The sequence below is a fragment of the Mustela nivalis genome (assembly GCF_964662115.1).
Source record: "Mustela nivalis genome assembly, chromosome: 8".
NCBI lineage: Eukaryota > Metazoa > Chordata > Mammalia > Carnivora > Mustelidae > Mustela > Mustela nivalis.
Window position 1 is genome coordinate 18,598,952 of NC_139027.1, and position 72,089 is coordinate 18,671,040.

At 42.0% G+C, this 72,089-nt stretch overlaps 1 protein-coding gene and 2 long non-coding RNA genes across 4 annotated transcripts in view; 1 reads left to right on the forward strand and 2 right to left on the reverse strand.

The window, feature by feature from the left end:
- Positions 1-15,240: 15,240 nt before the first annotated feature.
- DNAJC27 (DnaJ heat shock protein family (Hsp40) member C27) lies at positions 15,241-44,927 on the reverse strand. Of its 2 annotated transcripts, XM_082745196.1 has the most exons (7): positions 44,632-44,927; positions 36,632-36,714; positions 32,974-33,043; positions 28,545-28,709; positions 27,773-27,895; positions 22,278-22,438; positions 15,241-19,142 (listed from the first exon to the last, which is right to left on the reverse strand). In XM_082745196.1, exons 1-7 carry the CDS (start codon positions 44,716-44,718, stop codon positions 19,010-19,012), a joined length of 822 nt encoding a protein of 273 aa, XP_082601322.1. In that variant the 5' UTR covers positions 44,719-44,927; the 3' UTR covers positions 15,241-19,009. The 2 variants fall into 2 exon arrangements, with proteins under 2 accessions (XP_082601322.1, XP_082601323.1); XM_082745197.1 differs by lacking the exon at positions 22,278-22,438 and having other exon boundaries at positions 44,632-44,921.
- Positions 44,928-44,953: 26 nt separating this feature from the next.
- On the forward strand, positions 44,954-46,682 carry LOC309871819. Its single transcript, XR_014315499.1, has 3 exons — positions 44,954-45,107; positions 46,504-46,617; positions 46,658-46,682. It is a non-coding gene; the product is annotated as an uncharacterized lncRNA (long non-coding RNA).
- A 21,803-nt stretch (positions 46,683-68,485) lies between these two features.
- The window catches only part of LOC309871823, a 20,441-nt gene continuing 16,837 nt past the window's right edge, over positions 68,486-72,089 (reverse strand). The window contains exon 3 of the long non-coding RNA XR_014315503.1: positions 68,486-68,964. This is a non-coding gene — a long non-coding RNA (uncharacterized lncRNA). The remainder of the gene's footprint in view (positions 68,965-72,089) is intronic.

The window sequence follows — 72,089 nt, forward strand, 5'->3', positions numbered from 1 at the left end:
TGTTGTGCTCAATGGTATTAGCAGGTTAAATGTAGAGATCATAAATCGTCTTAAAAGTCTGTAAAAGGGTGCTTTTTTTTTTTTTTTTGACAGGGAAGAGGCCCTTGAAATCTTTTAATGCAAGAGCAAGCTGCAGAAGGAACTCATCTGCCCGAGATCTCTGGGGCTTCCATCCGTGTTACCTAATCTGCATTAACAGGACAGATCCGATGTTCCAGGAAGGCTGGTTGGGAACAAGAGGGGATCCCAGGAGCAGAACAGACACCTGAGGTTCATGGGATTCATTCCCAGACTCTCCAAATCCCCGTCATGCTGCCGCTGGAATTGTCTCCCAGAAGCCCAGTTTCCATTGTTGCACTTCCTCAAGAATGTCTGTGGTTTTCTTACTGTTTTCAGATTTGATTCTAAAGTCCTTAGCATCCAGGATATTATTCCTTGGTTGGGTCCCAAGCTCCTTATCTCCTGCCATCTTCACAACAGTTCTGTGGTGTAAAATGATTATTATGTCCATTTCACAGATGAGAAAACTGAGACTAGGTGCAGAACTTACCTAAGGTTCCATAGCCCATAAAGGGCACTGCCAAGTTTATACCCATGTACCTGACCTTAGGGCCTGGCACCTATGTACCAAGCAATCTGATCCGCCCGCCTGTCAGTCATTGCTGCGGGAATGACTGACTTAGTAACCTTCTGCCACTGCTTGGGTAGGGGTCAAGTTAGTGCTGGACCACAGGCGGGGGAAAGCAAAGCAGGAGAGAAGCTGAGCCTTTGCCTTCAGGTGTCTCTGTTCAAATCCAGAGTCATCGCCCAGCCTGGGAGGCAGGAAGGCAGCCCAGGTCAGGGGTGGGGTAGAAAACCAGAGAGCAGGCCCATGACAGGGCAACACCCGAGGGGAGGCCTGCGTTCTAGCCCAGGAAGGACTCAGGTCAACTTAATTTACATACCGCTGACCCATTTTCAATATCTTAAAATAAGAAACACAAAGTACAAGCTTTAGTGATTGTATTTATCAAGTCAGCAGCACACAGTGAGGCCCAGGACTGCAGAGCTGAGGTTGATTGTCTCCCTTGGTCTTTAAGGGCACGGCTCCCCGCCCTCACCTCCATGGTGGGGACGCTCACCTTCTCTTCTTGTCTCTCCCTCCTCAGGACCAGACTCCAGAGGGTGATCCGCCCCAAAGCTGGAGCGATTTACATGCTACTGCAACCATCTTGCTTCCGCCTGTAGGAAGCAGACCCTGGAAGCAGGCAGATGGGACGCACAGATCCCAAAGGATGGAGGCTGAGCCGGAGCTTGGCACTTGGACATGTGGCCGCAGTCTGCAGTCCTGCTTCTCTCTGGACCTGAACCCCTTTACTCAGTCCCAGGCCTCGGGGCTGGCCAAAGGTGCCCCCAGGGGGACAGAACCTGTCTCAGGGATACAGAAGGGCGAGGACAAAGTGCACGCCATCTCTCATCCAACCTGCAAAGGAAAACAGAGTGAGAAGGCCAAGAAGATGGGGATCCGTTCCTGTTCTCCATTTCACCAGAAGAAAGTTAATGAGGCCAGGAGAACCCCCCAGGGATCTCTGTAGAAGCAGAAGAGGGAGAGGTAGCCCACTCCCAGTGACCTCTACACACACACACACACACACACACACACACACACAGATGCACACATACCTGCACACACACCTTCAATTGATGGTCAAAGGAATAAAAGTCAGACCGATGGCCTTTCCGACTGCACGAAGTAGGTGAGGGAGGACAGCAGTCTACAGGCAGAGTGGCCTTCCAAGCACCCCCACCTCCACTCCCACTACCATTGTATCGGAGCGTATATGATCTGAAAACGACAGTGGGGACTGGAGAGAGAAGTCCCTGCCTCCCGTCCAGGACTGACCCCTCCCCTTGCCCATGAGACCATCCCATGCACCCCACTCTGGACCTTCCCTTTTTCCCCTTCTCTCCAGGCACTTCCCTCTCCACAGACAAGGCTCCTCCTATCATTGATCACAAGCAAATGACAACACTTCTCTGTCCTTCATTCCCTCCGGCCGCCGCCTTAACTCCTTTCTTCCAGGTCAGGCGTCTCAAGGAAATCTACTAAGCAGCATTCGTAATGTTTACTCAAAAAAGGCAACCAGGAAAGGCTGTGTGCAGTAGGGCGCATCTGGGAAAGAGAAAGGGAAAGAGCATTTGCCCAGAATGAGGGAAGGACAGCCCGCCCAGAGGGAGCCTCCGTGAGTGCAGACAGGTTGGCGGGGAAGTCCAGCCAGGACCTGGGGATGAGGAATGCAGGTGGAGTGTAGAAAGGGAGGTTGTGGTGAGGCAAGGGACATAGAATGGGGCCAGACCACCAGAGGCCTTGAATGCCGAGCTAAAGCAAGGGCTTCCCACTTGACAGTTGCTGGGGATTCATTTGGACAAACCACAGGTCCTGACCAGCTCCGTTCTCTCAGAGGATTGATTTGGAATGAAAGATGGTTTGGAAAAGGAAGAGACTATCAAGGGAAAACTGGCAAGAAGGCGCAAAAGAAAAACTACCGGAAGACAGCGGTCCAAATTAAGTAATGCTCTCTAGGATTCATTCCACAAAGTGCTCAGGTCTCGCTCGTGAGCTGTCATGCTGACTTATACCCAGACTCACGGGGTTTCGGGTAAGCACATTCACGTGTTTTTACAGATAGTAATTTTTATCGCTGTTAAATAATTCATGCTGGCATTGTTTTCCGTCTTGAGTTCTTAAAAAAGAGGCTGTTTACTGCGCAAGGGCTGGCGGAAATAAATCAGCTACCCACTTTGTCATCCTTTTTTCAATCTTGCTGTGCCACGTGGGGGAGGCCAGGCACCTTCCAAAAGTGTTATCTTCAGAGGACCCCGTGCTGAGCTTTCTCAAAACCAGATCAAGAGCTTAGTCCTTTTTTTCCTTTATTGAGTGTTTTTAATTTACAACTTTTTCATTTGATTCAAACTCCTCTCAGTGAAATGGGTTCAGAGTTCAGAGTGGGTTTTAGCAGGTGTGTCTCTCCCCCTCCTTTCCCTCTAGGATGCCCCTGGCTTTACGTGCCACCCACCCCGACGGCTTTCCTCGCTGCCAAGCGAGGGCCCGGAACTTCCAGCGGGAGGCATTCAGGTCAAGATGACTCCAGCCCTCCTTTGTTAGGAGCCCCACAGAGCCCACGCTACCTGTCAGCTTTAAATCTGTTTGCACAGGAAAGCGTACAGCCCTGCTCTGCTATTTTTAGGAGCTGCCAGCATTGACTCAGTCTCTCTGCTGGCTTGCAGCTCTCTGCTCTCTCCTTCCCGCGCTGTCAGGGACTTGCTCCCATCTTAGTGTGCTGAGCTCATCCCCTGTCTCCCTGGCTTGTTCAGCTTTGGCCTGCATCCCCCTGTTTGTTATTTTCATGGGGTAGGGGCACTTCAGGAGCTGCATTTCCTTGCTTTTCCATTTTTTTTTTTTTTAAAGTAGGCTTCACACCCAGCATGGAGTCTGACACAGGGCTTGAACTCACGACCCTGAGCTCAAGACCTGAGCTGAGATCTCTTAATAAAAACTCCACAAATACCACACTAACCTGGATGGAACTGGAGACTTTTCATCTTTTTTTTTTTAAAGATTTTATTTATTATTTATTTGACAGACAGAGATCACAAGTAGGCAAAGAGGCAGGCAGAGAAAGAGAGGAAAGGAAGCAGGCTCCCTGCTGAGCAGAAAAGCCCGATGTGGGGCTCGATCCCAGGACCCTGAGATCATGACCTGAGCTGAAGGCAGAGGCTTTAACCCACTGAGCCACCCAGGTGCTTCGAGACTTTTCATCTTGTTCATAATTTTGCATTCATGTAGCTCTAAGTGGGAGTTAGGGTTTTGTTTTGGGTTTTATTTTAATGGAGTCTAAGTTCAAATATGCTTTTAAACAAAAATAATTTAGGGGCGCTTGGGTGGCTCAGTGGGTTAAGCCTCTGCCTTCAGCTCAGGTCATGATCTCAGGGTCCTGGGATCGAGCCCCACATCGGGCTCTTCTGCTCAGCAGAGAGCCTGCTTCCCCTTCTCTCTATCTGCCTGCCTCTCCGCCTACTTGTGATCTCTGTCTGTCAAATAAATAAATAAATAAAAATCTTTAAAAAAATTAATTTACAGTTGATCCTTGAATAGCACAGTTTTGAACTGCATGGATCCACTTATATGTGGATTTTTTTAAAAATACAGTATAGAACTATAAATGTATGTTTGTTTCCTAATGATTTTCTTGAAGACATTTTCTTTTCTCTGGTTTACTTTTTCATAAGAATACAGTAGTAATACATATCAACACAAAATATATGTTCAAATCTTTATGTTATCACTAAGGCTTCTGGTCAAAGGTAGACTATCAGTAGCTAATTTGGGGGGGAGTCAGAAGTTATACTCAGATCTTCAAAGGCTTGGAGGTTGGTGTCCTTAACTGCTCCCTGCCATTCAAGTTCAGCTGCACATTAAAATAACTTCAGAGAGGGGTTCCTGGGTGGCTCAGTGGGTTAAAGCCTCTGCCTTTGGCTCAGGTCATGATCCCAGGGTCCTGGGATCGAGCCCCACATCGGGCTCTCTGCTTAGTGGGGAGCCTGCTTCCCTTCCTCTCTCTCTGCCTGCCTCTCTACCCACTTGTGATCTCTGTCAAATAAATAAATAAAATCTTAAAAAAAGAATAACTTCAGAGAGAATGACATAAAGGAAGATTTACATGCTAGCTATAGGTTGAAACTTACTGTTCATTATATCTTCATCCCAGAGTCTAGCAGAATGACTGTCATAGAAAAGACACAGAAAAAATGTGTAGGGGAAAGGCTGTTTAGGAATCAATAAACACATTCTGAAGTGTGAAGAGCTCGGTGACCGATCCCTCTGCAGGGTACACTTGCTGTCTGACATGTGGAACTTTTCTTCAATAATTTGAAAATGGTGGAGTTCTCAGACTTCTCTCCCAGGGTGGGCCTGGAGATATTTTTGGCCATTGGGTTGTATGATAGTTGTTGGGATGATTTCTGTTTTAAGTAATCCCAAACTCAGTACAACATGTCTTAAATGGTAGAGAAAGGTATTACCTCTATGCTGTGTCTTCGGATGGGCCTCTACCCAGTCTTTGGACAGCGCTGGTCTAAGGTTAGTTATTCAGTGGTAAAATACTGTCTTTAAGGTCCATGTGACTTTCCACCTCACACCGTGCTGCCCTTAGCGTATCTGCGTCACCATTGAAAGTTAACACTCCCCATGGCTACAAGATGGCGCCACAATCCAGCATCGTAGGCAGATAGGACATTGTACCACAGAAGAGGAACAGTTTCCTCCAATGCCTCTTTTTCCAGGAGTACAAAATTCTTCCTAAAAGCTCCCCATAAGGGGGTCCCTGGGTGGCTCAGTTGGTTAAGCCTCTGACTTCGGCTCAAGTCATGATCTCGGGGTCCTGGAATGGACAGACACTGTGCTCAGCTGGGAATCTGCTTCTCCCTCTCCTTTTGTCCTCCCCCAGCTTGTGCTCTCTCTGTCTCTCAAATAAATAAATAAAATCTTGAAAAAAATGCCCATTATGTCTTTTTGGCTAGCACAGGATCACATACCCATTTCCAAACCAATCATTGGCCATAGAGTTGGTCCCACTGTGGACAGTTCCAATCGCTCCTGAGTCACCCCTGAGCCAGCCTGTGGAGGGATACGTTCCTGGGTAACATAAGAAATCTGCCAGCGAGGAAGGAGGGAGGAACGACAATTGGACAGGCCATCAACAGCGCTGGTGCCCTTCATAAGCCAGGCCTGATTCCCAGCAAAGGCCCCTCTCTTGTCATTTTTGTTAGGAACTTCCACAAACCAGGAAGACACTGAGACAAATTTCATCAAGAAAATTACACCAAGATTTGATTAGTTAATGAGCAACATATTGGGGGACAGTAAGAGTTTGCCAGGCCAAGAGAAGGGAAAGAGGGTGTGCCTTCGAGGCCGTTAGAACAGGGGGGCTTAGACAGCAAGCATGCATTTCTCACAGTTCTGCAGGCTGGAAGTCCCAGATCAAGGTGCCAGTGGACCCAGACTTCGGTGAGAGCGCTCCTCCCCACTGGCCGATGGCTGCTTTCTTCCTGCGTCTTCATGTGGTGGATAGAGGAAGCTCTGGTGTCTCTTCCTCTACTTAGAAGGACACCAGCCCCATTGTAGGGGCTCCACGCTCATGACCTCCAAATAGTCCCACCTCCGATACCATCACACTGGGAATGAGGGATTCCCCATCATGGGGAGGGGGGAGGACAAACACTCAGTCCATCACACTGCGTTAGGTAGAGGGGGCAGGAGTCACAAAGGCACAGAGCCATCAACAGTACGACGTATTCAGAGAAGGCCAAGTTCAGTGTGCCTAGAGCACACAGGAGGGTAAAGAGATGTAAGTGCAGCGATAGTAGAAGGAGGCCAGATTACCCCAGGCCAAAGCCTTGTTCTGTGGTGGCAAAGGTATGGGCTCAGAAGTCAGGCCCCCGGCTGCATGTGGATTCCGCTCCTAGGATCTGTTTCCTGCAGCGGCCATAGCAAGTTTTACAAGCTGGGTGGCCCCCAACGGCAGACATGTGTTCTCTCCCAGTTCTGAAGGCTGGAAGTCCCAAATCAAGATGTCATTAGGATAGGTTCCCTCTGGAGGCTGAGGGAGAATCCCTTTCTGCCCCTTTCCTAATTCTGGTAGCTGCCAGCAACCACCAGCCTTCCTTAGCTCGTGGCTCTGTAACTCCGTGTCTGCCTCCTCTTCACATGGTCTCCTTTTCTCTGTGTGTCTCTGCCCTCTTCCCCTTCTCTTGCAAGGACTTGGCATTGGCTTTAGGACCCACCCTAATGCATATATTCTCATTTCCTTACCTTAATTACTTTAATACATATAAAAAGACTATGCCAAATAAAGTCATATTCTCGGGCTCTGGAGGGACATATCTTTGGGGGACCATAAGGCAACACGACTATGGTATTAGATGATTTACTTAAGGTGATTTATATCACCTTCAGGTGATGTGTACCTGAAACTAATGTAATACTGTATGAGCACATTTCCTTTTCCATAATATGGGGATAAAATGTTTGTCCTGGGGGCACCTGGGTGGCTTACTCGGCTAATTGATCTTGATCTCAGCTCAGGTCTTGATCTCACAGTCATGAGTTTGAGCCCTATACTGGGCTCCATGCTGGGTGTGGAGCCTACGTAAAAAAAAAAAAAAAAAAAGTTTCTCCGAAGGGTCATCGTAAGTTTGAAATAAAATGCTTTTAAATGACTGAAGAAGTACTTGGTTTACGGTAAGTGCTCAATAAATGGTAGGAGCGCCAATTTTATGGAGCGAGAGTAGGTGTGTAAGGAAGGAGGAAAAGAAGAGTCACTTCCCAAATCTGTTCTCTCCTTTTGACTGCAGACGTGCACCAGGCGAGGCTCTAAGCCATTCCCAGCTCAGTCAGTCTTTCGGGATCAGGGAGGGGGCAGTGTTGCAGCTGCCCGTCAAGGAACCCTGGGGGCCCGGGCTGCTGGTCCCAGACTCCGCTTCAAGAATCATGGTCCTACACATTTCCTCAGTTCTTTTTTTTTTTTTAATAAGATTTTTAAAAATTTATTTATTTGACAGAGAGAGAGATCATAAGTAGGCAGAAAGGCAGGCAGAGAGATGGGGGAAGCAGGCTCCCTGCCAAGCAGAGAGCTCCATGTGGAGCTGATGTGGGGTTCGATCCCAGGACCCTGGGATCCATGACCTGAGCCAAAGGCAGAGGTTTTAACCCACTGAACCACCCAGGCACCCCACATTTCCTCAGTTCTTAAAGCACCTTCTTTGCAAATATTAAGTGTTCAATCAGTCTTTGTTGCAATGACTCATACACTTGGGGCTAAAAAGTTGATCAAAGACTTAACACCGATTTGATAATGTTGACTGGAGGCTGCTAGTGAGTTCAGTCAGGTCTTTCTGCCTAGAAATTTAAATCATGATATCAATTAATTTGATTTCTACCAAATCCATCCCACTAAATATGTTTCACGAAACCGTACACCTTGCTGTATTAAAAAATTCCCTGGGTGAGGCGCCTGGCCGGCTCAGGTGGTGGAAAGACAATTGATCTCAGGCTTGTAACTTTAAGCCCCACGTTGGGTGTAGACATTACTTAAACAATGGAATCTCAAAAAAAAAAAAAGTCCCTAGCAATGTGGCCGGCACGTTCTCCGTGCGTGTTCAGGAGCTATGGGGCACTGGATTAATTTCATTGGATCTGCAGGGAAAAATCACAAGGAATGAGCCACCTTCATGCCTCCAACAGCAAAACAAAGAGATTTTAAGTCCTTAGCAGCAGATGGTAACTAAACCCATCACTGGGATCATTTCATAATGTATAAAATTACTGAATCACTATGATGTACACCTGAAACTAATGTAACACTGTATGTCAATTATACTTTAGTAAAAACAAAATGTAATTAAAGAGTCTTTAGTGGCAATATTGTTAAAGAATGTAATCAGTCAACGTAAGCACTGAGAGCCTCCTGCCAAGCCCCTGGGAGAAATGCTTTGGGAAATGAGGCTTTGAGATGTAATCTTGCCCCAAACGAGCTAAAAGTCTAGCCGAGGAGATGAGACAAAAGGGGAAGATCTCTTGAGGTGTGTGGGGAAAGCTGTGTAAACCCCCCTGCCCACTCCCTTGCTTCCCAGGTACAAAGAGCTGGAGTTTGCTGTATCACGGCTCACAAAAACTTACTGGTGTGCCTCCCAGCTTGAAATCAACCATGAGGACAGTCTGGATATGACAATGGGGCAAAAGCTGCAAATCAGGATTTCCTTGCCCTCTCCCTGTTAGCCAGTTTGCCAACACACCAGTAACTCCGAGGGCCAGAATAGGAAATCTCAAGGTCTCTTCCAGGGTATAGCCTGGAGACTGCAATTTCCAGGGACTCCTGGTGTGAAGTTGCACGGGAGCCGGACTGGCCAAGACCTAGGGGGCTCCCAGGGGCTGGCGCTCAGGGCGGGGCTGGGGAAAAGTGGCCTGGAATTACTGACCCTCCAGGTGAACAGGCTGCAGAGGAGCGAAGAGGTCAAGGGCCAGCCTGGACAATCAGGGCAACCAGGAGGACAAGCCCTTGGACCTGGGGTCTGGAGGCTGTGGCACGCCCGTGATGTCAGCGGCCAATGGCGGAGCAGGTGGGACCAGTGAGAGGCCAGGGAGGCCACTAGGGGTGGGGGACAGCAAGAGGGCCCCAAAATACTCTCTTGACCAACACGAGAGGTAAGGCGCCTTTGCCCCCAGTCTAGGTCTCCCCTGGGCAAAGAAGAGGGTGGAAGCATCAGGAGGAGGGGGTCTTGGATTTACTGGGTTTTAATCTAGAGTTGATCATGTTTCAAACCAGAAGTGACTAACTTGCCTCAAGAGGTGAATTTTAAGTTTTCCCACCTTTGGTGGAAAATGTGAGCTCAGGGCTCAAGATGACTTCTGTTTTATAGGAATAAAGAATGTCTTTGTACATCTGAGTCTTGTGGACTTGTTACTAAAAATTTCCAGCACCATTTGCTTTTGTAAAGCGAGCTGCTGAAATCACGACTGCGTGTAGCAGGAGTTTAAGGTTTATTAAAAGAAAGGAAGGGGTTCAACAATGCCTATTATTCCTAAGTTTAGCACAAGCCTAATTCACTAACGTTTTTTCTAACATCATTTTTCTTTTCCTTTCCCTTTTCTGTTTTTGGAGCCGTGGAGTGGCAGCAAGTTGATAGAGATGTTCGTGATCTTCCTCAGATTTCAACAAGGGCTGGTCTTTAATCAGGAGCCTCATCTAATAACGGAGGGAAGTGCACCTTGAAAGGAGGACCCCTTTGCCCAAGGCTACTCTCTTAATTATGAGGAGAGAGAAGGGCCCACCCCGGGTCCTCCCCTCTCAAGTCCTACTGCTTCTGTGTTAGAGAGAGCTTGCAGATACGTAATGTTGGTAAGTGAATTTGAAATTCCAGTCGGACAGCCCTGATTGTGAGGTTAGCTTTTCTTTATCTTTTTTTTTTTTTTTTAGTATAATTAGTCTTTTTATTTTTAAGATTTTTTAAAAAAATTTATTTGACAGAGAGATCACAAGTAGGCAGAGAGGCAAGCAGAGAGCCTGAGCAGAGAGCCTGATGCAATGCGGGGCTCCATCCCAGGACCCTAAGATCATGACCTGAGCCGAAGGCAGAGGCCTTAACCCACTGGGCCCCCTAGGTGCCTCTGAGGTTAGCTTTTCAAACAAACTTGTGAGAGACTAAAAGCTTTTTCTCTCTTAGGATAAAGTTTCTACTGAAGTAAAGAAGTAGGATTTAATTACAGCCCAGAGCTGCCCTTAGAGGTTCCCACAGTTTGGAGTCTCTTTTTTAAAAAAATGGGTACCATATTTAGGTTTTGTTGTTGTTTCATTTAACTTTTTAGATGACTAAAATAGTATACATCCATTGGGAAAACATAAATAATATGGACAAGTATAGGGTCGAAAGTCAAACAATCTTGACCTCGACCCCTAAAACTCTCTCCCCAGACAGTTTGGCGAAAATAAACCACCCTTCCTCCTGCAGTGCTGGTGACTCGGACACAGAAAGCCAGGGCTAGGCTTTGCAGGCGGGAAACCACCCTTTTAGGGCTGGATGGCTTCTAGCTATGACAAAAGAATAAAACGGCCCAGAAACATAAGCCGTAAAGCATCTATCTCTCGGGTCCGCAGGCTTAGTTGCCCCCAGTTGCTGGCCTGACTGGATATCCCCTAAGACATGATTCCCAAGCTGTAAGGAGTCATCACAGGTTTGGCAAGGGCTTGTTCAAAATCTCACTGAAAAAAAAAAAAAAGAAAAACTTGTTGATAAATAGATCCAAATGTATTATATTTCATATTTTAAATATTTTTTAAAAATTTCTTTGACAGAGGAGTGCCTCTGTGGGTTAGGCCTCTGCCTTCAGCTCAGGTCATCATCTCGGGGTCCTGGGATCGAGCCCGGCATCGGGCTCTCTGCTTGGCGGGGAGCCTGCTTCCTCCTCTCTCTCTGCTAGCTGCTGTGATCTCTCTCTCTCTCTCTGGCAAATAAATAAATAAAATCTTAAAAATTTTTTTTTTCTTTGAGAGAAAGAGAGAAAGCACACACAAGCAGAGGTAGGGGGAAGGGGCAGAATGAGAGGGAGAAGCAGGCTCCCTGCTAAGCAAAGAGACTGATGAGGGGCTTAATCCCAGGACCCTGAGATCATGACCTGAGCCGAAGACAGATGCCCAATCGACTGAGCCATCCAGGTGCCCCTATATGCTGTATTTTAACACACTGTTAACTTATATTGTCATGCTAACTCCCTCTTGGCTTGGACACCTTCAGAAAGAAGTTTCCTTCATTCCTGTGCACACATGCAGGATTTAAACTTGTGTCACTGTAAGGAAAGTTGTACCTTTGTGGTCTTCAAAAAAAAAAAAAAAATACAGCCTATTTATTCCTTTACGCAATATGGGACAAGAGGGTACAATATTACTCAGGAATACAAAGCAGAATATTTTAGGATTTGGATCCTGAGGCTGGTAGCGTAGATTGCGAGCCTGGGTTCTGGAGCTGAGAGAGCTCCGGTCTGAGGAGCTTCCTGTGTGGTCTGGAGCAAGTCACTTAACATCTCTGAGCCTCTGTTTTCTCACCTATAAAATGGTGATGTTATAAAATGTATCCATCTTCTTAAAAGTCCTTTGGTTGTTTCTGGCACTGGGTACTTCTCTATGGCTATCTTTCTGTTTCCTAACATCTAATAATTTTTAATGTCAACTATCCTTCCACTTATCCTTCTCGGGACCCCAGCTTTCTGCCTCACCTTATCTGGTCTTTCTTCCCTTTCTTTTGGCAGCCCCCACCCTCAGAAATCTTGTTCATTTCTTAAGAAGAGCTCAGGTCTTTGCCTCCTGACACAAAGCCATAGTATTTTCGCGTATGTCTAAAATTTCATCAGGGCCCTTCGTTAAACAGAGTCCCCGCCCAGCCTGCCCGCAATACTGAGTGCCTGTCAGCAGCTCATAACAGACAGCGCTTCCCTGAGCCCCCACTCTCTCGGGTGAGGTGCTCCCCTCACCAGTGCCTGTGGGCAGGAGGGAATGGCATAGGGACTTCTATATTTTTTTTTTTTTGGATTTTTATTTATTTATTTGACAGAGATCACAAGTAGGCAGAGAGGCAGGCAGAGAAAGAGAGGAGGAAGCAGGCTCCCCGCTGAGCAGAGAGCCCGATGTGGGGCTCGATCCCAGGACCCTGGGATCATCATGACCTGAGCTGAAGGCAGAGACTTTAACCCTCTGAGCTACCCAGGCGCCCCGGCATGAGGACTTCTGACAGAAACTCTGCCATCTGCCTTGGGAGGCAGAACGGCCCCATAGGTTGGTTTTATAAGGAATGATGTTGAAACTGTTGTCTTACAAATTCATCCTACTAAAATGTTGCTCTTAACCCTTTTACATACAGGGTTCCCATGTTGGGAGTTCACTAGAAATAATGGGGATCTGTCCATAAAGAAACATTTGACAAATGCTGACTTGGAGATTTTCTCCAAGTTACTTGCTCCCTGTTACTCAGAATGGAAACGGTTTCTTTCATTGTATTTTCCTTTTGAACCACTAAGAGTCTTTGCTTTCTTTAGTATTTCTTTTATTAAACTTTTTGTTCTCTCTCATGCTCTGAAACTAGCAGAATGTTCTCATTCTGATATCTGAGGCCTGTAGACACCTCACGTTTTCATTTCCCTCAATCGTAGCAAACTTTTACTGTCTCTCCTGTCCATAAAATGCTATCACGGGCGGCACTTGCTGGCTTTATAATGACCTCTGACAACTGACTGTTCTGGATGCAGAGAGGATAATTTTCTTGAAGTCAGCACCCTTTACAACTGTCTACTGAACAAAATCTTCACTGGATGGTACCAGAGGTACAGATTGTTGTTTTAACTAAAACAACCTAAATTCTAGGTATTTCCTCCAAATAAATTCAAACTTATCAACTGCTTGGGGAAAATACATTAATTATAAATATAAACATATATAAAGAGACTCTTTAAGTCTGGAACTATTTTCTCTAGGCCAATATGAAAAATTGAGCTTTGGATAATAATAATGATTAAGTTTCCTGAGAAAACCCGTAATACAGCATTTGAACAACCCCCATGATCTACAGTATATAGTAGAAATCAGAGTATTCATTCCAAATTGTGTATCTTGAATACTCAAAAAGTATTCTTTCTGAATACTTTGCCTCTTTGGAAATAAACCTATAGGAAATAAGAAATAAGCCTATAGAAAAATAAAAAAAAGAAACTGGCATGCCTGGGCTCAGTTGGTTAAGCTGCCTTCGGCTCAGGTCATGATCCTGGTGTCCTGGGACAGAGTCCCACATCCGGCTCCTTGCTCAGTGGGGAGTCTGCTTCTCCCTCCGCCTGCCACTCCTCCGCTTGTGCTCACTCTGATAAATAAATAACTCTTAAAAAGAAAATAAAAAGAATTTTTCTTCAAAACTACACATGCAGAGGAATGTTAAGAGGCACAGGGCAGGGATTTTTGTTGGTCCTGAGCTCGGTTGTATCCTCCATGCCTAGAACGGGGCTAGCACATAGTAGGTGCTCAATACATGCGTGGCAAATGATCACTTTAACAATAAAATTTAATTAGAAACTTAAGAAGTTGCAAGTATTTGGCATAAATGGACCCTGAAACAAATAGAATAAACCGAATTTTGCTTTTCTGTTTACAGTTTGTGACTATTGGGTTAAGATATAGCCAAAGACTCCAACTGAGAAACAAGTAATTGGATATATTATAATATATAAATGTAATAACATGCCTATCAGATGTCATTTCAGTCTATAGACCGTAGCTTTCTCATCCTTGCTTACAATCTTAAGGTCTACTATTGTCTAATATCCCTTTAGTTTCAAGTAATGGAAAGCAAACTCCAACTAAACCAAGCAGAAAACAGGGGTTGGAGGTTTGTGGGAAGGATTCTGGGGTGGCATTGGGCTTGCAGAACAACCAGCTCAAGGAATCTCAGGAACCAGAAGGCGAGTGCTGGCCATCAGGACTCTGTCTCCTTATGAATGTCTGCTGCGTTCTTTCAGAATGTTTTCCATGGCATTGGAATCAGGTTGCCAACATCCGCAGGACTCCTCCCGTCTTACTTCCTCTCCTGAGACGAAGTTTGCTTTCCCAGCTCCGGTGAGAAAGACCCCAGAGAAGGATGCCAGTTGGTTCAGCTTGGGTGACACTCCCAGCTCACGGGCCATTCTGGGTGGCTAGGAAGCAAAGGAGACTTTGGCAGCTTGTCTTGAAAGCATGTTTGGGGACAGTAGAGCAGTTCCCCAAAAGAGTGTCGTGCCTTCTCAGGTGAGAACATACTTTGTTCATAATGAAAATTACAGCCCTCATGTGAAGGCTTCTGAGAGACACTGCCTTCTGCGGTTTGGCCCTGTAAGGCTTTCCTTTTCAAATTCTGGGTTCCCAACAGTCTGTTACTTAAGGATTCTTGTTTCCAGGGACCAGCTGAATGAGTAAGTTGTTCAGCCAAGAGCTGCATTATTAAAATAGGATGGTAACAGTTTTATCTGAATTAAAAATGCAACACAATATTAGTTATCTTTAAGAAATCAAGACATGGGGCGCCTGGATGGCTCAGTGGGCTAAGCCTCTGCCTTCAGCTCATGTCATGATCCCAGGGCCCTAGGATAGAGCCCCACATCGGGTTTTCTGCTCAGCAGGGAGCCTGCTCTCCCCACCCCCCCCAGCCCCCGACCTACTGTGATCTCTGTCTGTCAAATAAATAAAATCTTTAAAAAAAAAAAAAGAAATCAAAACACTTTCACCATGACTTAAGAAGGTTAGGATTGGGGCGCCTGGGTAGCTCAGTGGGTTAAGCCTCTGCCTTCGACTCAGGTCATGATCTCAGGGTCCTGGGATCGGGCCCCACATCTGGCTCTCTGCTCGGCAGTGAGCCTGCTTCCCCCTCTCTCTGCCTGCCTCTCTGCCTACTTGTGATTTCTCTCTCTCTCTGTCAAATAAATAAATAAAATCTTAAAAAAAAAGAAGAAGAAGAAGAAGATTAGAATTACCTGATGGACTGAGGAATAAAATTTCCTCCATGTCCCAACTGGAAACTCAAGCAAGATATCCTCTGTAAGGCCTCAGTTGGTGAGGGCCTGGGCTGCTTCTAGACTAGTACATTTTACATTAAAGACCAGCATCTCATCAAAGAAGTGCAGCCCACAGGCCAGTGTTCGAGTTTTGGCTTTATTTTATAAAAATACACAACTTAAATACATATGACACTCTCTATACAAGACATAAACAACTGTTAGATTTAACATTTTCAGTTATTTCAACAGAACACAAATATGCAAATTACCTCGTAAGAGCAAAGGGTATCGTTAGAGACTCTGCATTCACAGTCAGAGGGGATGATCGCCCTGCAGGATGCCGGACACTAACCCAGACCGTCCAACCTGCCGACAAGCCACTTCACACCAGGGCCTTTTTGGCACGGCTCAATATTGCACTGCTTGTTAGACACACTCTAATTTCCCCATGTCACAAATCCAAGCTTTTGTCTTCTCTAGAAACGTTTAACGGAAAAACCAATGTACAAACGTTACACTTGTGCTAATACCAAACATGAGAAGTGTGAACCTTTTTTCACTTTGCAAAACTTGCAGTGGAAGGTGGGTAGCTCTCTTGTGCAGCTAAACTCATTTTCCAAAAGTTTTGCAAAAACGTTGGCAGACTGAGTGAGCTAGGTGGAGTGCGGTGGGGAAGGGAGTGACATGCCAGCGCCCACAGAAAGTGCCTCTGAGGAGGGCGCTGTCCCTGTCACTGTCAGCGGCAATCCCTGCGTGCTAACTTGGGCCTCAACTACCTCCCTCCCCCTCGAGATTCTGTCACCGGTCCAGGAGGAAGTGTGGTCCTGATACAGGGCTGACGGGGGCTCCTTACTTACTCTGGCTTTCTTTCAGAAATTTAGCTGCCTTATCTATGGCTCTTGTAACTAGCAGTGAATTAGATACTGGTTTATGGGGAGAAAGAAATTATTTACCAGTTGGGAATTCAATGCACGAGAACACACTAGAGTGAGTTTCCTGAGGTAAATGTGAGCCTCAAGAAAAGTGTGCCAGCGACAGGATTTCCGCAGCTTTTCCTGGGTGGCAGCACAGTGCTTGAGGCCTGGACTTTGAAGTTCACAGGCTAACAGAGCCGAGGACACATGTGTGGGGAGACGCGAGACGACGAGGCTGAAGGAGAACTGTTGACAGGCGAGAACATCAGTTCGGAAGAAGCCTCAAAGGGGAACAGGGGGAGAAAAGGACGGTGTATTTTAAAGTGCTTAGGTAGGATGGGCAATTAGTTAGAAATACCTCAAGGGATTTCTAACAAGCTTTAAAACTGCTCGTTCTTGATGACTCAGACATGGAAGTAATGGCTTTAATACGAACTGTTCAAACTTCTTATTCTTTCTTGAAAAACAAGATTCTCCATCAAATATTTTTAGCCAATGGAATGATTCTGCTAGTTGTTAATCTCACCAATGTATTTTGAGATCCTAACTGGCTGAAGGAATTTCATCAAGTTGAACTACAAAGTACATATTTGCACCGAGAATATAAATTTAATGCACAGAGGTCTACAAAGCTTTGTATTACATTAGTACCAAAAAACTTTGCATTGCAAATCATGCTTTATTATCCCTTAATATTCTACTCAAGGATTATGGCACTCGGACAAATTCCAGGACCCTGAAGCTTAACTTTCCTCTTTTCTTTCTTTTACATAAATGAAGTAGTTCATGGCCATCCTTAACATTAATAATGGTGTTAGGAACTGAGTTCTAAGACCTACAAACCAAAATCAGGCTAAATTTCCACAAGTCACTCGTTATATAGGAACGGAAGCACTAACACATTCTGTTGTAACTGTTCATCTGCACAATGTAGTTGAATGAGATGACCAACCTGGTCTTTAGCAACATGATGAAAACTAGCACAGGCTCCATACAGGGCCACACACTCAGTGGGCTGTCATGTCAATTTGGGCTGACGCTACCATGCACAGTCCCTCGTTTCTTTGACTCTAGTTCCTTTACAAGAATAGACCCACATTTTAATTACTTTAGGCATGATGAAGGCCTTAAGTAAAATTTAAATTCAGAAGCACTTTGGGTTGGAGTTTTATAGTCCCAGAAGCTATTTAAAATTACAAGTCCAGAGGAAAATCCCCAGGAAATCATGTATTAGACTCAATTTGTAAAAAAGAAGCATTTTCAGTATTACCAAGATGAAAAGCCATACTAGAAAACAATGCTCTGGTTTCCTGACAACAAGCTCAATGCAGCCCAAGGGCAGACACACAAAGGGAAGCTGCTTTGGAGAGGAGAATCCAAAAGACTGCAGAGGGCTGGAATGAAACTGAAGTGGCTTTTCTTTTTGGGTAGGTGAATGCTATTTGGTGATCAATATGGGATAGCTGCTTGAAACTCACATTTTATGCACCTTAAAGCCCAATTAGTGCAGGGTGGTTGCAGCTAAAAGATGAGTAACGTACCGAGATTCACAATACAATGGGTCAAACAGCAAGACCAGTTCTGAAAGCTCTGGAGGAAGGGCCAGTCCTAACATACTTCATCCGTTCCATGGGTATGGAGGAGACTATGGCAAGAGAATGGATTTCTGTACATTATATTAGCTTTCATAATCTAGAGTGTAAATATATTATTGTTTAGAAATATGGAGCCCAAGCAAAAATTAGAAATTCTTCCCTCACAGGCCTTAAGATCTCTCACTCCACCAACACCCAAAGGATCCACACTTGACTCCAGTCAACCAGGGCTTGTACGGGAGGGCTGTAAGGTGAAGCCTCATAAAAGAGGATGGAAGAGGCAGTGGCCAAAAGCCAGACAATCAGGAGAAAAATGACAGATGTGGTATATTTATAAAATAAATAAATAAGGAAGAGAAAAGGAAAAGGAAGGAACTCAAGCAGGTAAGTGAAGAGGCCAGGCGGTAGAGGCGTGCCCCCGCGTCTCCTACCTACCTGTGGCAAAGGATGCAGAAACAAGAAAAGGCAGAAGCCTCATCCACAGGCTCTCTGAGGGGCATCAGACAAGTCCAAGCCAGGCTGGCTGTGCCCTTGGGCCTTGCCTCTGGCCTTGCCTTCGGGGATGCGTACACAAGCTCTAATGTGACCTGCAAGCACGTCTGTTGTGGGACCTGACTCCTGCTTCCTGGGTGCCCGATGCTCCCTACTGCTACCGGCATTGCTTCCGTGGCTGGAGAAAGGCCTCAGATCCAGGGGCAAGACGAGCAACAGCCAGTGTTCCAGAACTCGTGGCTGCCACTGCCTTTTCTCTCCTAGGACTAGCCTGTCTCTCCCCCTGGTGGCTGGAGAAGGGGACAGAGTGTAGGTCCACAAAGGACTGCTCAATTTGGAACGGTATTACCTTGATTCACAAACTTCCAAAGGGCCCTCCAGAGTTCATTAATTATAGAAGGATCAATGGTTCAAATCCTACTAAGGAACTCGTAAAAGAAGTGACTTGCGTGTGAGGTCCCACCACACTTTTGGGGGTTTTGTTACCATTTCCTTCTGTATCTGCTGTCTCCTTCTCTGATGAACTTTACAAAAAAAGAAAAAGAAAAGCGAAAGGTCCCCCTGCGCCCCTTCCTCCCTCCAGAAACCTCCTGGACTGTCCTGAGTCAAGTGCGTGAGGGACGCTACCATTACCGAGCTCACAAATGAAGGAGGAACAAAATTTGGATTATTTGGAAATAGGAAAGAAACTGTACGTACAAGTGGCGCTTGGTTGTCTTCACTGCTCTGTAAAATGTCTGAAATGGTCACAGGCACCTGAATTTCTAATTTACAAATGACAACACAAAAGAAAAAAGCAGTAAGATTTTTGTGGAGAAAAAAAAGAAAAAAAACCCATGGTGGTTATTTCACTTCTAGGGACAGTCAGTTTATACTTGAGGGCTGCACTTGTCTTTTTCTCTGACTTCCTACTTGATGTTCTTCAGGAGGGCTGTCCGGGCATTCACCACTGCTTTGAAGGCATCTTCACTACCAGGCGCCATGCACTTGTCGGGGTGAAGCAGCACAGCGAGCTTCCGATAGGCTTTGTTGACTTCATCCCTAGGAGAAAGAAGCCAAGCTCTATGTCAGGGTCAGCCTGACAGGGTCAGCCCCCGCCCACGGCAGTTTGGTGTCTGGACTTACATCATATCTCTTGCATTACTACCTTTTCTCAAAAGTGGGACTAAAGGACTCGGAAACAAACAATAAACAAGTAAATAATATGTTACAGACAAGTAGAGAAAGAAATATCATGTGGAGAATCGAAACACCAAGAAAATGCCTGGGAAAAGGAGGATCCACGGAAAGGTCCTTGGCACAGAGCAGGCATCCAGCAAATCTTTGCTGTCTGAAGCGATGAGGGCACGGGGTGATCAGGAAAGGCCTGTGGGGTGGGGTTCTGAAGGAGATGGGGAGACACTGGGCCACCGGGAGAGAGCCGGCAGAAGTGAGGAACTACGAACAGCATGGCCGTGGCATGAAGTTCTGTGAGGGCACTGCTGGGGGTATCGAAAACAAAGTTGGCCAGGAAGCACTGACCAGTAAGGGAGGGGCCTTGAAATCAAAACAACAATAAAAAAAGTAGACTTGATAAACAATGACATCAGTAAGTGTTTCATGACAAAAAAAGGTGCTGAGAAAGCTGATTTTCGAGGTTAGGAGATTGTTACGAGAAGCCAAGCACAAGTACAAGAGTCTGGATCAAGGGAGGCTAAGGGATGACACACAGGAAGAATCGGCAGAAGCAGGTGACAAGCTGGACATACAGGTCAAGGAGATGGAAGAAAAGGGGTTGAGATAAGTTCCAGGGTCAAGGGGATGCTGAGGCTCAGGGAAGATGGTGACACCATTGACCAAGAAAGGGACGCTGCACATGGGGGTACTGGAGAGCTCCAGCGAGCTCCTGAGACCAAAGAAGAAAGAAAAGAGAAGGGGAACATTACCCATAAAGGAAAGGGGCAGTAAAGTGAATCCCAAAGACCAGGAGAGCTCCGGGAGACCACCTCTCCCTGCTCTTCATCATCCTCTGGTGTTAGGCCTCCAGAAGCTTCTAAGTATCCAGCTCCTCCCCTGGTCAGGTGTAGTTCTGTGTGTACCAGATAGTTTTATTTCCCACCTTCTTTTTGTAATTCAGGTTTCCAGTTATGCTATTAGCCTGGATATGGCGCTTTCCCAAACGCTCGTTTTTCTCCTTTATGTTTTATCAGAAGGATTTCTACTCGGCTCTCCGAATTAGAGAGATGGTCTGTGATTGTCTTGCAGGTGATGGAAAATCTTGGGTGTCTACTTGGAAAGACTGAGGTCACAAGGCCATGTTCATAGTCCTCTAGGCTTGGGCATGTATTCTAAGGCTTTTTCTGCTTTCTGCTCTTAAACAAACCCTGAATTCTCTTATTCTCCTTCATTTTCTTTTTCTTTAAAGATTTATTTATTTATTTAACAGAGAAAGAGAAAGCGACAGAGGGAACACAAGCAAGGGGAACAGGAGAGGGAGAAGCAGGCTTCCCGCTGAGCAGGGAGCCCGACACGGGACTCAATTCCAGGACCCAGGATCATGACCTGAACTGAAGGCAAACACCTAATGACTGAACCACCCAGGTGCCCCTTGAATTCTCTTGTTCTAAAATATGCATGGGGCTTTTTTACATAGACAATTCTGATATTAGCTAACAAGAATCATATTCTCCCTCTCTGAAGAAATCTGAATTGCCAGAATTCTTCACCAAAATAACAATGTATTAACAAATACATTTACAAAGTAACAAATACATTAATTCTGCTGAAGCTGAAGATTTTCTTAAAGTTCAAGAACAGTAAACATGATACTGAACAAACATTAAAACTCTTTATAACTTCAAAACACTGTTTCTAGGTTCTGTTCAAGTGAGCTCACTGACATACAAAATTAGTTCGATCGACCCAGAGAGAGGTAAGAGGAGCACATGTTTATATTGGTCAATGAGAGAGAACTTGTGGAAGTCCCGTATATTTTGGTAGATTCCAATTAATACAGATAGTAAATAAATAAGGAACCTGAAGTTTATTTTTCCTTAATAAACACTGTACTAAGTTAATAAGTTTCTTTCTTTTAGAGCCAATCTCCCTTGGAGGTAAACAGAAGATGTTAGAATGAGACTGTGGAAATCCCAAAGGACATTTAAAAGACACCAATTAACTGTGCTATTTACACAAGATCATCTGAAATGTTCGTGTGTTTAAAACCTTCTCTGTAAGGCCTGGCAAGTCGAGGTGACCAGTAACTGTGTTCTTCTTCCCCTGCCCTCTCGCCTTCTGGGCCTAAAGACAGACTAGGAGACCAAACTAGAAAAGAGAAACTTAACGCCACTGGTATCAACAAGGTGTTTCAACACGTACTTTTGTGTGCGTGTGTGTGTGTGAATCAAGGTGACAAAGTAGAAAGGGACAAGGTTGGGGAGGAAAGTTATGTTGCAAAATAAAAAGACCTGAGAACGCTTACAATTACAATAAAAATCATAATATGTATAGTAACAGAAGCATCCTATTGTTAAAAGTTATATAATCATACCGAACGAGGATTTATTCTTGCACAAGCAACAAAGAATAGTGATTGTATTTGTCTTCCTCCCAAATATTTCTTTTGGCTAAAGATAAAACCATTTAACATAAATTCATACACAGATGAGGACCTAGCAGGATTCTGAGGGCCATAGAAAGAGACAGAGCCAGGCAGACACACAGTGTTCAAGGTCAAGAACCAATTCTACCACTAACTCCTAGGGTCCTTGAACATGTGTTTAGTCTCGCCGAATTCCAGTTTTCTCACCTATAAAATGAAATGTCTGGAGAAGCTGCTAATATCCTTTTCCTCTTCTAAAATTCTATGATTTAAGATTTCTCTTTTGTAAGGTATTTTTTTAAGGTTACATTTGCTTCAAGGCTCCTATTCAACACAGACAAAAGCAGAACACACCATTACCGAAAGTATTCATGCAAATACACTGCAGAGCTCCTTCATCAGGCCACTGCGTCCTCTACTTGTTTCTCTGGCATTCAATTAATTCACTGAAGAAAAGTTATTACATAAGCTAATGCATTTCCACACATCTTCATATTTCCAGTCAATGACAAGAAGATATATCAGACCTACGATGTTGGCAGCTGAGTTTTTCCCCAGGACAGAACTTGGAACAGAGATCCTAGAGCACCGCTTACCTTGAGGCCCCAGGTTTGACTCCCAACATGTCCCAACTGTCTTTACTGTTTCGAATTCTGCGAATGGTGTCTGCTTGTTCTTTGGTGAAACTAGCATTGCTATTCGTGATAGGACGTTTCCCTCCATTTTCACATAAGTCAACTATGGATACATAAAAGGTCTGCAAAAAGAAATCATCCCAGAGGAGAACTGATTTTATGAAAATAGGAATTTCCTTTAAGCATAACTTAAAGAATTTTAATATATTACAATAACTTAAAATTCACCATAAAGCAAATATATAGTTTGGAAGGTTTTTTTCTTTTATCTTATATGTATGTTTATGTGTATATGCACAAAATACACACGCTTGTGTATTTTTTTAACACACAAAAGTATAAGGAATAAACTTTAAATGGCTCATAATCTTCCTCTCAAATAACACTCTTGAGGTGAAAAGGTAGTAGGTGAACACTGTTAGAAAAATTCAAATAGTAAATAAAAGTGTAAAATGAAAACTGTCTTCCTGCCCCTCAAGTTCCTCTCCTAGAAGTAACTATTGTTAATATTTTTGAGTATCTTCCCAGAAAAATTTTCTATCAGAATACCAGTATATCAGGGCACCTGGGTGGCTCAGTGGGTTAAAGCCTCTGCCTTCGGCTCAGGTCGTGATCCCAGGGGCCTGGGATTGAGCCCCGCATGGGGCTCTCTGCTCAGCAGGGAGTCTGCTTCTACCTGCCTCTCTGCCTATTTGTGATCTTGGTCTGTTGAATAAATAAATAAAATCTTTAAAAAAAAAAAAGAAAAGAATACCGGTATATCCATCCCTACACTAAACACTGACATAAGAGAAAGCAGATTAAACATACTGCTTAGCTCCTCAAACTTTTTCACATAAAAATACAGAGGCACCTGGCTGTTTTAGTTGGTAGAGTGTGCAACTCTTGATCTTGGTGCTGTGGGTTCGAGCCACATGTTGGGAATAGAGATTACATTAAAAAAAAAAAAATCTTTTAAAAAGATATACCTTGGACTCTTTCTCTAGAAAGTGCATATAGACACTTTCCTCATCCTTTTTAATGACTGTTCAGTATTTCACTGTGACTGTATCTTAATTTATTTAACCAACTCCCTATTTCCCCAACTGACAAGTCAATTATTTCTAGGTGTTGCTATTACACACAGTGCTTTAATGAATACTGTGTGTGTGTGTGTGTGTGTGTTTGCACACTTGTGGAGATGCTGCTTTCAGATAAATTCCTAAAAGGTGAAGTACTAAGTAACAGTGTAGAGGCATTTTGATTTTTGATTTTGACAACTGTCCTACAAAATGTGCCAGTCTACACCATCACCGGGTCCAACACTCTATTTCTCTGTCCCCTTGTCACTATGGGGCATTCTCACACAGCTTCACTTTTGCCAAACCTATGTGTAGCACACAGTTTGGATTTAAAGTTTCTGTAAGTGAAACTGAGTGTCTTTTCATACGCTTAGTGCCTTTCCTTTTTCTCTAAATTGTTCAGATTCTTTGCCCATTTTTTTGATGTTTTTCAAAGCGAAAACTATTTTTTGATCCTGCTCATAGTTCAGTTACTATTGTTGGAAAACTTTGCTCAAAAGTCTCATTTAATACACTAGACATCTCTTCTTCCCTCCATCTCTTTTTTAATCTCTCTTCTTTTTCAGATATGTCTATACTTCCTGTCATTGTCCAAAATTTTTCCATTTCTCTTAGACTCCTCCTTCTTATCTCCAGTAATAGCTAATAGACTTGACAACCTAAACAAGAAGGCTGATTTGTGAGCAGGGTGCCAAAGGAAAAGCCACAAGATAACAAGACAAAAGAAGAGTTAATGTGATTAGTCTGTCTTACTCTGCTCACAAAGTGAAAAAGACAAAACTAAGTTCCTTTCTGACATAGTGTCTAGAAGTGTATAGGAAACAAAGAAAATATGAATTAAATTGAGTCAGCAGGAAAGCACGGTTTCTAAGCGTTTGCTTACATAAAGTTTTATTTTTTTTTTACATTCCTTGTTAGCCTGTTTTTAAACAGACTGTTTTATCCCTGAGTGCTACCCAAGATTTATCTGAAAGGATAAAAGCAACCTAAAAGTCATCACAGTTCACTGATGTTTGCTTGTGCTCTGTATCCGTAAGGTTTTCTTCTAGTTTATCAGTTAAACTAAAATATAAACCCTCCCAGATCTCTGAGGACACAAGCATTCACTTGTAGCACACATGGTTTAGAAGCGCCAGCTGTGGTGTGGTGTACAAAACAGGAGAATTGAAGTCAAGGGTCTGTTTACATTCCACGTCTGAGTTCCAGCCATGATGGAGTGACAGGGACCGGGCTAGAACTCCTGCCATAAACTACTATGAAAATGGACAGATAGAGCAAGAAACTATTTCCAGGTAGTGGACAACAGCAAGCACAGTACTGCCCCTCAGTTTCTACCTGGAGCCCATTTCCTGGCCATGTCACAGAGAGCTGGTCTGAGCAGTCCCACAGTCCCACTGAATGAAAGAGACAGAGATCAGAGTTTAAGGATACTGAAGGGGCTGGAATCTGCAGAGCAGGGCATTGGAGAGGAAGGAGAAAGGCAGGATTGGGCCCCAGAAGTCCATGTGACGGTTCCCCACTGATCTGTAGTTGCGGCCCAGGCTATAAATGCACCTGAGGCTGACCGTGGTATTGAGAAGAGAACCAATAACTAGAAGTCTAGTGGTGTTTTGGGAAGAGGCATTCCAGGAACAGTACAGTCTGACCTTGCTAGAGTGCAGACATTGCTTACTATTTCATTGGTATCCTCCGTATCTAGCTGAGATACCATAGAAAGACTACGGCTTGGTAGTAAACTAATCCTGACAAAACCGAAAACCAAGAGCTGACAAGGTCTAAAAGGAGACAGAATTTGAAGATTGAGTTCTACCAAATTTGAAGGGCTTAGACAACAATTTGGGCTTCCTTCAGATCCTTGCTATGAAAGCAAAAAACCAAACCCATGCAAATTCAATGTAATCTGTTGGTAACTGCCCGCTGAAATAAGAACCAGTATTCTGCTGAGGAAAATAAAGAATCTTGAGCCTCTACAATGCATTATTCACAGTGTCTTGGTATTCAATCAAAAATCACTATTCATACAAAGACACAAGAAAATATGATCCATAGTCAGGCGAAAAAAAAGAAAAAAAAGCTGTCAACAGAAACTGGGCCCAAGATGATTCAGATATTGGACCTAGCAGACAAAGACTTTAAAGGAGCTATTATAAATATTTCAAAGAGATAAAGGAAAACATAGTTTTAATAAGTGAACAGATAGAGAATCCCAGCAGAGAACCAGGATCTACACAAGAAAATCAAATCCAAATCCTAGGACTGAAAAGTATGGAGTTGAAAAATTCACTCAGATTTAAAAGCAGCTGAAAGTCAGACCAATAGAGACTATGTGATCCAAAATATAGAGAAAAAGGAAAGAAAAATAACATAGTCTCAAGGACTATGGGACAAAAAGAAATGGCCTAATACACATGTAACTGGAGTCCAGGAAGGAAATGAGTGAAAATAAACTAAAAAAATTTTGAACAAATGATGATAAAAAACACCTTAGCTCTCCGAGAAACTCAACAAATACCAAGCAGGATAGATATAAGGAGAATCACATCTAGTCACACAGTCCAAAGCCAAAAGCCAAAGATAAAGAAAAATTCTTGAAAGTGGCTAGAGGGGAAAAAATCCCCAACACATTATGAACAAAAAACCAAGAGTACGAATGGGTACTAACAACTCATGAGTTGCAAGAGAGGCCAGAAGAGAATGGAAATTTAATCTTCAACAGCTGTTATTTATACCCTTGGACAAGTCACTTCAGCACTCTTAGATGTTATAAAATCTGAAATGAGAATAAAACCTGCTACACACTAAATCTCAAATGAGATGAAACACGTAAACTTCTCCAGAATAGTAAAACACTACTCAAATGATCAAGTACCGTTACTGCACATAAATAGGTACAAACTCACACAGGTTCATGTACTCTATAGAACAGGATGTGGCAAGCCAACATCAACCTTATTTGGTCTTGAAACAGAAGCTATGATGCCCGATTCAAACTGTCAGCCAAGGATGAAACCTGTCTTCTAATACGGGCAGTGACACCTTAAGAGAAAGAAATTCAGCATAAAAGATTAAATAAAATCCCACTCAATAATTAAGAACAACTCTTTAAAGTATAGCTACATTATTTGAAATGCTAAAAATTCCCAAAATATCAAGATATATTCAGAAGAGAAAAAATGCATAATTCATGTCACCACTTACTTCCAAATGTATCTGTAATCAAGAGTTGACTTTATAATTTACTATTTTAAAAAAGCCTTGTTCTGGGGGTGCCTGGGGGCACGGTTGTTTAAACATCTGAATCTTGGTTTCAGCTCAGGTCGTGATCTCAGAGTCATGAGATCAAGCTCCACGTCAGGCTCCCTGCTCAGCTCGGGAGTCTGCTGGAGTTTCTCTCTCTCCCTGTCCCTCTGCCCCTCCTGCTCATGCTCTCTCTTTCTCTCTCTCTCTCTCTCACATAAATAAATAAATAAATAAATAAATAAATAAAATCTTCTTTTTAAAAAAAAGGTCTTGTTCTGGGCACCCAGGTGGTTTAGTTGGTTAAGCGTCCAATTCTTGATTTTAGCTCAGGTCATAGTCTCAGGGTTGTGAGGTCAAGCCCGCATTGGACTCTGTGCTAGGCACAGAGTCCGCTTCAGATTCTTTCTCTCCCTCTGGCCCTCCCCTCTCCTTCTCTAAAAAAAAATAATAATAATAATAATAAGTAAATAAATAACCTTGGCCCTTAAAATTATTCAAGATTAGTAATTTTTAAAAAATCACCATCTATTCAGGTTGCAATATGAGTATACCCTTCCATTGTCTACTTGGTGGATAAGACCTTATTTTTACGTGTGATTGGCGGGACTTTGCAATGCCAGGCTCCTATTCTCTAACTGTGCCCTTGCAATATAGGATTATATCAGCTACGGCAAGGCAATTTCGCCAAAGTAATCCTTCCATCTACCTATTCATGCAAATGTAACACCATTAACCAAAGGGAGTTCTCAAGAAAATCTTTGTTCTATTATAAGTAAGTATATAATAACAGTTGTTAAACTTGATGATCATCAGAAATCACCTGGAAAGCTTTTTCAAAATATAGATTCTCGAGCTCCAGCACAAGCACTAAGCTTCCAGTAGTTTTAGAGCCTGGAAATCTGTATTTTTAAGAATTTCCCAAAGTAATTCTGATGATCAGCCAGGTCCAGTCTCAAGTACACAGCAGGCAGATAGATACCACACACACACACACACACTCTCTCTCTCTCTCTCTCTCTCAATCTTTTTCTCACCAGCTTCTGAAAAGAACAAGCTTATTCCAATGCGAAATTCCTATTACATTTTTGCTTCTCATAATTTAAACTAAAATTTGGCATGGTCAGCCTCAGAACAAACAAAACGATGCCAGCTTACCTGGAACATCTCATTGATTCCCTCTCCAGTCTGTGCTGAAGTTTCAAAGTACAGGAAGCCTTTGCTTTCGGCCCACAAACGCCCTTCACTTTCATCTACACAGCGGTGCTTGGTACAGTCAATCTGAAACAGAAAGTTGGGGGACAGAGAGAAGACCCCAACCTTGATCCACTAGCACAGGCCCTGTGAGGTCTTCATCAATCTTTTACTGAGGACAAAACTACTCTTACATGAACTCCAGCACCAGTATATACAATTACGAGGACCAAAGGAGACCAAAAAAATTGCCCATATTGAACATAGACTGATTTTCTGTGGCAAAATAACAAGTGCCTGCTCCCGCGCTTCCCACTTTATCCTCGAAGAAAACTGCTCACCTCAAATTCACCTCTGTGAAAGTTGGCTTCATGAGGTCTCCCACACTCAAGTCTGTTTTCCATTCCTTTCCATAATCCATGCTGCACACCTAACTACTGTCCCTTCTCTAATCAAGGCCAGAGTGTAATTATTAGGATCCCCTTCTCCTGCTCTGTCACTAATACCCTTCCCCATGTACAGCACCAGAAAAAAATGGATAAATACCCCAACATATGGGAATTTGTGTTTTTATTCTTTGTTTTAGGGATGTATGTTTTGAAAATCTGTTGATTCCTATAGCATAGAATAAGGATTTCTTTCTTTTTTTTTTTTTCATTTGTTCCCCAAAACTCAGAGCTGCACTCTTCCCATAACAGATCTGGAAAGTTGAGCATACAATGTCCAAAGCAGTTACCTTGTTGGCACACACTGCAAATACAATATTTTCCATGTTTCCGTGAGGTCCAAGATCCTGCTTCATCTCTGCCAGCCACGCATCAAGGGCGTCAAAGGAATCTTTCTGCCCAACATCATAGACCAGTATTACACCCTGTGTATCCTTGTAAAACTCATTACGAACCTTCACAGAAAAGAACAGATGTGCAAATTGGAGGTTTTGTGATTTTATAATATATCTCACCATCATTAACATAACAAAGGGCATTCTTTTGTGCATACATAGTATTTGCTATTGTATCTCAATATCTACTGGTCTTTAGAGGACTTTTTATAAAATCAAAGTAACATGATAAGAAAAACCCTACGAGGACAAGGTCTTGTAATGAACGTAACATTAACATTCCCGCCTCAGCCCTTCTCACCTCCAGCTCCACTCCCTAGAGGCAATCCATCTTTAATTCTCGTTAGTAGATCTTAAAATAACACAAATTCTATAGAATAAAGCTCTTCTCAGGAAGAATGAAGAACTTCAGGCAAAAATGACACAAGCGTCAGCAAAAGTTATGGCCATTTATGTACCAGAGCCTGGAGCAGGCTCCCTGGGATGCTGGGTAGAGCTTCCCTGACTCTAGGGTCTCCACACTAACTTCAGAACTCCAAAAGCAGAGCCCCAGTGGTGTAATGGCTCTAGAGTCAAACCTGGGGTCACTCTTACTTATTAGTTGTGTGATTTGGGGCAAGTCACTTAACCTCTCTGCGTCCCAGTGTCCTCATCTATCAAATGGGGACAGTACTACTTCCTTCACGGGGTAATTCCGAAGATTATATGAGATGATGAAGGCAGAGCACCTACAATGCCTGCGAAACAATGTCTATTTGCATCTTCTGCCTTCCTTTCTCCTCTGATGGTCCACCTTCAATATTTTGGCTAGAAATGGCAACTCGCTTCTGGGGCATATCTATAATTCCAGGAAGAGGCAGCACGAAGTATAGGGCACAAGAAAGTGGCAGAGAAAGGATCAGTCGAGTGGGTGCGTAGTAACATTGACAAACCGGGGGTTTCAGGCCAAAACTCCAGTAAGAACCTTGACAGAGGCCATGTATTACTCATTCGTCTCAGAGAGTCCAGTCTGCACATGCCCATACCAGTCTGTTGTAAGAAATGAAGTCTTCTTACACACATCAGGCACGAAATTTAGGTTTCTGAGTATAGACAGATGCCTGGGCCAAGACGGCAAATGGCTATTAATTTGTAGAAACAGAAGCAGTTATCTCCTAAATTAAAAGCAATTAAATCAGAAAGAATTGAAGTGACGAGCAGCAGGAGTCTTCTCCCCTCAGTCCTCAAGGTCCTCAGCCCACCTGCAGAAGTGAAAATGGGCCTCTGGCTTCTTCCCCGAAACTCTTGCTGCCTTGGCTCCCATACGCCACGCTCTCTAGGTTCTTTCTCATCTGGTCTCTTACCAAATCCTCCTCTCTCCATTGCTCCCACGCCAGCTGGCTGCTCTAATTCCCCTAATCCCACTCCAAACCCTCAGCCTTTCTTTTTCAATCCTTCCTTCCAACTCAGACAACATAACCACCTGCATAATTTCAACTGGGAGAAGCTCCAAGGTGAGCCTTTTCATCTGTGCTTCCAGAGCTGCTTTTCTAGTTAACTCTAGACTCCCCGCTCAATGTCTTGCTGGAATCTCAAATCCAATATGTACAACAGGAAACCCTCCAACTTATTCCCTCCCAATCTTTTCCTTCCCTTGAACTTCTAGTGATGAAAGGAGCGCACCATTCTCTGAGCCGTGTGGATTGAAAGTCTAGTGTTCACCTTTGCTGCTTTCCTCTCCTTTTTCACTCTGCAGGTACAAACAATCCTCTGCCAGATTTCCTGCACCTGTCACTTCCTTTCCATTTCCATGTGCCAACATTACACTACCTCTTGACTACTACTGCAAGAATTTTCTAAGTAACCTCCCCAGCAACATAATACACATTACATATTTATCTTTTCGAAGCCCTGGTTCAAAAATTCTTTAGTGTTTCCCGACTGCCAACCCCTTAAATTTCAAATTCTTTTAACTGGTGTTGAAAGCTTCTGATCAGTCCCCCACCAGCTTCCCAGTCTTATCCTCCTCCTACCTCCTGTCCTTCAAAGTGGATAATCTCTCATTCCCTAAACCTCCCCTGTGTTTCTCTAACTCCGTCTCGAAACATTCACCTCTTTATCTTTAATCTTTCAAGTTTAGCTATGACACTGCATCTTTCATGGAGTTTTTCCTGCCCCACACCTTATCATCTAATCCCGAACCCCTGCCAAACAGAATCTAACCCCTGTATCCCTGAAATACCACAGCCTTTGTGCTTCTAGTAGTGCCCATATTACTTCCTGTCTGGTTTTATAGTTGGTAGCATACACAGCTGCCTTTTCCAGTAGGCCGCAAGTGACAGGCATGTGTCTTGATACGTCTGTCTTTGTGTCAGCCAACAGGGCCTACCAGGTGTAAGTATTCAAGACATTTTAAATCAAGAAGAGCTGAATGTAGGGAATGTAAGCAGAAGTCAAAGAATTTCAAAGTGCAAATTATGCTATCCAGAGGGAGATTTGCGTGTAAATAGAGGTTTAGGCAAGCCTCATGGATTTCTCTTTCAAGGGACTCAAGTTCAAGTCTGGGCTCAGCAACTGGCTACCTCTGTAGTCTTAAGTAAGTGGTTTTACCACCTCCAGCTTTGGTTTATCCCATCTGTAAAATAAAAAAGGAGAAGCCTCAATGGTCCCCCACAGCTTTCTTACTCTCAGCTCCCAAGACAGCTCTCTGATGTTAGTCCTGGAAGTCTTGCAACATCCAAAGTTTAATTAAATAGGATGCTAAGGGAATTGGGATTATTTCTTAGAGCAGGGATGGCAAACTTTCTAGCTTGTAGGCCACAGAAAGCTGTTAGTTTAATAGCACTTGGGCCTCAAGAACTTTCTACAGACTGTCTAACTCATACCAGCAAGTCCCAGAATGATGTGTGCATCAGTGGAAGCAAAATCGCTGTTAAGACACAGGCCTGGCATTCCCTCGCAGTCCTCTCTTTGACACTTTCCTCTGAGAGTGCTCTCTCACATGCTAAGCAGACGGGCCTCTCTCAGTAGGCCCTTTGGGTAAACCTGTTGAGAGGACAGATGACAGTAGTAGCTTCAATGGAAGACAGGCCGCCAGGATGGGGGGAAGCCAGGGATCATGACAATGGCTATGGACGCTTCACCCGCTGTGTGCCGAGCAAAAATATACTTTGGTCAGTTTGGGGCTTAGGGAGAAGATGGCTTTGGTCTTGTCAAAAAGGAGGGTTTGAGCTATGGACAAGTAAATATTTGACAAAAAAGAAAAAATTGAAGCTATTCAGAGAAAAGTTACTTCAGAAGTGGTGATTTCAAGAAGCTTCTATTAATTATACTGTTATCTTTTTGAGCTGCTGGGGGGGAAAGCTATTGTAATTTCAATTTGCATTGATAAGACGTCCAGTGTCTAATGACAGAAAGTAAAGAACACTCAGTGCTTTTCACTAGACAATATCTGGAATGTTGTGCTCAGTTGTCATCTCCCCATTAGCTAACTAGAGGTTATCTACAAAGGATGTTTAGAAGCCTAGCTGGGGCAGGGCTAGAAAATATTTTACCTGAAAAGGAGCGGATTAACAGATTTTAGAAAGGTTCCATTGTAGAAGCACAGACTCAGTCTATGTTGTTCTAAAAACAAGCCCAAGATCAATAGTGAAAGTCAAAGGAAGGAAGCCTTCAAAAGGGAGTTGTTAATCTAGAGTTTTTAACAGTGAAAAGGATGAACTTGTGAGGCAGTATGACCTCATCATTAGAGACATTCATTCTCCAAACTATTACAGTCTGTACCACTCAAAACTATCCTGTGTATCACATCATCCCTGGATTCCCACCAATCTACGTAATTCTTACTTATCCATCAAAGCTTACTTTAAATGTTGCTTCCTTCAACAAGGCTTCCTGTCCTCCCAGATACTAGGCTAGATATTAAATGCTCCCAAGCATTCTGTCATTTGTTTAATATCCGTCTTCTTTGACATATTTATGTTCCATGAGGACAGGGACTGTGTATTACCAGCGTCCAAACTGACACACTGGTATGCGGTGAATGAATGGCGGCCATCGATCAGGAAGGTATAAAGCATAAAAGCAACAGTCCTTTGAAATTTAAAATGTCTTATCTAAGTGTTTGAAACATTAGCAATGGAATTTCCTATCACTATCTAAGGGGATGGAACAAAAGACCAACAGGTTTCCATTCAGTTAAGGCTCAGAAAGGAAGCCACACCCACCAGCTAAATTCACTTAATTTTATACATGATTTGCATACTGGTAGTTTCTAATAACTCGGGATCTTTCCCTAACCCACTGAAAATACTGGACGCAGATTTTCTCAAAAAGTCTTTCTTACCTCATAGAAGAAGGGATGGCCAGCCATATCAAAGATGTTAACTTTGATTTCTCTGTCTCTGACTTGTACCCTGCAATGTTCAAATGGAAACAATTCCAAAGAAGGTTATGGCTTCTGCATTCCCATTGAAATCATTTATGTCGTTTATTAATTTTAAAAAAGTATGTGTATGAAATTTAAAAGAAGCTTTCATAGTGCCTCTTCTTGAGAACAGATAATCATTACAACAGAAGCTGGTAATTTGGCAGATCATCTTGCCCTCCTTATTTTCAGAACACTGAGCCCACTGTAACAAGCACCTTCATTTACCTTCAGCTTGCCTCAAGATACTTCAGTCCGTCCCCCTTAACTAACAAACGGTGGCTACTACCATGGAACTAAGAAAACCGATGTGGGACAAGTAGGACTGAGAGGAAGGAAAACAAAATACTTTATTTCACTTAAGAAGACATCTTCATTGCTAGTGGTTATGCTGGGTTACCACGTCGAACAGTAACTAAAGTGTGTGATCTTCATTGAGTAGAAGCAAATCAACTTGTTTTCAAAAATTTTTAAATAGAGAAAAGAACAAAAAGGAAAAATAACAACCATTCATATTAGAATTAAATACTATTCAACGTGGTAGCATATTTGCATCTTGTCCTTTTTATTTTTTTCCAGAAAAATCACTACTGGTAAATAAATTAATGAAGTATTTTAAGTATTTCAAACACTAAAAAAAAAATACAAAGATGAAAGTTTAAAATTTATCCCAAATCCTATCACCCAGAAAAAAACCTTTGTCATTATCGATAAACATCATACAGTCTTCTATGCATAGCTATGACTGATGAGCATAAGTATTTTTTTTTATAAAAATGCGATTATCCATTTTAAAATAAAAAGTATGAAATGTACTTGTTACTGAATTTAACAAAAGAAAAGGGAACTGAAATGAACTAGAATTATTGAACTTTAAATACGTTTCCTCATCACAAGAAATATTTCCTGAAAGACCCCTCTAAGTTAAGAATAGGAATTATTCACAATAAATTAACAGGGTAGAATCATTATGTTTTTAAGTGACATGTTTCAGTTTGCACAACACTGACATGAACCCCTCCTCCAGGATACAAGGACATCGGTGCTTGGTGTCATTGTCCCTGTACAACCTCCTGGTTTGTTTATTGTTATTATCCCCTTGTCCGCATCTATAATATCCACTTTCTATTCTGAAATCATAATTCCTACAGTTGTTTTATATTACTTGTAGACGTAAATTAAGCTAATCATTTCTTTATTCCTGAATTTTCTACCATATTTCATCAATTCTAAAATGCATATTTGCTTTCATTTTAACATCTGTGAAATCAGGATCCATCTTACAAAAGAGGATGTGAGAATAGCAAACAAAATAACAACAGAGCCTGAGAGCATCTGGAGAAGATCTGGTATAATAATTTATACTAGAAAATTTTGCCTTAAAGAGATAGCAGCTGACAGGGGAGGTAACTAAAGGCCATAAAGTAAAAAATGCATTCACACATTGAAACTGAAAGAGGTTAATTTAATTCAGATGCCAGACAGAGGCAATTACTTTAAGAAAATTGGTAATTCATTACCTCAAGGTTGTGCTTTCCTAGATTATGGCCTGAAGACCACCTGTATCATTATTATGAGAGACTTTTAAAAATGCAGATTCCTGTGCCCCATCTCAGACCTGGCAAATCAGAATCGTGGTGGGCAGGTCCTAGGAATCTGCATTTTTACAAACTCTACAGGTAATTCTTCAGCATGCTGGAATTTGAGCTTCGCCATGTTGGAAACAGGGAGGATGGAATGCGTATCTATTATTTTGTGGGATTCTTTTTTTTTTTTTTTTAAGATTTTATTTATTTACCTGACAGAAAGAGAGACAGTGAGAGTGGGAACACAAGCAGGAGGAGTGGGAGAGGGAGAAGCAGACTTCCCGCTGAGCAGGGAGCCTGATGTGGGGCTCAATCCCAGGACCCCAGGATCATGACCTGAGCTGAAGGCAGCCACTCAATGACTGAGCCACCCAGGCACCCCTTCCCTGGGATTTTTAAACTTGGAATACTAACTTTTGTCCGTCTCTGGAAGTAAAATTCACACTGTGAGTCTGAGATCTGCTGGAAGCCATGAGAGGAAGATATAAGGTGGAGAGAGATGGAGTAAATGATCTGTCTCTATTCTGTCCCTGGTTCCAGCCATCTCTAAGCCCAGCATCCTTATAACTGGATCATGTGAATTTATTAATATCCTTTATTTATGCTTATTATTATTATTATTATTATTATTATTATTTTGCTTGAGCTGCTTTGACTTGGGTTCCTCTCAGTTATAGCCTCCTGATTCGCCATGGGACAACCATCTTTCCCCCCAAAACTTTCAGCCCGAAATAGAAGAGTCTGTTGACTAAACGACCACAGTTCTATGGTGTAATATGGTAATACTCATTTCTTAGGGGAATAAATTAGCTACTTATATGGATTCAAACCAGAACCTGAAACAGGATCTCCTGCCCTATCACTGATGAAACTCTGTGTCCTGAAGTACAGATACACCCACCCACCACTTCAGTCTACCTTCTTGAAAGCTGCCCTCATGTTCTAATCTTGCAAACTTCCTCTTCAGTCCTATCTTACCTAATAATACGTAGTTTTTGAGTATCTACTCTGTACAAGCACTGTACCAGGCACTTGGGGATGATTTATACTAATAGCCCCTTCTTCGTGGAGCTTATAATCTAGCAGGAGACATTTAACATATAAAAATAACGACATGTGGCAATTTATTCTAAGTACCATAAACAGCATAGAAAAGTTTAATATTTCTGTCATTTGCAACCAAAAAGAGTCCTCACTAATAAAGGAGCTATTCCAAGACCTCATGGGAACAAGACCATTTCACATCTTGGAAAGTCTGACAGATGGAGATGCAGGGAAAGGACACTTCAGGTAGACAGAATAAATAATGGCACTGAGACAAGAAAAATATGAGGACAGCGGTGTAGTGTGGAGGGAGGCTAAAGTGTGTAAAGGAATGAAACAAGAGGGAAGAAGAGGCAGCTTAGGGCCAGAATAGTAAGTCCCTGAAATTCCACCTTCCAGGAGAGTGCTGTGTACCTCGGTTCTCTGCACTGGCAGTATTATTTCCTGCTAATGTAATCCTACCTCCCCAAGCTCAACCCTCCCTGAGTCACGTCCAGATAAATCCCCACTTCTTCCCAGTTTTACTTCTCCCAGATCATTTTCTAGATACCAATAGGCTATAAAGATCATAAACCAATAAATGATGTTGTCTGGTAGAAAATTTTCCACATAATATATATACTTTTTAGAAAGAATATCTCAAAATGCTCTACAAACACATCTGCTAATAGGACCCATTAATACAAACATGTGTCATAAAAAGGCACATCTGTCAGTTGGGTTTTACATTAACTTGCTCATTGCTGCAGACCCTATACCTAAGGGAGGGCCTGGCAAAAAAGAATGTGGTCAGTGATGAATAAATTATATGATCACTACATTTCTGTAAAGGTCTTTTATTCCAATCTTTCCTGGTTTATTTTCAGAGCACCTATTTCAAGACACATCATTTTATAGGCATTCAAAGGTCTATGTAACTTACAAGCCCAAAAAAACAATGTACTTACTTTGTGACTCCATAGTCAATTCCAATGGTTGCAAGATATTTAGACACAAATCTTTTCTCACAGTATCGTTTTATAATACAGCTCTAAAAAGGTAAAAAAAAAAAAAAATGCAGGCTTTTAGTAAATACACTCTGGAAACATACAATATAGGAACAGTTCATCATGGTTTCTTCACTTACCACAATGAGAGAGAAAGCATTTTCAAAGAACCAAAAAAAATGATAAAAGTGAAAATTTTAAGAAAAAATTACTTAAATATTCTTCCCTAGCACCAAACATGTTTTCAGTTTAGTTCTCCATCCTTGTGCTCTTTTCTTTTGAAGACTTACTCTTATGCTTTCAACAATACCACCAAAACGTTTAGCGTTGACCTCCCTTCTCAAAAGCACATCTATACCTTCAATACTAAGACTACTTTCTACTTGGGTGTCCTGCTGTTACCTCAAATTCGACATGTCCCAAAATGGCCTAATCCTATACATAAGAACAGTTCATCCTGCTGACATCCTGATTCTGTTAATACCACCATTTTCCCAACCACAGAGGATCAGAATATTAAAGCCATGTTTGATTCTGAGCCTTTCTAAACCTTCTGAAGGTTTCCTGCCTCCTTCTCATTCTAATTCCCACTTACACCTTTTGGGTTTAGATTCTTATCATCTACTAGACAACAGTAGGAAATTCTTTATTGGTCTTTCTGCCTTCCTTTTGTCCCAACCTCAGTCAATATGGCACACCACTGACATTTTTCACTTCCCTAACTCAAAAATCGTCAGTGGTTTCTCAGTGCCAAGTCTGAAACCCAAATTCCTTTGTCCTTTATTTAAGGTCCTCCATAATCTGGCCCTAATCTGCATTCCCTGTCTGAACCCTTCTAATACAAACTCTCCATTTCCGCAAAACTCCTGGACACCTGGCTTCCTAGCTTTTGTCATGACTTACCCTCCAGTTGGAATGAGCTTTCTCCCTTCTTTCCAAATCTTGACTTGTCCTTTAAGGCCCAGCTCAAGCTCTGAGCTCCAGGTTTTAAGAGATCTTGCCTGCATCTGAACTCTTCCAATACTTGATACACATACTAATATACACACATATATTACACACACACACATGCACACACACACACCAGCAGTCATACATGGCTTTGTATTGTAAGTTATCATTTTGCATGTACATATTCACATTATCTCTTCAGCTAGATGGTAAACTATTTGAGGACAACAAACGCTGGCATTTTACTTCTATCTTTTTGCTCATGCCATTGAAATTTGCTCAGTGCAAGTGAAAACCAATTTTAAAAGACTTGTATATTAATAACAACCCTTAGCACTCATGAAACTTACAATTTATTTGGGAGTGCTAGTAACGGAGTTTATTTTGCTCAAATCCTTCCCCGATGAATGTTAACCTAAATTAAATAGGACAGTTAATTTAAAAAGCAGTTAATAAGCTTACTGTGAACTAAAGGAAAAATTTCTTTGGAGTGACTACTGCTAAGAGGCTATACTTTTAAAAGCATTTTATAGCTGGAACGCACTTCACAAATATTTTCTCTCACAATAGCTTGGGAAAATGAATATAGCCTTTTTCTAAATTATTCATGAGATTAAGAGGCCTGGCAGTCCTTTAACTACAGTACACTATTTAAACACTAGTTATAAGTATTTCACAAGACACATATTTAAGTAATTGTATTAATAACCACTCCCTATTACATAAATAGGGCTCCTGGTCCTTAGACTCTTATAAGTTCTTATAAGTTAAATAACATAAATATAGAGAGAATGTTTTGCTCTCACTATTTTTCTTAAATAGATTTTTAGGTACTTTTCTCTTTTTACACAGATTCAGTTAAAATCTTAACAGGTTTGGGCCTCTGTTTTTAATAGAATTTTCCTAAAATTCATATGAAAGAACAACTATCTGGGAAGAACTAATCAAAATATGAAAAAGAGGAATGGGCAGGATAATAGAAAGAAGAGGGAAGCTACCTTAATAGATATTAAAATACAGTCTGAAACCAATCAAGACAATATCATATTGGCGTAAGAATAGACAAATAGGTCAGTAGAACAGAGGAGAGAGCCCAGAAATAGATCCTATTAAAAGAAGAGAGTTTAAAAGTGACCAAGGTGATATTTAAAGTTAAGAGGAAATGGGCAACTGGGTGGCTCAGTTGGTTAAGCAACTGCCTTCAGCTCAGGTCATGATCCCGGACTATCAGGACTGAGTCCTGCATCAGGCTCCCAGCTCCATGGGGAGTCTGCTTCTCCCTCTCACCTTCTCCCCTCTCATGTTCTCTCTCTCAGTCTCTCTCAAATAAATAAATAAAATCTTTAAAGTTAAGGGGAAAAGAGTGATTTATTTGGTAAAATGCTACTTACACAAGTTAGGCCTTTCTCTAAATACAGAATAATTCAGATGAATTTGTGATTTCAAAATTTAAAAATAAAACAACAAAAATTTCAGAAGAAAATGTGCACCAACACTTCTCGGCCCTTTGGCTAAGATCAAGTGCAAAAGAAATGTGCAACATATGTACAATCTTAGGAAAACATTTTCAACCAAGAAAGGAAACTCAAAAAACATAAAAGAAAAGACAGGAGTGTGGGGGTGGCTTAGCCAGTTAAACCTTTGGCTTCAGCTGTGATCCCGGAGTCCAGGGACTGAGCCCCTCATCATGCTCCCTGCTCAGCGGAGAGTCTGCTTCTTCCTCAGACCCTCCCCCACCTAATAAATAAATAAATCTTAAAAAAAAGGAAAAAAAAAGGAAGGAAGCAAAGACAGGCACAACTGAGTATATAAAAAAAAATAGTAATAGGGGTACCTGGATGGCTCAGTGAGTTAAGCGTCTGCCTTTGGCTCAGGTCATGATCCCAGGGTTTTGGGATACAGTCCACATCAGGCTCTCTGCTCAGCGGAGAGCCTGCTTCTCCCTCTCCCACTCCCCCTGCTTGTGCTCCCTCTCTCGCTGTGTTTGTCTATCAAATAAATAAATAAATTTATTTAAAAAGAAATAATAATAACAAAAGCAATTATATGGCAAAATATTTGTAAAAATATTAAAAGACAATGACATATCCAGACAAATATTCATTACTTATATGACTGGCAAAAGTTATTATCTCTGATGTCCCTGAACCAGAAAAATTGATAAGACACGTTATCCAATAGAAAAATAAATAGTGAATATAAATATACAGAACAGCAAATCCAAATAGCCAATAAGCATATGAAAAGGTGCTCAACTTCATCCGTAATCCATGAAATGCAAATTAAAGTAATAATTCTCACTAACCAGACTGGGAGTCATTAAAACAATGACAACACCTGTGTTGGCAGGGATATGGGAAAAAGGGTACCTCCATACCATATTGTTGGTAGAAACACAGTTTTTTTTTTTTTTTTAATATTTTATTTATTTATTTGACATCACAGAGAAGCAGGCAGAGAGAGAGGAGGAAGCAGGCTCACTGCTGAGCAGAGAACCCGATGTGGGGCTCGATCCCAGGACCCCGGGATCATGACCTGAGCCGAAGGCAGAGGCTTTAACCCACTGAGCCACCCAGGTGCCCCGAAACACAGTTTTTTTAAGTAGAGTTGGCAATAGCTATGAAAATTTTAAAATATGCTCTTGAACTCAGCATTCCACCCCTGGAAATTTAGTCTATAGAAATTAGAAAACCAGTATTTACGTGTGTACATACACACACACACACACACACACACACACACACAGGGAGTATTTATTGCAACAATGTTTGTTAATAGGGGAAAAGCTGGAAATGACATGAATTCTCATCAACAGAGGAATGCTTGCATATTGTGGACTATATACAAATGAAAAAGAGTAGAGCTGTACTGGATTACTTGGAGGGATTATCATGTCTATTGTTAAGACAGAGAAGTAAACTCCAAGAAGTATATACAATATTGTAGAACATTTGAAAACTCAATTCAACTAATTTAACAGGAAAATATTTATTAAATTTAACTGGAAATCTAAAATTAGGGCAAGCTTCAAAGTTGGATGTTACAAAGAGTCTGACCCTAGAGGACACTGAGAACTGGACTGGGTCTTCGGAGTAGGTTGACTGCCAAGGCAGAAAGCTGAATCAGATATACACAAAGACCACAGAGAATTTCAGGATTCTCCCATAGAGAAGATTAAGCCCTTGGAAATCCCCTATTTCTTACTGAATTTCTAGAACCTCTAAAACAATGCTGAGTAATAAAGGAAAATAGCAAGTACCCTTTTCGTACCTAATTTTAATGGAAATAGACCTAGCATTGTACCATTTGCTATGATGTTTGCTGTTCGCTAATAATAAATATTGTCTTTCATATTTAAGTAGTTTCATTTTATTCTGATTCTGCTTAAAATTTTTATTAGGATTGACTACTTGATTATATCAAATGTTTTTCTAGTACTGAAAAAATTTTCTCCAGTAGTCAGTTAATGTAACAAATTATGTTGACGAACTTAATATTGAACCATGTTTGCATTCCAGGGATAAACTCTCTTTGCTAGTAGTGGATTATTTTTGATATACTACTGAATTCTATTTGTTGATATTTAAGAAATTATACATCTCTCTATATTTGTGAAATTGGGATATACTTTTCTGTTTTGATACTATATCAAGTTTTGCTAGTTACCACGACTTCATATAATAAACTGGAGAGCTGTTCACCTTTTTCTTTGCCTTAAAATTATTTAAAGCTTAAATAAAGTTTATTCATGAAGCCATCTGATCCTGATACCTTTTAGAAGGATAAATCTTTTCATTGTTTTTCTAATTCTTATTATGTGTCTAAGGAATTGGATTTTCTACTTCTTTTTGAGTCAGTTTTGGTCATTTATATTTTGCTAGGAAGTCCTTCATTACCCCTACATTTTCAAATGTGCTTCTACAGAACTGGATGTAATATTTCCTAGTCATTCTTTTAATCTCTTCTAGTATGTGATTTTGTCTCCCTTTTAGTACTAATCTTGAAATTTCTCATTTTCTCTATTTTCTTCTTAAATAGATTTGTTAAGGCACTTTTCTTTCTTTATTAATTTTAATTTTCCAAACTTTCTTTTGGTCTATTTTGTGACCTTTTCCTAATGTCTTAGGTATTAAGTTCCTTTTGAAATGAGATATACCATATTACAAAATTCACACTTTTAAGGTATACACTTCAGTGGTTTTTTTGTACACTCACAAAGTTGTAAAACCATTAAGTTCCTTTAGTTTTTCTCTCTCTCTTCTTTAGAAATGAATAAGATAATGTGTTTTCCTTTGACTACAGGTTTAATTTTGTCCTGAAGTTTTCAGTATAGAATCTCTTTAACTGCTTTCTAGTTATTTTGTCATTTGTTTTGATTTGCCCTTTAAGCCAAAGATTATTTACTAGGGTATGTCTTAATTTTTAACTTAAAATTGTTTATCTTTCTATATTTTCCAAATTCTTTAAAATGAATATGTGTTACTTTTATAAATAAGGCTTTTTTTTTTTTTTTTTTTTTTTTTTTTTGAGAGAGAGAGAGAGAATGTGTGAGGGGAGAGGAAGGGCGGCAGGAGAGACAGAGAGAATCTTAAGGAAGCTCCATACCCAGCATGGAGCCTAACATGGGGCTCAATTTCATGATCCTGAAATCATGACCTGAGCCAAAATCGAGAGTCAGATGCTTAACCAACTGAGCCACCCAGGTGCCCTGGCAATTTTTTTTTAAGTTACATTTAAATCTTTGATCCACCTAAAATTCATTTTTGAGAAAGCAATGCAAGAGGAATCCACCTGACTCCCAAACAGTAAATAGTTGTTCCAGCAGTATTTATTAAATGGTCCCTACTTTCCTACCACTTTACTATATTTGTTATAAATTTCCTTATGCTTGGATTTACTTCTAGACTCCAGTCTATTCCACTGATGTCTCTCTATGTCCTTCTCAGCATCAACAGGAAAAACTTGGTAATTCAAAATATGTTTTATTATCTGGTAGTGTTTTTTCTTTCTTTTTTTTTTTCAGTTTTCTTAGTTATTCTTACATTTAATTTTTCATAAGGACCTTAATACTTTCTATTATATTCTGAAAGGAAAAAAAAAACCCTTATTTTTATTTTAACTAGTATTTTAACTAGGATTGAATTACATTTGTAGATTATTTTAAAGAACTGACATCTCTAAAATGTTGAGTGATCCTAATTAAGGGAAAAGTATATCTTTCCATGTGCCTAAGAAATTTTATGTCACTTTGTAGAGCTCTGAATTTTTCTTTATATAGGTCCTACCTATTTCTTCTTGAGTTTAAGCCTAGGCATTTTATTTTGGCTGTTCTTGTAAATTAAAATAATTTCTCAATTATATATTAATAATACTATTTAATATACTATAGCTGTTAATTTTTGCATATTAATTTTGCTTTACTGAATTTTCTTATTGTTTCTCAAAGTTTTTCAGTTAATTCTCTTTAAATTTCAAGATAAATAATCATATCATTAGCAAATAGTAATAATTTTGCCTTCTCCTTTCCAGTATCTCCTATTTTTTTTCCTCTTGTCTAATTCCATTGGCTAATAAATATAGAACAATGTTAAAAAAAATGTGACACTGGGCATTTTGGGCTATTTTTAAAGATTTTATTTATTTATTTGAGAGAGAGGCAGTGAGAGAAAGCATGAGCGAGGAGAAGGTCAGAGGGAGAAGCAGACTCCCCATGGAGCTGGGAGCACGATGCAGGACTCGATCCCAGGACTCCGGGATCATGGCCTGAGCCGAAGGCAGTCGTCCAACCAACTGAGCCACCCAGGCGTCCCTGGGCTATTTTTAGTGTTGCACCATTAGGCACAGGAAAATGGTAAAAGTGATGCATGCTAACTTAGCCAGCTCACTAATAAACCTTTTAAAGGCTTTATTCTTTTCTTTTTAATGCCTGGCACATAGCTGGTGTTCAATAAATGTAGAGTTCCAGTGAACTTCTGTTAATACATATATATATACAAAGATACATAAATAGTACAGGATATTACTAAATGGAAAGAAAAGGCACTACTAAACATTTACTGAGCATCAACAATGTGCAGAGCATCGGCCTAAACACCTCCATTAAGGGCTCTTTTGATTTTCACAGCATGCAATGATGGAGCGAGAACTGCAATAGGCTGTGAAGACTCAGGTTCTAATCCTGTCTCTGTCGTTGATTTGATGACCTTGGAAGGTTCTTAACCAATAGTTTCCACTTACCCAGAAAGGGAGACAATTTGGGTGAAGAGGAGACAGTTTAGAGTTCACTTGGGGGAAGAGCTTTGGTCCCTCTTGCCCCCCGACAACCCCCCCAACTATGGGGGAGCTTACAGCTGGGACCCAGGAGAGCCAGCCAAGAGAAAGGTGGCAGGACGAAGGCTTTGAGAGAATGAGTATGATGACACCACCGGAAAACAAAAACAAAAACAAAAACACAAAGGCAATACACAAAACAAAATGCAGGCTCCGTGACATCCACTGCACTTCCCTTGCGAAAAATGTCACCCTCAATTGCGCTCTTAAAATAGGTTCTGGGCTCCATGTCCGCGGAGCAACATTCACAAACGCCAATCCTCACATGCACCCCGGTCAGCTCCCTTAGGCTCCCAAGAACGGTTGGGGTAACTCAACTTTTATTCTGCACCTCTAAGTCCTGGACAGGTCACCTAGAAGGCAGACAGGGTAGTAGGAAGACGATCTGACATAAGGACCGACGCCTCCTTACTCTTTTAGGGATACATTCAAAGGTGAGCGGTCACAGGAGACACCTTCTTATGGAGAGTGACGTCAGTGGAGGAGGAGGGGGGGGCAACCAAAGGTCAAAAAGGTCACGAGAGTTTTCCTCACGGAGGCGCTTCCCCTAGGAGGAGACCCGGGCCTGCTCAGGGGCGGGGAGGAGGCCGGGCCCCGGGCAGTTGAGTGGCCGCCCTCCCAGCCAATGGGCACGTCGCCCCGCCGCGCTGAGGTCCCGCCCCTCCCAGCGCAGTACTCACTTTTCCCACTTCAGCGTTGCCCATGGAGATGACTTTGATGCGCAGGGACTTGCCAGGCTCCTTCCGCTTCGGCATGTTGGCCTCCATTGCCCTCGCTCTCTCGGGGCCACCCGCCTCGCTATCTCCTTGTTCACCAGGCTGGCCCGTCCCTCAGGGCTGCTCGTCCAATGGCGGACTCGCTGCTATCGTCACCGCCCCGGCTCCGCGGCTCGCCATCCCCGCCGCTGCCTAGCAGCGGGCGCGGGCGGTAGGGAGCACTGGGAACTGGGGGTGGGAGCAGACAGTCTCGCGATGCTAGAAAGGGGCGGCGTGACGTCATCACCGGGCTCTGGGGACGAGGTTTTGATTACCTGTTCCCAGGAGTCGCGCCGACGTGCGGGGCTGAGTCTCTCCGCAGGAAGTCGCCCTTGGGGCGCGCGGCGGGGGTGCGGGGGCGCCAGGGCAAGCGGCATTTGTTAACGTTTCACCTCCGAGTGGTAGAAATGTATTGGGGGTTTGGGGCAGATCCTCGGGCTGGGAGTATTTGGAATTGTGGGTCCAGGCCCAGTCGCGCTAAAAATTCGGAAGTAGACCGTAGTATGTTTGGGGGTGTTTTTCTGAATTCTTCCGTCCCTATGGGCGGGTCTGCGCTGATAACCCCGCTTACCCATATTATGTTTCTCTTACGGGGACTTAGAGAAGTCGGGGCCCTGGTTCTGGAACAGGAGCGTTAGGCGAGATCTGAATCCCGTTAACTATTGTTAAAAAACAAAAAAAATAGCTTGTCTATTTGGAGTCAAGACTGATTTTAGTTGAGTCATTGCTCTTATTACATAGTCCTTATCTGTAGGAAGAAAGCTCAGATTAGACATTTCTTAGAAGGGGTGTGTGTGTGTGTCCTTGTAGCTGTTTGCTCCTTCATTTTCCTCTCCCTCCCACTCACATTCAAAGTTAACCCCATCATCTGTGCTCACCATCCTTGTACTGTTAATATGACCGTAGAATAATAGCGAATCCTAAAATAACCACTTTTCTATTCTCATTCAAGGGGATGAGAAAAGGATCTGCTTAGAGAAAAACCAGTCTGGGAGGAACAGTAGATTTTTGAGTCATCCTCTTGAATTACAGAAGTTAAATAGAACTTGACAAATGATTAGTACCTTGAAAAAGAGTGGCTGCCAACTTCCGAGTAAATTACAAGGGCAAAAGTAGCATTATTTCTGTTCTCACATAGCTTTAAACATCTTAAAGGAAATATATTGCAGGAAGATAGTGAATAAAGCCTTAAAATTTCTTATTTTCAAACATTTTATTTTTAAAACATGATTTTTAAGAAAGAAGCTTACTCTGGGTTGTATTTATAATCACCAAGTAATAAAACTTTTTATTGAAGCTTCTAAGGTTTTTTACAACCATGAAATCTAAGTCCTGGTCAGAATTTTGATATTTTAAAGTTCAAAAGAATTGAATTTATACTGATTCTTCACAAATCTAGATGCTGACCAATCAGTATAATTTAATAAATCAAAGCAATAAACATTTTCTTTGCTAGTTCACTTTTGGCCCTGTGATACAACTGTTGTGGAAGAATAATAGCAAAATGTCAAATCTTCAGTTATTAAAAAGCTGATTAGGTATGACACTATTGAGCATATGGGCAGTAAAACAGGCCAAAGTTTAAAATTTACCATTTTTTTCATACTGATGTTTCTGAGATTTGAAAATGTACAGCCATATTCTCTATTGGGTGTGCAATTTAATTTGGAATGGAAAAGGCAAAAGAGCTTTATTTTTCAGTCTTCTTCTCCTTCTCCTCCTCCTCCTCTCCTCCTCCTCCTCCTCTTCTCCTCTTCCTCCTCCTCCTCCTCCTCCTTTCTTCTTCTTCTTCTTCAGGTTCTCCCCAGCCCTTTTATTTTCCAGTTTTTAATACAGAAAGAAGAATAGTGCGGGTGCCTGAACGGCTCAGTTGGTTAAGCGGCTGCCTTCAGCTCGGATCATGATTTTCAGGTCCTGGGTAGAGACCCATATCAGACTTTGTGCTCATCAGCGAGTCTGCTTCTCTCTCTCTCTCTCCCCCCCTCTGCCCCTCCCCAACCCTCATTCTCTCTCAAAAAAAAAATCTTTTAAAAAAATAATAAAAGTTTTTAAAAAAGAGGAAGAAAGTGTGCATTAGCTATTTATAGTACAAACCTAGAAAGTGGGAGTTAGGAACATATACTCTGGAGTCAGCCCTGTTATACTTTTCGTTGGCATAAGATGGGCATGTGGTGAGGGTAAGGATTACAAAAGATAATGCACATGAAGTACATGATAGTTCCCCAGTAACTAGCCATATGCTTTCCTATACTCGTGCTTTTTTATTTTTATGTATTAAAGACTATATATTTTAAATCTGTGTTTTTAAAGTAAATTATGAAATCTTTTGGATCTGGACCTGGTTAAAGGTATACAGAATAATATAATGAATACCTCTGCATCCACTGCATAGCTTAACAAATGAAATATCACTGATACTGTGTGTCCTTTCCCAATACGTCCAACCTCCCTCTTTCTAAAAGGTTGCAACTATCTGAATTGGTGCTTTTAATTTCCAGGCATTTAAAAATTGTTTTACTACCGATGTATATACCACCTTAAAAATGTAGTGTTGTGTTGCATTTAAAAAATCTTTATTATGAAATAATTCCACTCAGAAAAATTTTAAGAACAGCAGAAAAAAGTTGTATATTCACTTCATACAGATTCATCAACTTTTGACATTATACCTCTTTTACTATATCAGTGTACTCATTATCTCTCTATATAGATATATATATTATCTATATATTCATATATATATGTATATGTATATATATGTGTGTATATATATACACACATATATATACATACACACACACACACTTTTTTAAAAAGATGTTATTTATTTCACAAAGATCACAAGTAGGCAGAGAGGCAGGCAGAGAGAGGGGAAAGCAGGCTCCCTACCGAGCAGAGAGTCCGATGCGGGGCTTGATCCCAGGACCCTGGGATCATGACCTGAGCCGAAGGCAGAGGCTTTAAACCACTGAGCTACCCAGGCGTCCCCCCACACACCTTTTTTTTCTGAATAATTTGTAGTTTACACATGTTTCTTTATCCATAAATACTTCAATTTGTATTTCCTAAGGACTTTCTCTTGCATAGCAATAGAATATTTATGGAAATCAGGAAATGTAACATTGTAACAACAACACTATTATCTAATCCTATGGCTCTGGAACTGTGCAGTGAGGTGCCCCACATCCTCTCAGGGTAATCCAAGGGGTTATCTGTGGGATATTTTACATTCTAAGTTTTCTTTTTTTTTTTTAAGATTTTATTTATTTATTTGACAGAGAGAGTTCACAGTAGACAGATAGGCAGGCAGAGAGAGAGAGAGGGAAGCAGGCTCCCTGCCGAGCAGAGATCCCGATGCGGGACTTGATCCCAGGATCCTGAGATCATGACCTGAGCTGAAGGCAGCGGCCCAACCCACTGAGCCACCCAGGCGCCCCACATTCTAAGTTTTCAAAGCAAAGTGAAAACTACTAGCTCAAGGTTGTTAACAATTTCAACAATAGGTGGCACCATATTCCTTGGATATATCATGTATATGGGAAGCTGGATTTTTCACGGGTTGCAATAAATAAGCTAGTATAGCACCAAAATCAATGAGAATCAGGAAATGAGGGTGCTCTTGTCTAATCTGATTCCAAGGTTTGAGAAGTTGTGCAATGCCCAACAGGTGCACAAATCCTATTGTGGTTAAGATGAAATAAAAAACTTTCTTTCAATTTATGTATATTATTTTTTAAAATGGCAGCTAAATTGTTAGGGCATAAATATTTCATAAGTTGTTTGAACCTGAATATTTCCTTTGACCAAGGAACACTCTGAAAAAAAAAATGGAGATACTGAGGGTGCCTGGAATGAAGCACATTTGGGAAACCTTGTTCTAACCCACAGTTCATCATTAGTGCCAATAATATCCATTATAGCTATGTTCCCCTCTCTCTCAGTCTGGAGTCTCATCCAGCATCATTTAGTTGTGAGGCATCTTTACTCTTCTATCTAGTATGATTCCTTAGTTTTTCTTTATCTTCCAAAATGACAGTTATTTTTGAAATATCTCTGTGTTTGTCTGATATATTCTTATAATGAGATTCAATAATGTTTGGCTAAAATAGCACAGGAAAGGCATTATGTCTTTTTAAGGGTATCATATTAGAAAATGGGTGATGTCAATTTGTTCCACTTAATAGTATGCTGACTTTAGTTATGGTCCAGTGTTTACTAGGTTAATTCACAATAAAGTGAATTTTTCCCTTTGTAATAAGTAATCTATAAGGGATACTTAGAAATTATATAGATATCCTTTCTCCATTGAACTTTTATCCACAAATTTTCATAATCCAATGAGGATTCATGACAGAAGAGATTATTGCTATGATGGATGAGAAATGGTGATTTTTTGAACTCCATCATTTCTCCTACATTTATTATTTAGTAGTCTACCACAAGGGAGGGCTTTCCTTTCTCATTCAGTCATTTATATCACGATGCCCTCATATATGCTTATTTTACTCCATGAATGTTCTGTTATTACTATTATTTGTTTTGATGCTAAAACTGGCTCATGTCTTTTTGATATGTCTCCACCATTTTTTTGTTTGAACCTGTTTTTGAGTACTTCTGTGCTTTCTGGCACAATGAGCCCTGGATCCCCAAGTCCTTTTAGTGGAGAAAGATATTTAGAAACCATAATTTGAGTGCTAGGTGTGTTCATTGATCTGGGTGCCTTTGCTTTGGGCCCTTTCAATTAACTGAGTTTAAAAAAATACATATATGTATGTGTCTGCATATATATATATATATGTATATATATATATGCATCTAAATTTATATATTAAAACATATTTCACACTGATATCCCCATTTTAGCACACCAGAATTCATTCTATTCTTCCCCCTGTCCAAATTTATAATTCTCTGCCTCAACAGTAAGAAACCTGACTCTCATTATCTTCAATATATTTACTCATTTGCCCAACCCACAGTTCATAGGAAGTACTTTCAGAGAGCTAAACCATACCATTTCAAAAAATGGGAACATTTTAAACTAGAATTCAGTGTTTATTTACAGCTATTGTTATAGCTTTTTTTTGTTATAGCTTTTTTTAAACAAAGATTTTAATTATTTGAGAGGGAGAGAGAGAAACAGAGAGCACAGGCAGGGAGGAGAGGGAGAAGCAGGCTCCCCGCTGAACAGGGAGCCTAATGTGGGCTTCGATCCTAGGACTCAGGGATCATGACCTGAGCCAAAGGCAGACGCTGAACTGACTGAGCCACTCAGGTACCCCATAGCTATTTTTGTCTCAAACTGACAAATATAGTTTTTCATATAGTTTCATAGAGTATAAATATTATGTTCAAAAGTTAATTGGGTTAATCCTTTTTTCCCTCTTCCATGTGCTTATAGTTTTCATTTGAAATGCAGTTAAGTTCCTTTGTTTCTGTTAGTATTTTACTCTGGTTTTTTCCCCCTTCATTACCATTGACTTTACTAATTTTTGGAACAAATAAAACATGAATGTAGTTTCAAAAGTCAAAACGATAAAAACTGCTACACTCGGCAAAGTGTCACTGTCACCCCCATTGCCATCCTCTTCCTGTCTTCGTACTGACCTTCTGGGGGCCATCAATTACACTAGGATCTGGTTTATTCTTTCTTACGTTTCTTTTTATAAAATGTGAGCTGTTACGTGTATGTTTTCGAAATGAGGGAGGTTCTCCATTGCTGGTTTTGAACATGGAAGGTACTACATACCAAAGATGTAAGAGTGGCCTTTCAGAGCTGAGAGCGACCCCTAGCCAACAGCTATCAAGAAAATCGGCACCTCAATCCTATAATCTTAGGTAACCAAATTCTGCCACAAACCTACATGAGACTGGAAAGAGCTCCTGGGCTCCAGGTGAGAACATAGCTCTCTGTCTGATACCTTGATGGCAGCCTCGTGAGATTTCTGGCTTAGAAAACTTAGCTACTCCATTCCTGAGCTCCTGACGAACAGAATTGGGAGATATTAAATGCCTATTGTTTAAGGCTGTTAAGTTTGTTGTAATTTGTTATGTGGTAATAGAAAACGAATGATGGAAAATGAAAAATTTTTATCTACAGATTCCATTTCTTGAGAAGGTCTGTCTTCGATGTGGCAGTGCAAGTCCCTGCAGACCAATGGTCCCACTAACAGCTACAAACTCTGGGGGGAAAATGCAAAACCACTATCTGCAGATTGTGAAGAGTAATAAAAATTAGACAGATGATGGAGGGGAGTGAAAGCCTTGGAGAAATGACTGGCATGGGATGAGCTTCTCCTGATCAATACAAAGACTTGAGTACACACCAACTCTGCTTAGTCCTTTCTGTCTTACCTATGAGCATACAGGATTTTAAGTCTGAGCATATACAACATGGTATCAAAGGACAGGGACATTAGGATACTATACAGACATCTACACACTCATTCTACTACCATCCCAAGGACTGCGTGGCAGTCTGCATTTTCCAAATAGGGATGAAACACTATCTCCCATCCCACATGATTTATTTTGGTAAAATTAAAATATACAGAAAATTTGCTATTTTGACCATTTTTAAGTGTACAGTTTGTGGCATTAAGTATGTCCATATTATTGTACAACCACTGGTACAGTACCAGCCATCTCCAGAATTTTTTGTCTTCTCAAACTAAGACCCTGTACCCACTTGAATCCCTGTTTTTCCTCCCCTTGCCCATAGCAACCACCATTCCACTTCTGTCTCTATGTCTTATATAAGTGGAATCATATAGTATTTGTTCTTTAGTGCCTGGCTTATATCACTTAGCATAATGACTTTAAGGTTCCCTTATGTTAGTCTTACAATGGGACTGACACGCCTCCCCTTGATGGGAGTGGGGTGTCCATGTTCCCTCACCCTTGAACCTGGATAGTCTTGTGATTGTGGTGTAACTGACATCACAACACTTTGAAAACTAATAAAAGGCAATGCAAATTCTAGTTTTCTTGGAATGCTCACATTTGGAATCTAGATATCAACTGTAAAGAAGCCCTAGCAGTTCATGCAGAGGCCCACATAGAAAGGAGCAGAGGTCCTCCACACCCACCCACAATCACAGCTGAGTTCCCATATGCCAAGTAGCACCAACTTGCCAGCAGTGGGATTGAGCCATCTTGAATGTGCCAAGGCAATGAAACAAGGATGCCAACAAGAAGCGGAATGTAGCAGTTACGAAATATATAGCAGATGATGCTCAGTAATGTAGACAGGTAGAAAATTGCCATTAACCTTATGAAGGAATTTGAGCTCAGACCAAGGTGCCAATTTTAGGGGATACATCCTGGGGTAACAGGTGAATTACAGAAAGAGCTCAAATGACATCTTCCTTACATTCTTGGGATGCCAAGTTCATTTGAACTTCTAGGCCTTTGTACTTAGTTTCCTTCTGCCTAAAACACTCTTCTTCAGATCTCCAGGTGCTGTGATTGGGCCCCACCTCAGGGTCTGCGATGGAGCCTGCTTGCGATTCTTTCTCCCTCTATCCCTCCACCCCCCCACCAAATAAAACAAAAAACAAAAAACAAAAAATGAAGAAGAAATGAAGTCTCTAGGCTATGCCATAGGACTCTATTTCCTACCCAGCTCTCTTCAGCAGCTCAGGTCAAGGCAGAGCAGAAAAGTTGACAAGATTTGTCAATAATCATAAAAAAATAGGAACTCTGATGATTATGTTGGAAAGATTTTAAAAAGACCAGTCTGCTATAGATTAGTCATGCATATTCGTAGCTTGATGCAATTTTAACATTTTGCAAAATCCACCAAAATTTCTGGTGTCCACATGTCTATGGGGCTGGACTGCTTTGTCATAGGGTAGATATGTATTCAGCCCTGGTAGCTGGTACCAATAGTTTTTCAAAGTAGGTTTTATCAATTTATACTCACCAACAGTAAATAGAGAGTTCTAGTCCCTCCTAATTCTCACTGGCCTTCGGTTTTGTCAGTTTGTTCAGTTTAGCCTCCCTTATAGGTTTGTAATTGTATCTAATTGTAGTCTCCACTTGTCTACCCATGATGACTAATGAGGTTGGGTGCTGTTTCATTGGTCTATAGGTCATTTCCTCTTACGTGAAGTGTCTGTTCAATCATCTTGTCCAACGGTTTATTGAGTTGCTTATTTTTTCTCAGTGATTTGAAATTCTTTATATACTCTAGATATGTATCTTTTGTGAGATAGATACAGCTGGCAGAAGAGCAGTCCTATAAATTGTAGTCAAAAACTGGGAGCAATTCATTTGTCCTGCCATGGAGGAACGGAGACGTAAGTTACAGGATATTCTTACAATGGACTATTATGCTGTTGCTGTACAATACTGTACTATTCGTGTGAATCTCACAAATACAATATTGATTTTAAGAGGTTAAACAGAAAGAATATTAATCCAGTTATATAAAGTTCAAAAATAGATAAGATTAATCAGCGGTATTAGGAGTCAGGATTCAGGTTATCTTTGGGCACGGTGAATGGAAAGGGCTGTAAAGAGGGTTTCCGGATGCTGACCTTGTTTATTTCTTGATCTGGGTTGTGGTCATGCAGGTGTGTTGATGTTGTGAAAATCCACCAGGCTACACACTAAGGATTTGTGCACGTTCCTGTGGTATGTTACACTTCAACACAAAGGCGTTTACAAGGACAATTCTTACCTAATTTTCAAAAGGGCCTAAGAGCTAAAAAAGCGGGCTTGGCTTGATGGTTTTTCTCTGCTTGGAGTATCTCGTGCTGTTGCTGTGATAGATCTTGGTGTCCATGGAAACCAGACAGAGAGTTGGTGGGAAAGCAAGCAAGTAGGGGTTGGAGCCTGGGGGAGAGGCACGTGCGACAAAGGAACAGACACTCTTGGCATCTCCCCACCCATCCCAGCATACTCTCAGATCCCACTCAAGCTACCACTAGTTCCCTGCTAACACAACTGTGTGCCTAGGCCAACTGTGACGAAGACTGGTTGTTGTAGCTTACTGGGAATCCACCCCATAACCAACTCCAGCTCATCTTCTCCATGACTGGTTTCCATTTTCCTTACCCCAGCAGGAGCGCTGACCTGGCAGGAGCTTGAAATAGAGCCTTCTCTGGATGAGGCACGCTAACATCTCACTACCTAGAGCTCACTTATGGACTGACTTGGGTTCCAGAGTGGAACCTTCCTGTAGGCAGTAGCCTGACAGCATCTTCAAGTGGTGACCATGAATGTTAGAGTCTGTGTGTTCATGGCTGTGCACTTCACCTACAGCAGAATTCTTCAGGTCTTTGCTCAGAGCTTACTAATTCTTATTTTAAGCATAGTTATATTCCTTTGATATCCAGTATTCTAGGTCTATAAAAAGACCAATTAAAAGTGGGGGCTGGTGGTGAAATTTTCCCTGAAACGGTGCACGTGTGTCTGGCTTTGTTGAGTTTGAGAATGATTCTGGATATATCTGGAGATGGGTAAGTAAATCTGTGGAAGTCTATGTGTACACCAGTGTGTTGGTTCTGATGAATGTGTGTGAGAGAGCATGTGTAGGTTTCCATCGTGTACATCTGTCAGTTTCGTGTGTGTATATCGGGTGTGTGGTGTATGAGGACATTTGTGAATGAGTTTGTCATTTTGTGTTTTTATATACGTACGTGTGATCAGATGTAAAATATGTAAATGAGAATTTACACTTATGGAAATATGTAGGCTGTACATGAGAGAGCATTTGTGGGGCTGCTTTATAAGTTGTGTCTTGGAGCTAAACTGTAAGTTTGTATGATGGATTCATGCAGGGAGAGCTCCAGGAAAAGCTTTCAAGTCATATGGTTGGACCATAAGGAACTGCCATTGTTGTGGGGTAAAATTGGTTAAATATTCAGTGATTTTTGTGTGACTCATCCTGATGTGTGTATGCCTGTACATCTGTATACATATTACATACATACATAAGTTCAACATAGCCTCTGTACCACCTTAGTATTACTATTAGAGCTAAGAAGGAGATGGCACCCATGGGTGTGAGATGGGGGGAGAGGGGGATTTAACATGGATCTTGAAGGAAAGATAAGACACAGAAGGAATGATGACTAAGGCAACAGAAAGTTGCAATGGGGACATATCAAGAAATGAGATCAAAAGTTCTCTACTCTGGGCTCCATCGGTTAAGGGTGGGACCCTTGATCTCAGCTCAGGTCTTGAGCTCAGGGTTGTGCGTTCAAGCCCCATGCTGGGCTCCACACTGCATGTGGAACCTCCTTAAAAAGTTATTTACTCTGAGAAACCTTCTCCAACACTTTTTTCTTTTCTTTTCTTTTCTTTTTTCTTTTTTTAAACCTACCCTCCCCAAGTTCTCTGTCATGGGCTTCTGCACCAGCTGTGAACTGGGGTTGTTATCTCAAGTGGCTATCTTCCCCTGTAGACAGCAAGATTCCTGAGGGCAAGAACTGGATTTCTGTCACTCACTCACTTCCCAGTATGGGGAACGAAGCTCGGTACAGAACAGAATCTCAATTGGTATTTGTTGAAGAAATGACTAAGAGATAGATATTCTGAGGAAGCTGTGCTTGTGTGACTTCTGTATTGGCCAAGGTGCTTGGCTTTTGTTCTGTGTAACTGATAGACATCGAGAGAGGATTAACATCCACAGAATGCCATTTTAGAAAGATTCATTTAGGGGTTGTAGAAAGTGTAGACAGAAGTAGGGATGGTTGGCAATAAGCCCAGTAGTTACCCAGGTGTGTAGTAATAAAAAACCTACACTCCGGAGGTGCCTGGGTGGCTCAGTGGATGAAGTGTCTGCCTTCGGTTCAGGGCGTGATCCCAGGATCCTGGGATCGAGACGCTGCTTGTGCTCTCACTTGCTCTCTCTCTCAAATAAATTTTTAAAAATCTTTAAAAAAAAAAAAGAAAAAAAGAAAAACCCTACACTCCAATGCTGCTGCCCTTTGGAACAATTTGTTACTTAAACTCTAACCCCTGGAGGATTTTACTAGTTGCCAAGCACATTTAGATATGGCCTTAAAAAATACTGATACTGACAACAGGTCTTTGGGGAGAAGGACGATGTACGACCGTGAAGCTGGGCCGCTGGGGATGGCCGGCTCGCTCAGGGCCGAACGCCGCCTGCTTCAGGGAAGCAGAGCACCCGGGAACCCCCGGTCAGCTCAGGGTGGAAGGAAAATCGCCTGCTCCCCTTATCCGTTAGCGCTCCTTTCTCTTCCCAGAAGTGCTTGTTAGTTAGATGAGTCCTTTGAATGTGCTTGGTTAACTATAAACTTTATCCTCCTTCTTGCTCGTCTGCAAGACGGGATTAACGTTTGACCTTCATCAGTCCTTCTGTTGGCTGTTATTTTCTATCTAATAAAAGTGAGACTGTGCAGTTGCTCGTGGCAGCAGTCCTGTTCGAGTGTTGTCCCCTGCTCCCAGTCTTTTGCAGCTGACTTGTTTGTGCCTAATTCTTCTCTCGTCGCCGACTGGAAGCGGCAAGTGGCGCCCGAACAGGGACCGGGGCCAGACCAGACCCGATCCGATCAGAAATAAAACAGGAGAAGAAGCCCCAACGTGAGTTTTGCGCGGCCGTGCCTTTTTCCCGCTGGTGAGTTGTGGGCAATTATCGCAGGGTATGGGTAATCTAGAGAGCACAAACGATTATCGCCCTTACGTGTGTTTATTGAGAAGGCTCCTGAAGGAGCAAAAGTCAGCGAGGGCCAACTTACGGAGCTTTTAAAGGTAATTAAAGAACATTGCTCCTGGGTCCCTATATTAGGGACTTTAGATTTACAAACATGGGAAAAAGTAGGTCACAAGTTAAAACTTTCGTATATGAAAGGAAAGCAAATTCCAGTCACTATATGGCCTCCTTGGACCCTCATTCGCTCCATTTTGGAGCCTTTACAAACCCCTGATTCGGAGAGCGATAATGAATGTTCAGGAGAAACTAAAAAAGAAGAACCTGAACATGCCATCCAGGAGGAGAAAGAAACTATTAAGGCCACCAGAAAGGAATATAGAAAGGAGGAAACTCCTCCTCCTCCTCCTCCGGTAACAGAGCAAAAGGTGCCCATGTCACTGCTGCCGTGGGCTCCGCCGTTCTATAAGAAGGCACCCGTTAATGAAAAAGATGGAAAGTACGTGCTATCGGCTGTTCAGAAAGGCCTCCTTGAAGCACAGCGAGCGGGAGACCTAGATGCCTTGCATTTTAATTTCCCGGTTATTATTACAGAACATGTCGCTCCAGGACATGATCCTAACAACCCTAATGGTGTCTATGAGGCCAAGCATGAGAAATTTCCCTTCAAATTGTTGAAGGAACTAAAACAGGCAGTACAAAACCATGGAGCTAATTCTCCATTTACAACGGGAATTATTCAAGGCATCGCAGAAGGCAATCAACTTATTCCGACGGATTGGTCATTGCTAGCAAGAACAGTTCTATCTCCAAGTGAATTCTTGCAGTTCAAAACATGGTGGCAAGATCATGCAGAAATAGCAGCTGCCCATAATAGAGCTCATAACATTCCTATTTCCATGGAATGGCTCCTGGGTCTTGGACCATGGGCCCAGGTTCAAGATCAGATGTTAATGAATGATCAAGCTGTTGAGCAGCTCCGGCGTTGCTGTTTGAGAGCATGGGAGAGAATAGAATCTCAGGGAGATAAGTGCTCTTCTTTTCAAAAGGTGGTACAGGGTCCAAGAGAGCCCTGTACTGATTTTATTGCAAGATTACAAGAGGCTGTCGGAAGACAGATAAATAATATTGAGGCTGTGGATACCATTATGCAACTGTTGGCTTATGAGAATGCTAATTCTGATTGTAAGAAGTTGCTAGCACCCTTTAAAGGCAAGGGAGCATTGACAGATTATATTAAGCTATGTCAAGGAATAGGAACAGAGACCTATAGAGCTGATTTGTTAGCTCAAGCAATGGCTGCTCTGACCACAGGAAAATTTAAAGGACAGTGTTTCAACTGTGGGCAAGCAGGACATCCTAAAGCTCAATGTAGGCAAAGAGGACAATTCCCTCTACAAAATGTAAGAAATAAAACACCTGGTCTCTGTCCCAGGTGTAACAAGGGACACCATTGAGCGAGCCAGGCATCCCCAGCTGCCCGGCTTCACGGTCGTACATCGTCCTTCTCCCCAAAGACCTGTTGTCAGTATCAGAATTTTTTAAGGCCATATCTAAATGTGCTTGGCAACTAGTAAAATCCTCCAGGGGTTAGAGTTTAAGTAACAAATTGTTCCGAGGGGCAGCAGCACTCCAATGACAGTGGGTCATTGTACAGCAAGGGACAGAGAGAGGAAGAACAATAGAAGACTCAGTAATTGCTAGGCATGGGGGAAACAGAGAGCAGGAAAAGGTGACCCCAAGTTTTAGAGCCCGACTAAGGTTAATGCTGAGAACACGGACAGAAAAGAATGTAAGCAGTGTACACGGTGGCGAGGTCTGTGTTGAACATGTTGCAGATTTCTGCTATGTTGAGCATGAATTGAGGCAAACAAAGAAAAGAACATCCTAATAAAGATGACCACCAGGCATTTGAATATGTGACAAGAGCCCAGGCAGGAGGCTGCGGGTATAGCTATCCAGTCATTTCCTCAACTATTTGCTCTGTATTTTTTGTGTGCCAGGCAATGGTCCAGGCCCTGGCCATTCAGCAGTGAACAATTTCTGCAAACTTCTATAGCTTCCTTATCCCTACAGATGTTCATGAGCCATTCTTGTATGTATTTATTCATTATTTATTATTTATTAGTATTTAAATCCAGTAAGCGCTGTGATGTTGTAATCTGTACCTCGAAGCTCTAGTCTGACGTCCTTCATGGTCTATTTCCAATGTCTCTTCCTTCGGCCCTCCTCCTCTCATGCTGGCTTAGATCCCTTCGTGCTGGGTTATCTTTGACTTCAAGTGGGAAAATTATTTGTAGAGATCTCCTGAGAACTAAAATGAAATCTCCTGAGAATGAAAAAAATTAAAAGTATAAAAATGTAAAAAGAAAGTATTAAGATGTCAGTTCTTCTTAAATTGACCTATAGAATCAATGCCATTACAGGTATAATCCCAAAAGGAACTGGACAAGGTGATTCTGCATTTTATATGGAAGAGAAAAGGACAACTACTTGTTAAGACACACCTGAAAAAGAACAAGTTGGGACAACTTGTCCTGCCAGGTAGCCAGACCTATTGTAGACCCTCCAGTGTGAAGCATAACACCCTCCGTCCATGAGCTCAGAATGTCTATTACCACACCCCACTTTCTGGAACCTACCTCATATTTCCATCACTTCTCAGCATGAAATGCTCGTTAGAGTCCATCTGGTGTTCTCCCTGTCTTCTAACCTTGGGCTATTACCTCCCCTCTCTTTGCCTTTGTTCTTTTTGTTTTCCTTGTCTTTACTTCTTTTTTAAAGATTTTTATTTTTAAGCAATCTCTACACCAATGTGGGGCTTGAACTCACAACCCTGGGATCAAGAGTTGCATACTCCACCTACCGAGTCAGCCAGGCACCCCTGTTTTCCTTGCCTTAACTCATGAACCCCTCCTTTCTACCAGCCCCTGGCCCAGCCCCATCTCTCCAAAATCTCTTTTTATTTTTCTCCAGCTCATGTAAATTTCTTTCCTCCAAACTCTCATGCTCCCTATTGTTTATCCCATTGATTTTGCTATTTTATCACGTATAGTATAAAAACAGAGGAGAGAAAAGAGAGAGGGGAACCTAGAGATGAGTATTTATTTATTTATTTATTTTAAAGATTTTATTTTATTTATTTGACAGACAGATCACAAGTAGGCAGAGAGGCAGACAGAGAGAGAGGAGGAAGCAGGCTTCCCGCTGAGCAGAGAGCCCGATGTGGGGCTTGATCCCAGGACCCTGGGATCATGACCTGAGCCGAAGGCAGAGGTTTTAACCCACTGTGCCACCCAGGTGCCCCTAGAGATGAGTATTTAAAACTGGCCATATGTATGCCTGGTGTCCCCCATCAGGAGATGCTCAGTCTTCTTGAGCAGGTATCCAAGATCTGACAGAAAGCCTGCCAAGAGTCATTAAGCACTCATACCAGCTGATTTGTGTAGGAGATGTCATAGAGTCTGACAAAGCCTTATATAGGATGGGTGACAGCCTTGAGGCTGTTGGTTTTCAAGAGCTATTTTCATCTCTCTTCATCTGATTAACAGTTTCAATCATGAAAACAAAGACTAAAAGATCAGAAACCAACTGTACGTCCTCTGGGAGGAGCTTTAGTTCTATGATGGTATGACCACAGGCAGCTAGGAAAGAGAATGAGGCAGCTCTGTGTCAGTGATGGGAAATTCTCTCCAAGAGATAGATAAGGAAAAAGCCAGGTGGAAAGCAGCACCACCGTGTGTAGGTTTCTTGTTGGTTTGTTCGTTTTAAGAATATGCACACCCATGGTTTTGGGCCTGCAGAGAGTCTGGCATTTGTGGGTGCCTGGGGAGAGGGGCTGAGGGCTGGAAAATAGGAGGAGGAGACCCCACTGAATGTCCTTTGGTACCTTTTGTATTTTGTACCATATGCAGCTGTTGACCATTCAAAAAATAAATGTTTAGGAGAAAATAATAAGCAACAAAGATATTGGAAACAAACAGCAAGATAGATGGTGCCAAAGAACAGAATTTGGATATTTTTTGTGCTATATCTTATGAGGCCAAAAGGAATGGTAATGAGGGACGGCTCATTCCTCATTGAGATGAAGATGAATGTGTTCAGGACAGACCTTCTAACCTGACCAAAAGCCTTTCAACTAAAATGTGAAGCAGAGGAAGGACAGAGCCAAGCTCTGGCTGCTAAATTCAATGCCTCCAAAAAGATACTAGCAACAGAGATATAATTGGGAGAGAATGGGTTGCTTAGCACTGGCTATTTGGTTCCAGAAAGAGAACCACATTAATAACCACACTAACTTGAGGAAGCCAGAAGATGCTCGTGTGTAATTGTAAACCAGATGTTAGTTTTGAACTTGCCTTCTACTGGAAAGGGACAGAAGGTTTGTGACAGCCCCAGGCTCTGTCCCGCTCCATCCATGAAGAAGACCAGGTACCAGCATCCACCGCCGCTCTCAGGTGGGCTGTGGGACCACGACTTCAGGTTCATGGTTGCCAGAGATCGAAGAAATGTACAGAAAGGGCAAGATCAGGGACCTGAGAAAGTACTTGAGTCATGGTCAACACATGTCCAGGCACTGAATAGGAATGAAAAGCCCTGGGGGCCAAGAAATGCCACCGGCCAAGTGACAATCTTCCAGAGTCCTCTCCTGAGAAGTATTTATGGACCTTAAAACAGAAAAACTATAATCTTAATGTGAAGCCTCTTTATTCTCTGAAGAAAGAACAGCAAGGAAGATAGATAAGTTGAGAGATCCGAAGGTCAAATTCCTAACCAGCAAGAAGAGGAAAACAGATCTATGATGTGTTCCTGCTAGAGTGGGATATTCACAGGGGTCAATGGAACAAGGTCTGAGAATCAGGGACACTTGAATCAAGGTAACATAAGAATGATTGTATATTAGAAAATATGTACTCAAGATGTATGACAACCTCAAGGGTCCCACTGAATTCTCAGTATTGGCAAATTGTTCAGGGATGAAGATGCCAAAAGGAAACCAGGTTGGCTCTTTAAAAAGAGAACAGATTGGGGGATTAGGGCCCGGAGCAGCAAAGGAAGTGGTGTAGCTGGGCCTCTGTCTCTCAAGCCAGATCTCTGGTCAGTGAGTTTCAATGCATGAAGGTCAGCTGCCCTCCAAACCCAATCAAAGCCAGGCAGGCTCAGATTGGAGACTTCATGGCCTGGTTTGCACTCAGACCATAAAGTGCATCAGAAGCAGTATCATTGTGAATACTTGGTCACCAACCCCTTGGCATTTTTCAGACCCCAATTATTCACCACAGTTGAAAGCTGGGCACATAGGGGATGGCCCCAGTATTTGCTTTAGCTATGGTAAAGAGGAAGAGCCAGTGGGAGTCTGAAGTCTTGAGGACTTTTACCCAGTGAACATATCTTTTCTTGCATAGGATAAGGCAACTCCTCCTAGAGAAATTCTGCATTCCTCAACTTGAAGAATTTCAGGCAGAAACTATGAATAACTAAGAATCTGGCAGCAGCTCTAGAGTCCTCCATTAAGATTACACTCCCCCAACAGGGGGCTGGAGTATAAATACAAGGAACAGTGGATGGCCTAAAATGATATGTATCATTCCTCACAGAGAATCACAGATGTTGTACTGGGGGAGAAGGAAAAAGAATTGACAGTGTTGAGAGAGAGACACGAAGACCAAGAGGAATGGTGGAGAAGGAGGTTTTTATGACGTATTACTGTAAGTTATGAATAGGTCTTTGTTAGGAGTCTTTGAAGGAGGCAAATAGAAATTACAATTTCCTTTAAATACCTCCGGTTGCCAGACTCTGTTTATTGGACTGTGACACCCTGCGGAGCCTGGGGACCATGGAGCTCAGGCTAAATTTTGGGTTACACCAGACTGCACCCTTTTGAGAAGCAGAGAAGAATATAAGTGACAGACAGTATTTTATGCCTCATAAATATTTGTTGTTGAATAAATAAATGAATTGATTAATGAGAAATTGCAGGTAGTGAAGAGAAGAAATGACATATAAGAGAAAGAAGGAGGGATGCTTGGGTGGCTTAGTGGGTTAAAGCCTCTGCCTTCGGCTCAGGTCATGATCTCAGGGTCCTGGGATCGAGTTCCGCATCGGGCTCTCTGCTTGGTAGGGAGCCTGCTTCCCCCTCTCTCTCTGTCTGCCTCTCTGCCTACTTGTGATCTCTGTCTGTCAAATAAATAAATAAATAAATAAATAAAATCTTTTAAAAAAGAAAGAGCAGTGAACTGAAGGAGAGGTAAGGTTGTTACATGCAGCAGAGCAATTAATGGGCAAATGGGGTCATTGTTCTTAGAGGACAAGAGACTAGAAGATGATTGAGATAAAGAAGAGGAGTGGTTGTGTGGATTAGAAAAGCTAAGGCCAGGAAGATGGAACTGGCTGTGGCTTTATGCAGATGCCAAAGAGAATGTTCTCAAGATACTCAAGGCATAGTGGTTCCATGTTGGCCTTGAATTCATTCTCTTAGCAAAGGTTTATCAAATGCTTACTTATCTGACAGGTATTATATTATTAGATCCTGGAGGCTAATCATAAACAAGGCACAGCTCTGACTAGTCAAATCTTACAGTCTAGTGCAAAGCTCAGCAAGCTGCTGCCAAATCCAGCCTGTTTTTGTAAATAAATGTTTGTTTGAACATACTCATTTGTCTACACATTATCTATAGCTGTTTTTTAAAAACAGCTTTATTGAGATGTAATTCACATACTGTTAAGATTCACCTTTTTAGCATTTACAACCTAGTGGTTTTTAGTATGTTCACAGAGTTGTGCAATCATTGCCATTATCTAATTTTACCCCCCCAAAACCCATACTCATTAACAGTCACTCCCCCATTCCCCTTTCCACCCAGCGCCTGGAAGCCACTAATTCACTTTCTGTCTTTATTGATTTACCTGTTCTGGACATTTCATCTAAATGGAATCAAACAGCCTTTCGTGTCTGGTTTTTCTTACTTAGTGTATGTTTCCAAGGTTCATCATGGTAGAATGTATCAGTATTTCTACATATGGCTCTGTGATGGCTTTTGCACTCTATTGACAGAGTTACATAGCTGTAACAGATTCTACGGCCAGTAAAGCCCAAGAAATTTACTAATATTTATTAAATATGATCAAAAAATTTGTGGTGTTTGGTCTAAGGTGGGGAAAGAGATATCTTAGAATCTTGGTCTTGGTGAAAAGTGTACAAGTCAGCAAGTTTAACATCTCACCTAATTCTGGGATCTCTTCATTAGCACCCCTGTTAGTCTTAGTCTGTTGAGAGGACATCTGACGTATTCTTGACTTGACTTGCCAATAATGTATCAGGAAATATTTAGAAAGAACTGACTCCTAATGGAGAAGTCATGAGAAAGTGAAAGGAATGGGTGGGAAGGTGGGGCATAGTAAGACCAGTACCTTAGATTTTAGAAAACCAAAGAAAAGAATAACTTGACCTAATAGTTAAAAATTCAGAAAGGGCCCAGGTAAATGAATGGGAGGACATCCATGATCATGGATTGGAAGACGTCGTATCATTAAGATATCAAAACCACCCAAAGGGATCTTCAGATTCAGTGCAATCCCTGTCAAAATCCCAGTGACGCACTTTTTTAGGGAAACAGAAAAATCCATCCTAAAGTTCATATGGAATCTCAAGAAACTCTGAATAACCAAAACAATCTTGAAAAAGGACAGTCTCCCTGGGAAGTGTTTGGGATCCTGTGGGTGCCATTTTGTTTGCCACAATGATTGAAGAGCCCCAGTGGCTTGCAGAGATGCTGGACTGTGTGCGATGTGTGGACAGACCCACACAGTGAGGAGCTGTCTCACACACGTTTCCAGTGCCACCAGATTATCCGTGTAGGAGAAATCCTTCTTATACTTCTCCAAGCCTAGAGGTTGAACTCCATTTTACATATGAACACACGCACAGTTTACATGGCTTTACTGTATATAGTGAATTTTCCCCAAGGACAACTGCTGGTTACATTGAGAGAATATTCCACTTGGTTTTGTTGGAAACTTTACCAAGAATTGCTCAAAGTTTCAGAAAATCATATCACTTATGGTAATGTTGCTTGCAATATTTGAGTCAACATACCTGTATCAGCTGCCAAGCTATGGTGTTTTTATGGCTTGCAGAAGCATATTTGCTTAACCTTTATTTTTAAATGTTAAATAGGGAGATAAAAGATCAACAGTATCCAGATGCATGTCATCTTACTTCTCTTAAGAAGTAAGAGAAGTAAGATTCTCTTAAATCCAAACTTATTCATCATAAGGAGTCACAAGCATTTGCCTGTTCCATGCTATCTTCTACCTTAGCTGTGTCTGAGTATTTATGTATTAAGATACAAATTGTTTCATTATAAATTACTTCCCTTTATTTCTTCTTTATGTCATAGGAATACATCAATTTTAGGAAGTGATGGGATTATGTTATCTACATTGCTTATGAATTTCATTTCAGGGCGTTACAAATATTTTTAATAAAAAGGTAATGTTAGGTCTTGCAGGATTGGGACCACTGTTCTGGAATATTAAATGAACTTTTATTTTTATTTATTTTTTTAAGGGTTTCTTTATTTTAGAGTGAGAGGGAGAGTCCATGTGAGCAGGGGGAGGGACAGAGGGAGAGGGACAGAGAGTCTTAAGCAGACTCTCCAACGTGGGGCTTGGTCCCATGACCTGAGATCATGACCTGAGCCAAAACCAAGAATCAGATGCTTAGTTGACAGCACCACCCAGGCACTCCAAAATGAACTTTTATTTTATTTTTTTAAGATTTTATGTATTTATTTGACAGACAGAGATCACAAGTAGGCAGAGAAGCAGGCAGAGAGAGGAGGAAGCAGTCTCCCCGCTGAGCAGAGAGCCCAATGCAGGGCTCGATCCCAGGACCCTGGGATCATGATCTGAGCTGAAGGCAGAGGCTTTAACCCACTGAGCCACCCAAGTGCCCCCAAAATGAACTTTTATTTATTTATTTATTTATTTATTTATTTATATTTAAGAATTTATTTATTTATTTGACAGACAGAGATCACAAGTAGGCAGAGAGGCAGGCAGAGAAAGAGAGTGGAGGAAGCAGGCTTCCTGCTGAGCAGAGAGCCCAATGTGGAGCTCGACCCCAGGACCCTGGGATCATGACATGAGCCGAAGGCCAAGGTTTTAACCCACTAAGCCACCCAGGTGCCCCCAAAATGAACTTTTAAATATACCTGTAGAACTATAGTTCTCACACACACGCGCGCACACACACACACGCACATGCACACACATTCACATCTATGTGTCCACATATACTGCCCATGCAAAGCAAATCCCTTCTTAGAACATAGCTCGTTATTATTACAAGCAATCAGATCGAACATGTGTCAAATAATATCCCCCGGGACATATCAACTTCCTATGGAAAAACTGAACCTAATTTGTCTTTAAATATCCTTCCTGGCCAGGCTTATTTCCTTGGAATGAGAACAAACGAAAACTGTATGGGTGTATATTACTACTTTTCTAGCATAAAAGGAGCCATGGTTCTTGTCCTTGAGATTTCAAAGCCCGCAGAGCACGGACTAATCTGTGCTACACACATGCTGTTGCAGTGCAAGTTACAGTTGCTGCCATTATGGTAATATCCTTTTATAACATTAGTCCCCTCTTCCTTCTGAAGCGCCTGGATTGCTGGACTGTGGAGGGAAGATACTTCGTCTCATCATTTTCTGCATTCATGATTGCAGAGGCCATGGCGTAGGTCATCTTTATAGATTCAAAGTTCCAGGGCCTTTGTTCCCTTGCTATTTCTCTCCTTCCTCCCCGCGCTGCATCTGTGTTTTCCTCCCGGTCCCTTCCCTTCCTCCCACTCTGTTCTTCCCTCTGCTGTGCCCCCACATGGCTTGAGTCACTGCCTCCCGTCCTGAAGGCGTGATCATTAGTCAGGGATGCAGGCTCAGCGTTCGCCTGGTTTTCCCTTTGTGTGCAGCCGTGCCGGCTCTCTGCAGGATTCTGAGGAAACTGCAGGGACAGCTCGGTCACTGGCACGGCCCCGGCTCTTCCAGAGTTGTGGCAGGGGTGGCCACGGTGGCCGTGGTGACCACAGGAGAATGAGGGCCGTAGGCTGATGGAGGCTGCACAGCGGAGACCAGAGGGGCTGTGTGTGTGTGTGTGTGTGTGTGTGTGTGTAGGGAAACCCAGCAGGTGCACGGGTGGATGGGCAGATCAGGGCTCTCACCTGCCTGCCTGGAGAAACGTACTCGGAAACCTCACGCACTGTGTAGACAGTAAGTGAATCGTCTGCCTGCAGTGTCACCTCCCCTGTGATGAGCACCCAGAGGAATATGTGCCCACCCCCATCCCCCACTCCCGCTGTGCCAGCCCTTGACCTTCCTTCTGTCTCCTCTGTGCCTCCTCTCTCATCCTTCCTCCCACTCCCTCTGGAGAAGAAGTGCTCATGGTACTTTTAATAGTTGCAGTGATGTAATGCTCTGGAATCCCCAGGTACCTCAATTCTATAAGCCAGGGGACTCTGAGGAAGTAAGTGGGCGCTCAGAAACCAGTCCTGCAGGCAGGAGAGAAGCACAGTCCTCTCCTCCTCTCCCTGAGTTCGCCCAGTTGTTTCTGGTTCTGTTTTTAAAATCTGGTGTGGTTCTTTTGAAGCTTGCGGTCAACACCCTTTTGTGTCGTCTTCAACCTCCAGTCCAGGGCAGAACTGGGACCAACCCCAGCAGGAGGGTTTGAAGGGATGAGCTCTGCTCTCCTCTACCTCGCTTCCTTGTTCCAAGCCAGGTTTCTGCCTCTTGCCTCAGCATGAAATTTGGTAGCAAGGGTCAGAAAAACTAAAGCTCAAAACTGGAAGAGATTCCAAGGGGATGAAGGTGGGAATGGCCCTCTCCCTTTCTAGGAAACTCGGGGACAGCACATGATGGACTCTTACTACTTTTCAGCCCTGCATCTCTAGAAAGGATCTGTTTGGGGTAGACCAGCAGCTCTAGTCTTAAGTGAAATTGAAGAGAAATTATAGTTTATGTTGGGCGTACTCCTTTCTTTTCTGTGCCCATGACTTTGCATTGTCCTTTCCTTCTAATTCACTTCCCTCCAGGGAATTATGTTCCCCGTGGTGCTCTATCCAGAAATGCCCCAGCCAGATCTCCTGGGGCAATAGTGCACACTGACTTCGCCTTCGCCGTCTTCCACATTTCGTCACAATTCTGGTTCCCTTGGGCTGGGTTATCTCAGCTGGTAGTTAGGAGAAAAGCATCTAATTAAGCTAATTCAAATTAAAGTCATGAAAATGCTCTTCTTAAAGAGCCTGGGTATTTCCCCAACCTCTTAAAATAGCCACACAGGGTACCCAGTTGGCCTGATGTGAGGGATTCCTCTTTAAACCAACATTCTCCTCCTTCCTCCTCTTATGGCCAACGAGCTCTGCTGGCTACCTTAGAGAAGGCCCACCTCTCTCACCTTCTCTCAGGCCTCACCGTGAAATTTCCCAGACACGTAAGGTGAAAGCTAGGAAATGTCTCCAGGGACGGTTTCCTGAAATGCATTTAGCATTTTTAACTCAACAGGTCCTTGAGGGGCGCCTGGGTGGCTCAGTGGGTTGAAGCCTCTGCTTTCGGCTCTGGGATGGAGCCCCGCATCGGGCTCTCTGCTCAGCAGGGAGTCTGCCTCCCTCACCTCTCTGCCTGCCTCTCTGCCTACTTGTGATCTCTGTCAAATAAATAAAATCTTAAAAAAAAAAAAAGTCAGGTCCTTGAGTGAATGTCCACACCTCTGTGTCTTGAGATAGCCCTGCTCCTTATCCTGGACTCCTTAAATCCCCTAGAAATCAAGAGCTACCAGAAGCAGAGTAGATTACCGTTGGCCCTAGAAGCAAATAGATGCAGTGTACCAGTTATGATGAGGAAGAAATCAATCAACTGGAACAGAAATAATGAAGATGTAGGCCAACCATTACCATTTGTGACATGTTGCCTTGGCTGCTTTTTTTTTGGGTGGGGGGGAACCAAAACACAACAGGATATGTATGTATGTGTGTATTGGTATACACACACACACACACACACACACACACACACACCCGTTGGGTTTTTGGCCCCTCTGGAGAAACCTCACTAATACAGAGTTTCTACCTAATTTCCCCCAAATCAAGAAAGGATTAAATGGAGGCTTAATTCTCGTACTTTATCTCAGTGTACCTGCTTGACCAAATGTGGAATGTCACGGGATCAGATCTTGTATGTTTCTCAGGATTTTGTCGACTTAAAAGGCAAGAAGGACAGGATTTGCTGACTCGTGCATCAGGTTGTCCTAACCATGACTCTGCAGATGTGAGTGGGTTTAGAGGTTTAAATAATGTCATTGGTTCTGTCCTCCCATTGTTGACTTGTTTGCTCTGGAGTTGGCTTCCCAGCCAGGCAGGTTCTCCCCACCTTGTAGCAAAGATGGCCTCTGGCAGCAATTGACATTACGTTGTTTTCCCTTCACGTCTTCCTCAGTAGATCCTTCAAAAGTCCCCAGGATGACTCTGATAGACTTGTCTTGGGCCAAGAGAACCAAATAGTCAGAAGGATGAAATCCTTTAATGGCCAGTTCACATTGTGGGTCCACCGGGCATGGGAAGACCAGGCAAGAGATCAGCCATCCTGTGAAGTAGAGGAGGAGCAATTCTCAAAAGGAAAATGCGCCAAGCTGATAAAAAGTAATGTATTGATACACTTTTATAAGGGTCAGCATACTTTCTGAAAATTTAATTCAAATTAGCAAGGAATAGGATGAGATGTGTGAATAATACAGATATTTTTAAGACATGCTTTTTTGTCCTTCACATATAATCTAGTTGTTCTGAAACTGATCACATTATTTAATAATTTAAGGAAACATGAATTATTTCATTAGAAACTATTTTCTGAGTGCTTACTGAACGCCAGACATCGTGCTAGATGTCTGTTGTATGGAGGTAAAAGACAAATTTCTTCTCACAAGGACCTTACAATCAGGTGGGAAAGACAAGCAAACCAGGAAACATTTTCAATGTGGGGTCACAAGTGCAATGGTAGATGCGGGCATAGGCGCCATGAGACTCCCCCAAAGGGCACCTATTTAACTCTAGGGTTTAAGGAGCTGATGCATGAGCCGAAGTTTGAAAAACAAGTGGGGGTCAGAGAGATGTTGTAGGATAGGAAAGAGTCTTGCAAAACAGAGGGACTAGCATGTGCAGGAGACCAGGGTCACAAGGTAGGGTACTGTGTTTGAAGAAGTATAGATAACTTGAATGGTGTACAGGTGGGGTGCAGGGAGGGGCGGAGCTCGAGAGGGAGGCTGGAGACAGATCACAGAGCCCTGTGCCAAGCCCACAGATTTGAGTTTATCCCTGAAGGATTCTAAACAGGGCATGATGTGTCCAGATTTGCAATTGAGCGTGCTGCTCCCGGCAGCAGATGGAGCGGAGTGAGCCAGACTGGAGGCAGGAAGAATCGTCAGAACACGGCTGTGGGTATGTAAGATACGAGGAGAACGTCTTTACAGAGAATGCCCCTTAATAACATAGGGGAAGTAGCAAAATCACTTTTTTGCAATCCCAATTCAAGCAAGGATTATGATTATCCACCGATGTTAAAATGTTCATATGGTCTTAAAGAATCATTCATTGGATTATTAATCACAAAGGAAAATCCGTGCCTTTCCAATGGAAAGATCTGGCAGCCATCACCTTAATCTTGAGGTCAAACTCAAGCACAGTGGAACAATCCAAAGTTCTGTGCCTTCTGCTGTGAAGCAGTAAGAGTCACATAACTTCTCTTCTCTCGTGTTCTTTCCAAAGATGTTTAATCTGAATTCAAGCTTTAAGAAACAGACAAATCCAGAATGTGGGAGCTTTTCTAAGAAAAATGGCTGGAACTCTTAAATAATGTAGTATATGGGAAACAGAAATACAAAATGTGAGGGGAATATTCTAAATGGAAAGAGGTTAAGGAGAGCCAACAACCATATGCATATGGAACCCTTCCTGAGATCTTTGATCAAAAACTTGAAACAGCTATAAAAGACATTTTGGGGACAATTTGGGAAAGTTGAACATGAACTAAATATGAGGTAACAGCTTTCTAAGTGTGACAATGGTATTATTCCCACATAAGAGAATGTCTTCATACTTAGGTGATGCTGGAGAACTGAGGAGTAAAGGGTCTTGATATCTTCAACCTAGTTACAAGTGGCTCCATCAAATGCATAATGTATATATATGTGCAAATATGTTATATATGGAAGCTTTGGCATATATGATGTATGCATGGTATGTATGGGTGCTCTTTTGTATTTAGACCATACACGGTGTATGTGTGTATGTGGGGGAATGGGACAGATCACCATTCTGCAATGTCTTTTTCAGAATTTTACAAGAATGGGATGTCATTTTGGAACCTTATTATGATGAAACACATTATATACTTGAGAATGAAATAACTGATATATTAAAATGTTAAAATATGTTAATGAAATATTCAAATGTTTCTTTAACATTGTTTGTATCTCATATAATAAAAAGATATACTGTTTTCTATTTAAATTTGGTTTGCATTCATTAAGGACTGCATTTTAAAAAAGATTTTGTTTATTTATTTGAGAGAGAGTGAGCGCAAGAAGGGGGAGCGGCTGAGGGAGAGGGAGAAGTAGGTTACCCGCTGAGCAGGGAGAGTGACATGGGGCTGGATCCCAGGACCCTAAGATCATGACCTGAGCCGAAGACAGATGCTTAACTGACTGAGCCACGCAGGTGCCCCAAAGATTCACTGTTTTCTTGTAAGATATTTTCCAAATGGTGACAACTCTTGGCTCATTTTTTCTTGTTCTGATATAAGACTGACCTGTTATACTATCAATTCAATACCAGAGAATACCAGGATAAAGAAAAGACAAGGGAAAGATACAGAATTTCTCAGTCTATGATACTCTATCACCACCTCTGAACAGCAGTGATGGGATTTGTAGGGGGTATGAGTAGAGTGAATGCATAACAGGGGACAACCAATTGAAGGGAGAAAGGAAATGAATTAAATAGGAGAGGCGTGGAGATACACACATATGGTAAATACCTTGGAGATTCCTTCTCCTTTCTTACTAATGCCAAATAATAAAGTTTAATTTTAATGTACTGTGTATGTGTGTGTGTGTGTGTGTGTGTGTGTGTGTGTGTGTGTGTGAGACAGAGGAGTGGGAGAGACATGTGAGGGGGATACATTCTATTTTTTTTTTTAACGATTTTATTTATTTGACAGACAGATCACAAGCAGGCAGAGAGGCAGGCAGAGAGAGGAGGAAGCAGGCTCCCTGCTGAGCAGAGAGAGCCCAATGCGGGGCTCGATCCCAGGACCCTGGGATCAGGACCTGAGCTGAAGGCAGAGGCCTCAACCCACTGAGCCACCCAGGTGCCCTGAGGGGGATACATTCTAGAACTTAAAAAAACAAAAAACAAAACCAGTATTAATCGTGAGCACTTTCTAATGTCATTAAATTAATTTTAAAACATCCTAACAGTTGACAGATGGATATGGTTTATTTTTTCCAAGGAAGACCCTAAACCATTCACTCATCTAAGCATGTAGTATTTTGAGCCAAGAAGTTCAAATCACTTAATTCATCTTCATGGTTTTTCTGGGAAACAAGGAGAAAGAAGAAATTACTCTCCATCCCCTTTTTTACATGCCATCTGTCTATAAATGCATATATTTTGATTATGCACTTTATAGAAAAGGAAATTCCATAAACCAAG

Bases quoted from the DNA above. Each gene is read 5' to 3' on its own strand.
- DNAJC27 (XM_082745196.1), bottom strand. From the start codon at position 44,718: ATGGAGGCCAACATGCCGAAGCGGAAGGAGCCTGGCAAGTCCCTGCGC. The intron at 27,896-28,544 runs GTAACTGCTTTG...TTTCTGTTTCAG, and splicing joins TTGCAGTGTGTGCCAACAAG to ATTGACTGTACCAAGCACCG. The intron at 22,439-27,772 runs GTAAGCTGGCAT...TTCTTTTTGCAG, and splicing joins GAATCAATGAGATGTTCCAG to ACCTTTTATGTATCCATAGT.